General features: G+C 33.9%; 3 protein-coding genes and 1 pseudogene across 3 annotated transcripts; 1 reads left to right on the forward strand and 3 right to left on the reverse strand.

Annotated features, from left to right (window-relative positions):
- Positions 1 to 6699: 6699 nt before the first annotated feature.
- On the reverse strand, positions 6700 to 9902 carry LOC100788910 (ran-binding protein 1 homolog b). Its single transcript, XM_003516909.5, has 4 exons — positions 9665 to 9902; positions 9432 to 9583; positions 8151 to 8276; positions 6700 to 7353 (listed from the first exon to the last, which is right to left on the reverse strand). Exons 1-4 carry the CDS (start codon positions 9820 to 9822, stop codon positions 7100 to 7102), a joined length of 690 nt encoding a protein of 229 aa, XP_003516957.1. The 5' UTR covers positions 9823 to 9902; the 3' UTR covers positions 6700 to 7099.
- A 3044-nt stretch (positions 9903 to 12946) lies between these two features.
- Positions 12947 to 17970, reverse strand: LOC100788381 (ERBB-3 BINDING PROTEIN 1). Its single transcript, XM_003516908.4, has 10 exons — positions 17824 to 17970; positions 17561 to 17688; positions 17292 to 17376; positions 17025 to 17174; positions 16759 to 16912; positions 14087 to 14302; positions 13869 to 14005; positions 13670 to 13761; positions 13403 to 13582; positions 12947 to 13232 (listed from the first exon to the last, which is right to left on the reverse strand). Exons 2-10 carry the CDS (start codon positions 17649 to 17651, stop codon positions 13165 to 13167), a joined length of 1173 nt encoding a protein of 390 aa, XP_003516956.1. The 5' UTR covers positions 17652 to 17688; positions 17824 to 17970; the 3' UTR covers positions 12947 to 13164.
- Positions 17971 to 52505: 34535 nt separating this feature from the next.
- LOC102662901 (protein FAR1-RELATED SEQUENCE 9-like) lies at positions 52506 to 53159 on the forward strand. Its single transcript, XM_006574117.1, has one exon. It carries the CDS (start codon positions 52506 to 52508, stop codon positions 53157 to 53159), a length of 654 nt encoding a protein of 217 aa, XP_006574180.1.
- Positions 53160 to 68498: 15339 nt separating this feature from the next.
- LOC102667658 (40S ribosomal protein S20-like) overlaps positions 68499 to 72089 on the reverse strand; it is a 4538-nt pseudogene continuing 947 nt past the window's right edge.

Below are 72089 nucleotides of genomic sequence, written 5' to 3' on the forward strand. Positions count from 1 at the left end.
AAACATAAGAAGCATTAAGGTGGAGGCATTGGTGATTAATATCGAGTATGCAAGTAGTGAAGTCATGACGCAATCTTCTTTCTAAATGTTCCCTTCCAAATCTGATAGATGTTTGGGTTTTATGTCTTGATGCCCAAAAAAATATGTATTGAATCTTACAATATATTGTTACATTTTAGTGAGTACTATGATAGAGTGATTTTGTCTCTTCATAAAGAATAGCATTAATCGATATGATTACAGGAATAGTTTATGATGTACTTGTCAAATGTTCTTGTAAAAAAATATTAGTTATCTATTTATATATGAGAAGTGCTAGGAATGTAGAGTACTTTTTAAACATACTATCTCTAATGGCTTAGAATTTATTGAAAATTAAAAATTCAAGAAAAAAATTATTAAATAAGATGTGAGACACGTAACTTTTTATGATTTTTAATAAATTTTAACCAATAAAAAAATATATTAGATATTCCTAGCATATTGTTTTATAATATATAAAAGTTTGACATGTAGGTTATAATTGGTAAGTCAACAACGTCAAGAACAAATTTACATAGTTATACCAATAATATGGTTGATTTTCTAACTTCTTAAATTCCTTTTTTTTTCTCATCAAATTTATCAAATGTTTAATGAAATATTTGAGAGACGGTAAAAAAAAATGCATATTTGGGAGAGCTTTTATGAATATAAAAGTTGCAATAATGGTTTTTCTTAAAAGTTTTTTTATATATTCAATTACATTTTTTCCGTAACTAAATTATTATAATTTTTTTTTCTTAAATATATTTTTTATCCTTGTAATTTAATGTTTTTTTTTCGTCCTTGCATAAAATTGATTTTACTCCTAATAAATTATGTTAATTTTGTTTTTTGTCTTTGTCATCATTAGTCTCTATTATAAAAATGATGACTTGACAAACTGAATGATGATGTATGTCATTATGCTATGTCATCAATTGATGGTATCATTCTGTCACATTAGCACAGTGTCACATCATCATTATTTTATAGGGACGAAAATCAAAACAAACATAATTAATAGGGACTAAAACAAAAAAAAATTTAAGTCCCAAATTAAAAGACTTAAATATTAAAATAAAGTTTCAAATTAAATACTAAAATTCATGTATTTAATAATGTGACACTCTTAACACTATCAAGCATTTGCAAATTTTTACCATGAAAAATGACTTATCACCATCGTTATTGTCGTCACTGCATATTACATGATCATTGTGCCCACCACCATTCTCACTATTGGTGTCGTGCTACCACTATAGTTGTCATCATTATCACTACTAATGCAATTTTCATCACAACTATTGTTGTCACTATCACCACTAGTAACACCATTATTTTGATTGTTGTAGTGCACAACAACCACCACCACTATTGTCATGCCATCATTGCTTTCACTACCATTGTCACTGACACCACAATTGCTTGAAGGCAATCAAGGATGTGAAAAAGAAAGTGAAGGGTGGAACTTGAAGGAAGATAGGAGAGAAAAGAAAGATAAGAAAAAAAAATTGACGACATAGGAGGTTGTAAAGATTGACATGTGGATAAATTAATATTGAAGTGTTCATTTTATTTTAATATTTAATTAGATACTTAAATATTTTTTCGTCCTTGCAAAAATGTATTTTTTGTTTGTTTTAATACTTATAAATTATATTTGTTTTGATTTTAGTATGAATAAATCAATAATGATGTGGCATCTCATGCTGAGGTGGCATGATAATGTCATCAAGTGATGGTATCATTAGTATATTTGTCATGTCATTATTTTTGTAATAAAGACTAATGACAACCTAAACAAACATAATTTGTAGGAACTAAAATAAAAAAAAAATTAAAAAAATGTTAAATTGTAGGGGGAAAAGAAATATAAACCTATTTTTTCCTATACTTTGAATTTCATTCTCTATTCGTGTGATATCTATTTTGGGATTCAAAAATAAAGTATGTGTTGCCAAAGTTTCTAGTCAAAGACATTGTCGTTGCTCAAGATCATATATATATATATATATATATATATATATATATATATGGAGTTGTAACTCTCGGTATTTCAATATGTTTCAACTATGTAGTTTGTTTATTTTATATTTTTGTACGTATTTAATGTTGTTAAATTACATGTGAGAAATGAGAGGATGGAAAGCGTTTTAATAATGTTTGTCCGAGAAAATTTGGACTATCCATACATAATATTAATATTACAGTAAACTATATTTATTTTTCCAAATCTGATTTTTTACATTACATTATATAAAAATGTTAACACTCAAATTATTTGCAAGTGTTGAAATTCAAATGTTGAGGATTGTCAAAATTACTGAAATTTGGACTAAGTTTTATGTTAATTGAATGATAAGAATGTCAGCCCGGTTGAATTGGCTATTTTTCAATATTAGTTTGATAGGAAAGTAATTAAATCTGAATAAGATCAATTTGACAACCTTTAGTGTTAGTTGAATAGCATAATTTGGTTAATTTTAGTATTACCTGAGTAAGGATAAGGTTGATTTGGCTACGTATTAATTGAATAGAGAATTCAATTAACTTTAGTGTTAGTTGAATAAGGATAAAGTCAATTTAAGTACGTTAAATATTAGTCGAACGACAGAACTTGACTAATTGATAATATTAGAAAATTAGTTGAATTAAGTCATTTAATTTAGTAAAGATAAAAAAAATATTTTCCACATTTTTCTGATATTTAAATGGCCATTAGTAGTTAAAAGTGGTTGATGATAATTTTCCCTTAATTAAAAATAGGAAGTGGTTTTCATCTTCTTTAACATGTGAAATACATATCAGTTGGCTTATCAAAATAGGAGAACGTGCCTAGATTTTTGGAATAGTTACCAAGAAGTGAATCACTCTCAGTTAGCATAATGTACATTAGTTAGCCAAACATTGGTTGATGTTAGGCAAATTCAACTGATATAGTCAAATTCAACTATCAGAATTAGTTTAATCAGTGTAAAATTAGTTGAATGACTCTCAAACCCATTTTAATGACTCCAGATCACATTTTAGGTAATTGTCAAATAGAAAAACGTGGTTTAATAGAGAATTTGAGTTTCCAACTTGTAAATATGTTGAACTTTCACGGTTTATAATTTTAAAAGTTTCTAAAGACAATAAGCAGAATAAATCTCATCCCACTGATCATGCATTACTCGTGAATCTTTAAGGGTTTGGAATGTACCTTTATAGCATGCTTTCAAGTGATGGGTTGCCTTCCAAAAAAATTGATGGATTGTCTTTGATCATTAAGCAACAACTATCATAGTGGGGCATCAGTGCTAGCCGATGGTAGACATGTTGAGATTTGGTAAACACACTTCTTTCTTTCTCAATAGTAAATTTTGTGTCTTAGGTCAACCTTTCTCTATAGGAGAGTGATTTATTACAAATCCCAATCATATTTTCATCAAATCTTGTTTGATTCAATATAACATTTTTATCTCATCAAATCATATTTTATTAAATATAATTATCTTATCAAATTATTTTATTAAATATAATTATCTCACCAAATCATATTTGATTAGATATATAGATAATTAATTAAACTGCATCTAATTAACAACTACTCTAAGAGGAATGTTTTTATGCAGCATTTTATTAACTAACTATGAATTAAATTAAATCACATTTAATTTATTAATTCTGCCCCAATTGATTATTGTATGTGTGTGGCCCTATTAGGCTCTCACTAGATTGACAATAATATTATCTTTATACTATTATATACAAATGGTGATTGTCGTCTAGCAATGCATCGCAATCACCCAGCCTATGAGATAATCGATGATTCGATTTTAACCTTACCATAACTATTTCCATTGTTTAGCTTTTATCCCTTCATCCAAATGTCTTGATTGAAAACATGGCATGAGAGTGTCATCTCCGTTAAGTCCTATCATTTATTTCTTAATACCTAAGTAGATGTCTAAATACAAATGGGCTCAATATGTCATATTAGTCCATTTGTGTGCCGTCACGCATATTGTAGGTATCACTCTATTAAGTGGCCTATAGACATAACTTTTGTCATGCTGGAGGGACGAATCATATCTACATCACTTGCATCCCTCAACATGATTCATTGCAAGCCCGATTATACTACCTTTATAAGTAACCTATTACAGATGATGTTTGATAGCATTAAAGCCTACAACTCCTACATATAAGAATCATAGTGACTTCAAGTCGAAGGATTACTATCACACAATGATTGTCATGAGAAACGCTTATGACACTTACATATCTATTATGAAGTCTTCTTATAGGGGGTCAATCTAGTATAAATATTATTGTCGATATTTATACTTATGTGTTAGCTTGATATTTCATATTCATGACCTGTAAGATATTGTCATCATGTTGCTTACACAATAGTCTCAATATATTATTGTTGTCCAGGTTGACAATAATACTCGACTGCAAACACTTTAAGAATCATATTCTATTATTTAATGAATCTCACATCATCAAATAACCAACATATTGTAAGGATGTTACTATATCATACAATAAATAATATAATAACTGAAATGCCTTTTATATATATATATATATATATATATATATATATATCAAAGTCATCATACAAATGAAACCTAAAATGGATTGGCCACGAGGGCTCACTTCAACAAAATAGGCATTGTACTTAATTTCATGTTTTGCTTCTTACTTTTCCATGAGATCATATTCCCTCCAATAAGAACATAGTACCTAGAGGCAGATCTCCTACCTGATGGTGACCCAACTCAATCAACATTAGGGTAAGAAATGATGTTGGTATTGCCTTTGTCTTCATACAACGTCCATGACCTGGAACACTCTTGATGTACCGAAGGATACATGTGACAGCATCCCAATGACTATCACAAAGAGCATTTAAGAATTGGCTCACCATACTAACCACGTACATGATGTTTGATCCGGTGACAGTGAGATAATTAAGTTTGCCTACAAGTCATCGATATCTTCTTAGGTCTTTTTGAGGCTTTCCTTAACCTAGAATAAGCTTAACATTAGGATCCATAGGAGTCTCGCTCGAGCGACAATCAAACATTCTAGTCTCCATCAGAATGTCTAAGGCATACTTCCACTGGGAACTGACAATTTTAGATGAGGACTGGGCAACTTCAATGCTAAGGAAGTGACTTGAGGCGGAGAATTCCATCAAAGTTATCACCAGTGGTGACAATGTAATCAACATATACAACGTGATAGATGCACAGGCTAGATAGAGAATGGAGGGAAAATATTGAGTGATCAACTTCACAACATGTCATACCAAACTAAAGTAAAACGGAGTTGAAATGACTAAACCAGACACAAGGAGATTGCTTCAAGCCATAGAGTGAGTGATATAGTTTACGGACAAGGTGTGAGTCACCAAAGACTATAAAACCCAACAGTTGATTCATGTATACCTCTTCTTGCAACTCACCATACAGGAAGACATTTTTTATGTCCAACTAGTGAAAAGGCCAATGTCAGATGGTGGTCATAGCAAGATAAAGTCAAACAAAGGTGATTTTGGCCATAAGAGAAAAAGTTTTGTCATAAGAAGACCAAGATTTTGAGTATAGCCCGTAGCCACCAGGAAAAACTGGAAGCATTTTCAACTTGCCCTTATACAAGTAGCATTACACGATGACCTTTTTATCACGATCTTGACTCTTAAGACTATAAAAGGGGAAAAGGGGGGAAACATACAAATCAAGGAGATAGGAAAGGACAAAGAGGAAGCACTCACCTCCAGTTATACATGGAAATGAGCTCTAGACTTTGAGCCTTCAGATCTTTGCTCTTTCTTCCTCTTATTCTTCTCTTTTTCCCTCTTCTCCTCTTTCTCTCTACCTTTCTCCTTTCTTTCTTTTTTTTTTTACTTCTTTCTCTAACTCCCCCCTTCCCTATTCTATTTATTACTGTGAGTGTGTGTGGGTTTATTGGGCCTTGACTCTCCATTTGGGTCCTATTATCTTATCCTATCAACTTTTAATAAAGGTATTTGTTACTAATAATGTCTAAAGGTATCCTTTAACTATTGAATGTAAAGACAATTCCATAAAATGATCTATGTGTTGTTTATTATTAATGTCAATAAATTTGGAATTCTTCCTATGTTCTTTTCCTATCAGAAGGTTTCTTCCAATTTATCATGTATTATAGGTTTCTTAAGAATTATAAAATCTTTTATATAAAAATTAACAATTTTACTATACATAGTTGTTTATGAATAAATAGCATTATAAAAAAATTTAGACTTGAATAAATTTTTTAGGAGTATGTTTTTAGTCCTTATGAATCGAATGATTTTATTTTTGTCCCGATAAAATATATCTTTATTTTCCATTCCTATAAAAATTAAAATTATTGTTTTTGGTCCTATAAAATGTGTTAGTTTTAATTTTGATCCCAATTTCGTTAATTTTCATTCTAATAAATCCTGAAATCATTATTTCTTATCCCAATATATATTTTTTTATAGTATTAGTGCATCATCTCTTTTACTTTAAAAAGAAAAAAAAAACTAACATCTCTTTGGGGTCAAAAAAATATAAATTTATCCAACTCTCTTGAAGGTATCCCTAAATTAAACTTCCGTGGAACTACAACAACATAAGCAATATAGGAGACATAATTACAATAGGAAACAGTGACTCGACAGAGAACAAGGCATCCGATTATTTTTTTAAAAATAATATAAAAAGGCACAACAAAACCATAGCACATATCCTAAATGTATAATTGCCGTAAAAAACCAAAAAAAAAAAAAAAACTTTTTTTGAAAGTACAAAAACAACTCAATTGAAGGAAACATGAGAAAAATGAAAACCCACAATCACAAAACCATCCAACCATACTTGCAAACCAGAACAAAAACAGTACTCAACAGATACACAGTCCATCACATTTCCATACTGCATGCCAACCATTCTATATCCTGAGGTTCCAATCTAGGTTACCAATCTTTTAAGCATATCAGCAACCTATGAGAGAACAAATCATTCACCAGCCACATTAAATTCTATGCTGGTGGAGCTGATTCATCTTATGATCCTCAGGCTTCTACATCCTGCTCACCTTTCTCATTGGTGTTTGTGGCCATTTCCGGCTCTTCATCCTCCGATTTATCCTCGCCAACAGTTAGTTTCTTGGTGATCTGGACCTTTTCCGGCTCTTTCTCGTCTGATTTGTCTTCACCAACAGTTAGTTTCTCGAGGAGATCGGCAGTAGCCGAAGCATCTTTGTTTTCCTCCCCTTCTCCTTGTGATTCTGCCACTTCTTGCATAGTTGTCATGAAGGCCTTACAGTCTGGAGTCCAAAAGGAGAAGTTGCAATGTAAATTAATGCAATAGCAATACTATTCATAATCTCAATCTAGCAAGTAAAAAAGTTAGATTAGTTTCCTACTTAAATAACTGCAAGTGAATCGAACTTCTTATACTAATTATAAATAAACAAGTAGATGCATTATTCAACCACATGTAATGTAAAAGTAGTCAAATAATGTAGACAGCATTTCTTTCTTCCTTACATCACTTGACATTATCATAAGTATATCCTCCATGCCATCATCAACTATATATCAGGGCTGAGAGTCAACATAATTCACCTCTTGAAAGTTGAAACTATCAATGAGGATACAGAGAATGCATAGATCATGACCCATGGGGGTAGTTCTTTATCAAACTCGTGAGTTAAATCATCCTATTTGAATTATTCTAATGCTTGTTACATAGCCTCTCGAGACTGACAAGGTTTAAGACTTATTGCAAAACAAAAAAACTTAAATCCAGAAGCCAAAAAATTTAGACAATGAAGCCTTTGCTTCTACATGTTCTAGCAGAGTGATTAAGTAAACACATGATTGTAGTGTCAAAAATTAAATGCAATTATCTACTACCACCACCAGAAATCAGACATTTTAATCAATGAATATTCTCCACACAGCAAACATACACATCATAAAACAACATTCGACCCATTTCAAAAACAGAAGACCAATCACATCAAAATTTGCATTTCAATTATCCATAAAAATGGAAGAAGTGAACTAAAACAAAATTCAACATAGAGAAGTTCCAACAGCACAAAGCCTAGAGACTCACTCTCAACAGAGGGAAACCTAATACAGAACAGCTCATCCTTCAATTCCCCATCTGCAAAATCAGAAGCATGCCACACACACGATTTCTCATTCCCAGAATGCTCCTGTACCGTCAAACTGTGATGAACTGAAATTCACGACACATCAATCAGAAAAGTAATAACAATAATAACCACCATTTATTTTAATCAATTCACTTATAACAAACTCACTATCATAAATCCAACACAAATAAATAGTCATGTTAATCCCTGAAATATTGCAACCACCAATGTTAGTTCCTAAATATTTTTAAAAAAAATTAGCACACAAATCCAAGAAATGTGCAGACCATTCCAATTATCCCGATCACAAGGGACTAATTTAATGGATAAAATATACATTTTGGCGACCAGCTTCATATTTTTCATATTTCATATACACTAACATGACCAATACTTTTATTGTCTTTCATAGAGACCGCAGCAACCATCTTGAGTTGAATAAGATCATTCTAGGCGACATATCCAAAACTCAATTCAAAACTACTACTATTAAGTTAAAACAATCATGTTCCACGCACTCGATGGTAACATGACCAATTCTATATATTAAACTAAATTGATAATTCATTAAAATAAAAGGAAAAGGAATATTACAGAAGAATCAAAGGCAAGTGTTGCTGGCCAGAGGCAACACTATCTATTATTACCGCTCTTATTTATTTACGATCTCTCTTATTTAAGGGACAACCAAATGCTTTTATTTAAGGGAAACTAAAGTTGTTAGCTCGCGACAAAGAAATAAAAAATAAAAAAAAGAATCACAACGGTCTCTCTTAAAAAATCGGTTCACAGTTAAAAAAAAGCATAGAACATCCAAGCAAAAGGTCCAAAAATAAATAAATAAATATATAAAAGATGCTTTAAATCAGAAAGGAAGATGAATGCAACCACTAAGAATCTGAATTAATTGGTCTAATATTATTCCAACTTAACATGTAGTCTTCAATTTGAGTTTGAGTCTTTATTTTTTTTGGGACAATCTTAGTTGTTAATTTTGTTAATGGGAGAGATTAAAATTCTCTCTCATTTTTTCTTCTTCTTCCACCGCCAACTCAATCTTATAATCTTATAACTCCTTGAGTTTTGATTCTCTGCTGCTTTATTTTAAATATTCAATTTCTAATAAAAAGTGTTGTCGTCCACCGTAATTCTCTGTTACTTTTTTTTGTTCGAACAAAATTATGTCTTCCTCTATCAAAAAAATGAAAAAGAAGATGAAAAGCAATGCATAGTACTACCGAGATGATTTGCGCAGATCTTGAGCGTCTTGGATTGGCGCATCACTAGTCTCACCTTCCCGGTGACCTTATGTTTCAGCAGCTTAACGTTCCCGCCGCCACGCTCCTTCCACTGGTTCCCCTCCTTGTCAAACCGATACAGCTTCGCCTTCCTATAACAACAACAAGCTCAATTCACATTCAAAACACAAAATCAATTCAAGAACAGAGAGAGTGTGTGTGTGGTTTCGTACAGATCAAGGATGGGATCCTCGTCCTCCTCGCCGGTGGTGACGGCGACCTCTTCGAGCTTCACGATCGGAGCGACCTGCGCTCCGGTGTCCTCATCCTCCGCCGTCACGCTGTCGTCGTCGTTTTCGTCGCGGCGGTGCTCCGGCTCGGTGGTCGCCATTGATAATACGCAATGATGGCAGCGAGGAGTGGTGCAGTGAGTGGGTGACTTATAGGGAGTGAGAGTGCACTATTGTATTGCTGGTTGCTGCATTATTATGTGCTGTGTAGTGTAGGGCCTCATTGTCTTCTGCTTTTCCCCTTTTTTTCGAAATTAATATTGAGTGATGATCACAGTTAGAACTTAGAACTTCATTCATTTAGATGAAAATTTGAGTTCAAACTCTATATACACTTGCTAGTAGTATCATTTTTATATTGTAAGGTAATTAGACATTATACTAGTCTGACTTTTGAAGTAGTTATTTATTTTTAGAAAATAGCACTAAGAGAACCCATGAATTGCATTTAGCTTTATCTTAATTGTAAGAATCAACTTACTTTATTGTAAAATAGGTCATTTATATCTTATTGAAGAATAAAGTAAAAATACCTAAGAATCAAAACTAAAAAAAAATCCATAAACAACCGAAACATATTTTATAAATAATTTATCAACAAAAATTTTTATGAATTTATAAATTCAATCATAAAAAAATAATACACAAAATTTTTATATATTAAAAAAATCACCAAAATAAAATTAATAAAATAATTTAAATTTTTTAAGAGTTGTAGAACCCCTCAAATGGGGACCCTGAACCATCAATCACCTTATACATGTGTTATTCATGTGTGGAGACTAAGAATTATATCTAAGTTCTATCTTTATAACAAAAATTAATAATGTATATTGTGTAAACCGGACGTGAACATCATCAACACCCGCACATAGACAAAGGCATGAGAAACTTGAAGAAACATATTATTATTCTCTTAATTAGAAGCTCTTATTTTTTATGTTTTCTCTCATTTATGTATTTTACATTATACTCGCAGTTAGTTAAAAAAAAATTCTCTACAACTATCTCTAATTATTCGCTTATTATTCTTTTACTGTATTTGATTTTCATAATTGTGTATTAGTTTTAATATACTAACTTTTATCTTTATTTTAAAACTAAATATCGATAATATTTTTAAATTATCAATAATTGAAAATGATTTTATATCATAATTTAAATTATTTACTATAAATTTAAAACATTTGTGTACACCTGGACGCAAATTTAAAACATAATTTATGTATTGAAAAATTCTATTTCTTGTAAAGTTAAAATACTAGTTTCCCAAAATATTTAAATTAGAGTCCGTAAGCATTTTTTTTTCTATATTTGATACTCATGCATTTTTTTTCCTACACGACTCTGGCCGAAGCATATAGAATTACAAGTGTATCATTTGTGTACATTTCCACCCAAAAAAAGATTGTCCGTAAATTTAAAAAGGTAGCCCAATCAATGCTTCCATTATCTCGTAATACAATTGATGATTTAAAATTTTCATTCACACGAAAATTTTATAAATAAAAAGTTTCAAAATAAAATAATTACAAGATACACAATTAGACTTGTAAATTTTTCTCCATTAACACAAAAGAAAAATTTTACTTTTTGATTTAAAAACAGAAAACTCACATCTTGGGCGGTTGCTTCCTGCACTTTCAAAGTTGCTTGGAGAAATCTTTCCGGGTATAATTTTACATTCCAGAATATGTGCAGGAAACAAATGTGAGGTGCAGAAAATAATTTTTCAAATTTTAGCAGACCCACGGGTACAATCCCCACTGTTTTCGGCCGAATTACACTCCCTGAACATTTTTTACACTACTCTTTTTTCTATTCATACCCTAACCTATTAAAATAAGATAAATAGTCACTTTTGTCCCTAAATGTATAATTTACTAACAAATGCATCCCTAAAAGATGTAAATACAAAATTTAATCTCCAAAAGTGTAAAAAGTGTGACAAATATATCCGGTTAACTTTCGTCCGTCATTGTTAATAAAATAATCTATGTGGCACAAAAGGACGAATTTGTTATTGAAATTATTGCTAAATACTGACTAGATTTTAAAAAAATGTATATCATTTTTGGACATAAATGTCAATAATTTTTTGTTGGACTAAAATGTCTATTTTTTTATTAGAGGAAAATGTCAATATTTTTTTTTGGACCTAAATGTTTGTATGTTCTATTGGACCAAAAATGTTAATAAATTTTCATTATTGGACGAAAAATGTCAATAATTTTTTATTGAACTTAAATATTAGTATGTTTTTATTGAACTAATTTATTAGACCCAAAATTTCATTTCATTTAAGGATAAAATATAATTTTAGGATAAATTTTTATCATTTTTTATCGTTACAAGCATAACATTACAATAATCACTTAAAAAATATATCGACAAACATGATTTAAAACAAACATAATAATAACAAGAATATTGATTATCAACCATAATTTGTCTATCACAATAGAAATTATCCAAAATAAATATTGTATCAGTTTATTAAAATGAAACAGTGTAACAGTATATCAATTATAACAAATTTTTCCAAATTATCCTAAAAGATAAATATATCTCATATTTTACTTCTTTGAATCTTGACTATTTTATTAACGGTGACAGACAGAAGTTATCGACCGCATGTATTTGTTGTATTTTTACATTTTCAGAGACTAAATTTTACATTTTTATCTTTCTAGGGACACATCTATCAACAAATTACATATTTAAAAATAAAAGTGATTATTTACCCATTCACATTTAAAAACAAAAGTAACTATTTATCCATTCATATTCCCAAAGAATGAAAAAAAAATGACAAATAAAGAAAATATTATATGACAAATATGTTCCTATATTGGTAATTAAAAATGACAAATAAAGAAAATATCATTTTTTTATTTCTCACCAGACAAATGACATCTTCTAAATTGAAGTTATCTTCTACGTGTAAAAAGAAAAAATAAATAAATTAATTAAAATTCATAATACTTCATGAATCACTTCCTTAAGAGTTAACTTGAGTTAAACTTCCATTTGTACATATGGTATAATTTCACAAAATCTCATGTATTATTTCCTCTTTTAAGTTTTGCCGATATTACATAAATATTCATTCTCCCACAAAACAATCGGTCCAGCTACGTGCATATACAAAACAATAGTGTCTAACCAATGCAAAAAGGTCAACATTTCAACCTAGGCACAGAACACACATTTCCAAACACAAAATTGGGGTTTTAAATTTGATATATTTTCCAACAATTAAGCATATTTATGCTTAATCAGGAGTACAGCATTCAGGTCAAGTACAATAGCCAAGGAAATCAAATTCCTATTAACATTGGGTGTCCGAAGGCTGTACTAAATTCACAATCAAGCAGATACAACTTGGTGAAAAATGTGCCAAAATTGAAAGGGATCAAAAAGCAAAATCTATGGTTTTTGTCTCAATCTTGCTCTTGGGGTGTAGCACCATTTGTTGCCTCCATTGGTTCAGCTTCTGCCCCCTTCTTACCTGCAAACAACCAAAACCATTTCTTGAGAACCCATTTGACAATTAGTTCACAATCACTAAGGTTAACATCTAAAAGATGCAATTAATGAGATAACAAGTTATACATGGTCCAAGGGTGCTCCCAATTACACAAATTAATATAACATGCTAGAATACACATTCGAGCCTACCTTTCTTCTTCTTTCCACCACCCTTCTTCTTTGTCTTCGTACCCAATGCTAGCCATGCCTTGATTTCAGGATCGTCTATTGTTTTGGTGGGCTGCAATTCCTGGAGTGGGTGAGATGTGACACGATCTGATCCATTAGGCATTAGCAATACAGTGAATTTGATATGTGCAACATCATCACCTGAAAAATAACCAAGAATGTGAGACATAAACAGTGTAAAAAATATGGCAATGGGGATCTAATAAAGTCACAACACAAATATATTACCAGGCTTTTCATGCAGAACAGGATAAGGTTGCAGGAGCTCATGATTAACACATTCCACTAAACCTAACCGAGCTCTTTTCTCTTCCAAAGCCCTATTATGAAAGGGTTAACATTTAATTTAACAGGTAACAAAGAGAACCCAAATTCAAAACCTCGAGTTTAAACTAAGTATTGAAACATTTAGGTGAATCAAGCTAACCTTGCTGAGAATGGCATGATGGGAAACTTTTGGCTTATTTCACTGAAAATGAACCTAGATGCTTTCATCTTTAAATGATAGCTCTTGTCAACAGCTCTCTTATAAATAGTTGTCTGCTTCTCATCCAACAGCTTAGGCTGCAAGAGATTGGAATTTTACTAAGCAAAGGATTAGGAAGATGCATCATATCAGTAAATATATTAATAAAACCAAATTACCTTGCCATCTCCAGTACTTGCTACGATATCAATTGCATAAACTTCATTCTCCTCAAACTCTGCATCATCAACCCTTGTATCTGGATTGGATACACTAAGCACAACCTTATTCCCATCAATCACAAACTGTTTCATTTGGTGGCTAAGAACACCCTCAACAATTTTACAATCATACGCAGCAGCAACCTTTTGAATTGCTTCAGTTACATCCTTGTTCTGTCAGGAAAAGAACAAAATCCATAAGAATATGTACTTCCTCTTATTTAGTTACATAACTAACTGTGACAATAAATTACAAATCTAGTCTTTCAGCATACAAACACTAATTTCATTTAAAAATGTTGCAAAAGAATTTTTAGTTAAACATGGGATCATATCACAAAAAAATATTACAAGCAAATAAGCCTTCAGTGACTACTATGCAGCAGAGGAAAAGTTGCTAATTATACAACTTTTGCAAATACACAAAGGAATTTATTTGAATTTTGTTCCATGTTGGCTGCAATAGACAAGGGTACTGACTATAAAATCAGCACAGCATTTAACTATTTTATCAGCCAATTGTAGTTTAGGCAACAGGGAAAGGAGGAAAATCAATATAGTATCGATAACCTCGGCAAAGTTGCCATTTCTAAGATTGAAATTGAAAGTTGTTCCGTGTTGGCTTCGATAGACAAGGGTACTGACTATAAAATCAGCACAATATTTAACTATTTTATCAGCCAATTGTACTTTGGGCAACAGGGAAAGGAGAGAGATCAATATAATATCGATAACCTCGGCAAAGTTGCCATTCCTAAGACATAACTACATACACTTACAGGCAGGCATCAATTTGAATATTGTTCCATGTTGGCTAACAATAGACAAGGGTACTGACTAAAAAATCAGCACAACATTTAACTATTTATTCAGCCAATTGTAGTTTAGGCAACAGGGAAAGGAGGAAAATCAATATAGTATCGATAACCTCGGCAAAGTTGCCATTTCTAAGACTTAAAGATAGGCAGGCGTTGACTTAAAAATACATAATAATGACAAGCTTTGTCATAACAAAAAAACAAAACTTGCATTGGTTTGATTCATACAATGGCAAATATAGGACAATACAAGATTACAAGAGAGCTGAGTGCCTGACAGCCAAAAGAAAATTTCTTGCAACTATTAACAATTCGGTTACGATTAAACTTGGGATTGCATTTTGTAAGATAAATCCCTATCAGAGTAACTATGACATAAGCTTCACTTGGACAAATGCCCATAGCTTTTGATATGTGGTCATTATATAGGGTTAAAAATTAGGCAAACAACATTCTGATTCTTACTGAACATCCACTAAGCATGGTTCCTATGTTCATAGTGCATGATACAAAAACAAATGACAAGAGACAAATACAAACTACAAGAAATAGAGTATAGCTTATAGGCTTATGGCAAACTAAAAAAGCATGACAAAAAAATATATTCTGATACACAAACTTGATCTGTGTCATAGAAACACTTCCATGCAACAAATTGAAAAACAAACTAGACAACACTTTGAATTACCCAGCAATAGCAAGGCCCTCTAGGAGAAATAACCATGCAATCTAATGGTGTCACATTAACCAGGATAAAATGATTATTTATCTCTCTCCAAGTGGACTTCCCCATACTCATTATTGAAGAGGAACTCAAGGACTAAATATCCATGCATAATAGTATTCATTATGCAGGGGAAATAATATCCAATTGGTTGGAACCGACATCCAAATAAAATAAAAAATAGAAAACAGAATAAGATGTGAAAAAACATATTTTAGCAACAGGAAGGGGAAAAACATTATCTCTATCAGTGTAACTATGACTATAAAGCTTCATTGGAATTTATCCCTAGCTCATCACAGTTTTCATCATTTAGAGATCAAAATTCACAAGGATTCACTTCAAGGCAGTACCTAAACTAAACAAACAAACAAACAAGTAAATAGCAATGTGGTGGAGGAAGTCAGAAAACACCAGAATACAAAGAGAATACAGAGCAGAAAAAGACAGGAAACAGCAGAATAATTTTAAAAATAAAAAAGGAAACAGAGACAGAGTGGGTCACCGTAGAAAAAGAGAATGGGTCGCTGGAGAACAGGGTTAGTCACTAGAGAAAAAATAAAGACTGGGGGAGAGGACAAGAGAATTGTTGTTAAGGGTAATAGGATATTATTTTGAGGATTACAGCCCAGAATCGATGTAGCACCCGCTCCACCGATCTGGTAGAGCAGATAGGACAGCCACACACTAAACCAAGACCTAACTGTCTCCATGTAGGGACCCTGGGTCACTCCATGCCATTCTGGCACTAAAGCAGCACTATTTCCCGCTATTGATATTCTAGCCATTTACATTATAATTTCTTAAAAAATTGATTCCATCTGTACCATGTAAATATGGGTGTCATTACCCATATCAATGCTACAAGTATGCATCAAGAACAAGGCAATCAAACCAATCAGTTTTTCCTTAGAGCCATAACCAATCCACCACAGCAAGTGATCCAACCATATTAACAACAATCACACAGACCATAGCAAACCAAACATAAGAGCCATGCAGTAGAATCAAGTAAAAGAATCAAAATCATCTCATCAACTCAAACTATACAAAAGCAGACATAGGAAGAAATTCTTACATATAATTACCTTCCTTCCTGGCCTTACAAGCCGCAAAGCCACTTCGGCGGCGGTGTTTGCTGCTGCAATAGCATCAGCTGCCCGTCCTGTAACTGGCCCCTCATGAAGAACATGGGTGTGAGCCACAGCAGCAATGAACCCATCTATATGACAAGCCATGTCACTGTAACGAACCAAACACACTTTTAACATCCAGTCACCAATAACAGCCAAATATATCTATACCATTTTTTCACCATCTATCACAAACAATTGCTCCAAAAAAGGAGACTTACATTTTCACTATATCACCGTCTTCCAACACTGTTTCATCACTGGCAAGAGGAGAGAAGTGACAGACAGTGTTGTTCACAGACACACATGTCGGGAAGGCAACACCTCTCTCAATCTTCCTCTTCACATTCTTGTACATGTTACCAGTTTGCCTTCATTAGAAAAAAAAACACAGCAAACCCCATAAGCTAAAATCACAAAATAATAAAAGAACAATCATAAACACCTGTAACAAATACAAATGGGGCAAAATTAAGCACAAAGCTTACTCTCTAATATACGAATCCCCTTTCTCGCAAAGGTCAACAATCTTTGTCTTTGGTTTACATTCCGAAATAACTAACTGCAAGGCCTCTGTTTAATTAAAAACAAAACCTTACTCATCAACATAAGAAAAATAAAAACGCAAATAACCCATCAAAGTAAAACAGAAAGCTTTAACGATAACCCATCAAAGTAATAAACCCAATGTATCCAAAAACAAAAACCCTTTTAGAATTTAACCAAAAAAAATGAGAAATGAGAGAGTGAAACACACTGTTAACAATCTCAGCGGCGCTCTTGTACTTAGTGACAACTTCCGGAGAAGTGAGATCCAATTCCTTCTCCTCTCTCTCATCGTCCGACATGGTAACGTCTTTTGTGAATTCCGTCTGGTTTCGGATTCTGAAAAACACCCAAAAGAAAAATAAAACGGGAGATCAAAACTTTATCCAAGTGGGTAGGCAAAAACGGCATCAAGAAAAACAAAAAGACGGAAAACTCAGATGAAGCATTGAGGAGCAGAAAGTTGCTACTCACTGTATGGAAGAAGCAGTGAAGATGTGGAGAGGCTAACGAATGGGGTTTAAGTGGCTAAGTTGCAGTGCAATGAACTAGGGTTAGTCGAACACAAGGTCATGGGGAAGCGGTGGCTTATATAGGATTTGTGCTTTGGTTGCACTAGCGTTAGGGTTTTTGTTTTAATTCTTAGGCAAAATTACACTTTTGGTCTCTAGTCTATCTCCAATTTAGGATTTGGTCTTCCTATAATTTAATTCACAAATTTGGTCCCCAGTTTTATAAATCAGTACAAAATTGGTTCTGGAAGTTCGATTTGAACGTTGATCGTTATCCTCAGACGTTTAAATTGTTCCTTCAATAAAGGGATTTATAAAATTGGGAGACCAAATGTGTTAATTAAACTATATGGGGACCAAAATCAAAATTGGAGTAAAACTGGGGACCAAAAGTACAATTTTACCTACAAAAAATTAAGTATTTACAAGGAACCAATCAAACGTTGACACGTGGCCGTCAACGTCTAGACTTAACGGTCAACATCCAAATCGGACTTCTAGGACCAATTTTGCAAGGATTTTGGGGACCAAATTTGTGAATTAAATTATACGAGGACCAAATCCGTAATTGGAGATAAAGTGGGGGACCAATTTTACAATTTTGCCTAATTCTTACCGTTTCTCTCTCTCTCTCTCTCGAGTAAATATTATACATTTAAGTTTTTTTTTTAACAAAGTCTTATAAATTGAAGTTAAAATGCACTTATAGTATCTTAAGAGCATATTTAGATTAAAATTTGTAAATATAAATTTAAACTAAAAGTATATTATAAAATTAATTCATGTTTAGATATTTTTTTTAAAAAATTATTGATAAAATAAAATTTATTTGAATAATATTAATCAAAAGACTTTTACTTCATATTTTTATAGTAAATATAAAAATCAAAAGTATTTTTAGTTTAAAAGCAACTTATTTGTTACTTTTGATCCAAACCTCAAGTTTGTCTAAAACATAGGTTTCAAAAATAATTTAGGGGAATTTAAACATGATTCAAAACTAAGTTTAAGGTTCCAAAAGTGGGAAAATCACCATTTAGGGTTTTTTTTTTTTAATTATCATTTGGGGGTCGTTCTGAATAATGATCTTAAAAGGAGTAAGTCGTAACATCTATCATGACTCATGACGAATGTTATTATTTTTATTTTTTATTTTAAATATTTTACGACTTCAGTAGGATTAATTCTTTTTTGTTTTTTGTCTTTTGTATTTTTCTACAAATTTAGAGTCGTTAAAGTTTTTTAAATTTTTTTTATAGAATTTCTAAATTTATTTACGACTTATATTTTTTTATATTTTTGTTAAAAAAATTATAAATAATTTTTAATTTAATTATTTAATAAATAAATATATTTTTACTTTTTTTAGTTTTATTTAATATTTTATATTTTTATATGGTTTTATTTAATATTTTTTGAATATTTTTTATTTAATATATTTTCTATATTTGATTTTATTTCAATATTATCTATATTTTTAATTCAATATATTTTATATATTTAATATTTTCTATATTTTTTACTAATGTAAAGGATTATTATTTGTTTTGTAAATTAAAAAAATAATGCAAAAGACTTAAATTTAAATGAAAATATTAAAATATTTTGTTACTAATATTAACTTATAAAATTAATTAATTTTTATAATTATCATTAAGTAAGTTAATAATTTCGTACTATAATATTAATTAAATTTTATTTTATAAATTATTTTAATATTAACAACAGAAAATAATTTAGTAACAAAAGTAATTGTGTAAAATAAAAGTAACATAATACATTAATATAAAATGAACAATACAAATTAAACAAAAGCATAAAAAGTAGAATCAATATTAGCCATCAATTTGCTTGTATGGATAGTTACTACGATTATGTCATTTAGTTCTACACAATGAGCATTTCTTAGGTCTAGTTGAAATTGGTTTGTTTATCTCATTATGTATATGAGTAGTGGCTAGCCTTCTTAATGTCTCTTGTCATCGAAGGATCAGACATATACCTCTTCATGTAGCAATGAGTCCATTTACTCTTGGGAATTTGGTCCAACCAATCTGCTGCTCGTGGAAACTTTGATCGCATTGCGAGCAACTTTGCTTCAAATTACGATTTCCTCATCTCATATCCTATGGTAAAAGATAAAACAATGAATAATAAATATGATGAACACGTAATAATGTAAGAATTTGATGCATGAAATGGTTAGAAGCTTGCCATTTTTTTAAGTCAACATTTTTAAACTGTTTGTTAAAATTTAATGCAATGTGGCAAATGCAATACACAAAAGATACATCTAGTCCAATCCCCCCAACTCGTTCTGATCCCAAAGCTACTAGCAAATTGGTTCCTCCTGTTTGATATAATACACAAATTTGATTGAGGTGTAACATATCTCCTCAAATAATGTTATAACCACATTCAAGCTTCTTTGCTCTCGCTCTCAACAATTGCAAAAGCAAGTGGAAAAATGTTTCTACTACCATCTTGTTCAATGGCAGTCAACAAAGTACCACGATATTTTTCAGTTAAAAATGTCCAATCTACTTACACAATTGACTTGCAATATTGAATGCCTTCAATGCATGGCTTAAAAGCTCAAAATACACGATTAAGAATCACCTTAGAAGACTCATCCTCACCATCCTCCATTGAAGTGGATGTTTTGTATCTAAAAATTGTACTTGGTACAAAGTGTTGAGCAGCTGTCATCCATACATGCATATAACTATATGATTCTTCCCCACTTCCAAATGCAATTTCAAGTGCTTTTTGTTTAGTTGTCTAGGCTTTTTTGTATGTCACAGTATAACCAAAGCGTTGTAGGATGTCTACAATCAAGGTTTTGATTTGGATATCACGATTTGTTTTTATTAAGTGAACAATATTATGAACAATTACAAATAAGTCTAACCTAACATGATCTTGTGATATGAGTGAAGCTGTGCAAGCATGAATACCATTTATTTTCTTCATCTCCCACCTCCTACGTATTTTGCTGAAGGATGTTCTCGCACTCTAATGACATCCATTACCATATTGATTACACTTAACAACATACTTATCAGTCTTGTTCTCTTTAACATCAAAATTAAATGAATGTAGAAGATGAAATTTCTTAATGGCATTCATAATTGCTTGCTTTTATTCAAATATCTTGTCTTCATAAAGGTCATCCATATCGTCACTCCCTCTGTTCTGATAAGGATTTAAGTACTATAGATCTTCTTAAAGTTGGATATTAATAGTTTCAAAATATGAAGATGACTTACATTGGCTTTGATTGTTTGGTTCTCCACTTTCGTGAACATCATGCTCTTGATCCTCGTCACTAAAGTCTCTAACATTATCTCTTATTATGAGTTTTTCACTAGCTATCTTTGAAAAATAAAAATGTAATTTATTAGTCAAAATGTAAATAATTTATAGTATCTAACATTAAATAAAAAAAATATACCAGAAAGATAGTAAGGAAATGTGAAGATGAAAGATGAATAATATTTTGTAAAATATGAAAGATCCTAACATTTTTAATATGAAAGATTACAAGTGAGCTTGAGTGCCACATATCGTCCCTTTTATGATGAAGATGAAAATCATACGTTTTCCATGAATGATGAATAGTGTTTTAACTTCCATGAATTTCATGTCATGTTCATTATTTTTTCATTTAATTAATTATAATTTATAACATTTTTGTATAAATAATAATAATAATAAGTAAAATCCTAAAATAATATTAGCTTATAACATATAGCATTTTTAAATAAGTAAAACCCTAAAATAATATTAACTTATAACATATGACATTATTAATTAACTAAAACCCTAACAAAATATTAACTTATAACATATAACATTATTAAATAAGTAAAATCCTAAAATAATATTAACTTATAACATATAATATTTTTAATTAATTAAAACCCTAACAAAATATTAACTTATAACATATAAAATTTTTAAATAACTAAAACCCTAAAATAATATTAACTTATAACATATAACATTTTTATCTAACTAAAACCCTAACAAAATATTTACTTATAACATATAAAATTTTTAATTAACTAAAACCCTAAAATAATATTAACATATGACATATTATTTTAAAAAATAATAATAAACACAACTTTAAAGTCGTGCCAAATGTCACGATTTTAAAGTTGTGCCCTAACCCACGACTCCTGAACTAGAATGCCACTCCCATCCTACATAAAGTACTAAAGTCGTGGCCACTGTTACGACTTTGAAGTCGAGCCATGTGCTATGACTTCTAAGTCATCTTACTTGTCGTCCATGCATGAAGAAAATACGAAATGCAACAAGCTTGTGAATGAATAATGGAAATAAGGAAATGCAAGAGGCTAGTGCACATGGAAAATAAGGGAATGCATGTTAGGCTGGTGCAGAACAACAAGAAAAGCTAGATGCTGCTCATATCAAAGGCTAGCTTGCAACTAAGGCAGATACATCATTTCAACTATGGCTCAGGAAAATAACAGGTTAGGCTAGGCTCGTGAATATTAAGAAGAAAGCGAATATTGCAAGAGGCTAGCTGGCATGAAATGAAGTATGGAAATGACCATACAAGATTTCAACTATGTTGCTCGTGAATAATGAAGAATCTTAGCTCGTGAATGATAGTGCAGACTCAATAATAAAGCTCATGAATGATAACTTGAAGAGCCCAAAGGCTACACCTTCAATAAAGTCCAAAGCTACGAGATTCTATTCTACACGTTCAACATGAACTCAAAGGCATGACATTTCAATCATGTGAACTCAAAGCATTATGTGAAGTCCAATCAAGTACATAGGCATGAGATTCTCAAAGTTGGTTAAAGACAAATGCATGAAATGTTCACTCAAAGACATTAATAATTTACACTATCTAGGATGCATGCCATGTGAAACTCAAAGGCATGAATAATTTACATTATCTATTGATGCATGCCATGTGAACTCAATGCCATGAGATTGATTCTCACTTTAATGAGTCAACAAAGCCAACTTATCTCATATAGTTTGCCTTTATCCACTTGCTCTTTCATTCTTCTCCATTCTTATTTTCATCCAACCTAACTTCCCTCACAGAGCTTATTTCTTTTTCTCACATCCTACCTTTTTCATCCTTCTTGCAATCTATTGTTTCCTTTATTGTGAAGCAATGGTCCATGCACAACCTGGACCTATTCATGGCTTGTTGTTGCGCTTACAAGACAATCATATCTTGAATCAAGTGTGGGAAGGCCAAGAAAGAATGATTCATTCAAGGTGTAATTATGTCTAGACTTTTACGCACTTGGATCGTATAGATAATTGTGTGAAAAACTTTATAAATGAAGCTAGTTTTAGTCGTGTTATAATTGTCGGACAAATTGATATTAACTAGTATTTGGTCATTGGTCATTGCGTTGGTTGAATGTTGGAGACCCAAAACTCACACATCTCATTTTTCACATGGGAGACAACCATAACTATACAAAATGTGGCCCTGCAATTGGGCCTCAAGATTGATGGACTGTCGATAACTGGTGTCATTACTGGTGATGTACGTGTTGCTTATTAGGCCTTACTAAGGGACACTTCACCTGATAAGTATATCAAGGGAAAAATGATTTATTTAACATGGTTGTGGCAAAATTTTCAACAACTTTTCGTTGATGTTGATGATGTTGTGATTGCACAACATGCTAGAGCTTATATCATGATGCTCATAGGCGAATGTTTGATGTCTGATATATTAGGAGCAAGAATTCATTTTATGTGTCTCTTTTTGTTATCAAATTTGACTAAGACAAGTCATTATAAATGGACTGCAATAGTATTAACTTCCCTTTTTTCGAGCTTTAGATCGGGTTATAAAGCCTTTACAAACTGAAATCGGTGGATGTTTGTTGCTGCTACAATCATGGGCGTGAGACCACATTAAATGCATTGCCCACAAATACATGACCTATTTAACGAAGAAGTACAAGAATGACTTAAATTTCCTCTTGCACGAAGGTGGTCTCGACCGATGACCCAAACAAACATTTTCACCAATTCAGTCACACTGATACGTGTCATATTTAATAGACTACATATGAATGAGGTTCATTTCTTAAATTTCATGTTAAGTATTTCTTTGTGTTTCCCATTCGTTAATAAATATGTGACAATAATAATATATGTCTTGCAATTCTTGTGGACACCTTATGAGACATCCCAAATAAGGCCATAATTAATAATGATGAGGTATCTATGATGGTTCATGCAAAAGTATCACTCATATGTTTTGCAATTATGGAATGACATGCAGTAGATAGGGTCATGAGATAATTTGGACTGTGACAAAATATTCCAGATGACCCACCAATTCACCAAACCTAGACCAACTCCACGACATAAATATGAGAAGGAGAACAAATATTTTTTGGTCTTACCATCATTGTCACTGGATTAACAAATGGAATAATTGGAATGATTATATTGTTCAAGGTGAAATGGGCCATGCTATTTTGCATGAAAATTAAGAATACATGCAATGGTATATACATCAAACTAGACGATATATATCGCATGAGAGGACATTATCTGCTGAGGTAGTAAGTTTACTTTAGAATTTTGATAACTTATTGTTATTATTATTCATTATTATTTCTAACTTCGTAAATCTTAATTTACAATATTATCCTGGCCATCACCACCATCAATCACGTGCTGAACCCAATGTACCTCCAATGCATGTTTCTAGATATATGCTTCAACTTCATCAATCACATGCACAATCTATTTATCAATCAACGGGCTTTTCTAAATATATGCCTCAAGGATGTGAACAAAGTTTTCAACCATTAAAGTTCTCATCATATATGCATCAATACTCATTTCAAGTTCCTTCTACCTCAAATGTTTTTGAAGGACTCTCACAAAGGTGTGATACCACTTTCAACACTTCGTCGTCTGCATATAACCCACCACCATCGAGCTCTTGTTATCATTCATCATTACTTATTCAAATGCATGGCATGGGTCATGAGGATGAGGAGAAAGATAATGATAACAACAATACCAACAATAATGATGATGATGACCACGATGATGATCATGTTCCTCAACAACAACAAACAATTACATTAATCATCCTAGAATAGGAGGAGGAAGATGTCGTAAAATAAAAGGACAACAACCACCAACAAATCTAATGCAACAATATGAGAGATCTTGACGTATATCTAAAAGAACTCGTTGTAGGACATCATCTCACTATTAATATTTTTGTTAAACGAAGATGTAATACATTTTAATATTTTTATTTTAATTTAGGTCTTTGGCATTATTTTTTTAATTTAGAAAATAAATAATAATCCTTAACATTCGTAAAAAAATATAGAAAATATTAAATATAGAAAATATATTAAATAAAACAACATTAACAAATATAGAAAATATTAAATAAAACCATTAAAAAAACATATACAAAATATTAAATAAAACTAAAAAAAGTAAAACTACATTTATTCTTTAAATAATTAAATTAAAAAATTATTTACAATTTAAAAAGATATACGAAAAAATAGAAGTTCTAAATTCATTTATGACTTCTATAAAAAAAATTTAAAAAACTTTAGCAACTTTAAGTTGTAAAAACAAAAACAAAAAAATTAATCCTACGACTTTAAAATCATATTTTAAAAAAATATATATGAAGTCTTAAAATATTTTACAACTTTAGTTAAAAAAAATCATAAAAATATAATAACAGATGTTACAACTTACTCCCTCTAGGATAATAATTCAAAATGAAGCCCAAATGATGATTAAGAAAAAAAAAGACTCCCAAATGGTTGTATTGCCTCCAAAAATATGTTTGAAGTATCCAAATGAATATCTAAACACACTCAATGTTTTTTATTATATTTATTTCAGTCTCTTATATTTTAAAAAAATCAAATTAGTTATTTATATCTTTAAAATGAGTCATGATGTGTAAAACTTTTATCATAAAATTCATGTACATTGATGTCCAATAAAAAAAAAGTCATAAACATAATGGAAATATCATGAAAAGTGAATTAATTGAGTTTTCGTGAGACTTATTTTTCTTAATTTTCACCATGTTTGTGACTTAGAGATATAAAGTCTATTAGATTGGCTAAAAATATAATACTGGACAACATAAATAAAATAAAATAAAGAAGAACAACACAAAACTATAATTTCTTGTTATTTAGTAAATCACGGAACAGCTTATCGTCCAAAGTACAAGAAATTAAAAGACTAAAATATCCATTTTCATCTCCACTATCTGGCTCCCCAACCTATCCCTCCCTTAGTCTCTCTTTTCTTTCCCTCCTCTTCGTTCTCTCTCTCTTTGCTCTCACTTTCTCATTTAAAGACAATCGAATGGTGCATAAAGAATAACTGATCAGATTTTGTTTTGTTTCAATTAATGATTCCTACTGATGACTAAAATATGTCTAGTTAATCATAAATATTTTTAAAAATATTTATATAAATTTTTTTGGAAATAAAAGAGTAAGTGATATTTTACTAAAATTTTTAATTATTTACCACATGAAATGATTTAATAAAAAAGTAATATGGTATTTTTACTACAATAAATTTTTTTAACTCAGAAAAGTTAGAATTTTACCTACTTTAGAAAAAAAAATTGTGAGAAACTTCTAAAATGCATTTCCAATAAACAATGTTTACGGAGGATGTTATATTCAAAAGACAAAAGTAATTAAACATGGGAAAGTTTCCCGAATTCTTATTACCAAAAAACTAAAAAATTGTCTGGTACCAATCACTTCCTTAAAGATTAAAATTACTCAATTTCTACACTCAATGAGATTAGCGGTATTTTTAGTGATAACTATATGGACTTGCATTGGGTTCTAACCCAGAATTTCCATCTCATACGGTGTAATAATAATCATGAAATTGCTAAACTCACCTCTCTTATTTGTTAAATGTACCTCTCTTATGTAATTTTATTTATTTATTCTCGAAATTACCCCTTTATAGAAACTAAATTATGAAAAGTATTAAAATATTAATAATTTCATAAAATACTTTTTGGAAGTGTTATAACACTTTCTAAAATTTACTTTACAAAAGAAAATAAAGGATTGTATAGATTTGTCTAGAAAGACATGAAGCGGAACTCCCCAAGCGTCGTCATCTAAGTTTGCCCTCAATAATCCCATAAAACATTTCCCCTTTATGCTAGTCCTCCCTTCACTACATCCCCACCTCCGACGAAACCAACCACTACGTGTGATAATGCAAAGTGTAGGAACTCGATCTCTTTTCAGATTTTGCAGATGTTGACAACAAAATACACTAGTGCACGATAGCAGAGTGGTACTCGACAATGGTATACTATAGGGAGGGGTTTGTTGGAGATGGATGTGGTGGGGGGAAGTGATTATCCTGGAAGTAGAAGGAGCAAATCTAGATCTTGGTAGAGAAGTTGATGATGCAAAAGTGGTTTATGATGGAGCGACACATGCAACAACAAAAAGGTGCATACGGGAGCAACACATGCCGTTTAGAAAATTTGGATTTATGTCTCTCATGATAGATCCATACAACTCCTATTTTTGCTTCCGAAAAGTAAATTTTAGAAAGCATTATTACATTTGTAGAAGGTAGTTTCCATAAGGTATCATAGCACTCCCAGAAAGAATTCCTAGAAGTGTTGAAATTTTAATACTTTCCAAAATTTAGTTTATGGAAATTGGTAATTAAATAAAATTATATAAAGGAGGTGCATTTAGAAAATAGGAGCAGTGCATTTAGCAATTTCCTAATACTCAATAATAATAAAAAAGTATCATTGAGTGGCAATATGGTTTTAAGATATGTGACACTTTGGGGTGAAAAATAAATAAATAAATAGACATATATTATATGATACATAGAGAGAGAGAAAGAGTGAGGAAAAATAGAAATACAAATAACTAAATATGGTAGATGATATGAATTTTTTTTATCAAAGTGAGTGAATACAAAAAAATAATTTACCAAAAAGGTGTAGTATGAAAATAATTTACATGATAGAAATAGTTGTTTGACACTCATTTATCCTATAGTGAAAAAAATCATTTAAGTGAAGTCTTTAAGTGCTAATTATTTTTTATTTTTTCATCAATTATATGTTTTCATATTACACTTTCTTGGTAATTTATTTTCAAAAATTATCTAGTTTAACGAAAAATCTCATGATGTGATAATATAAGAAGAAAGTTAAAAAAAATAAAAATATTGATAGAATGTTTAATATTTAGGATTTAGGAACGTCTAATAGGGCCGAGCATGTAAATCATGACCGATAGTAATTCAAGAAAATCGAAGCAGATAAAGTGATCAGGTAATGGTCGATTTGGTGGTCTGATCAAATAACTTAAAAAGTGGGGTAAAGTCAGTGTAGTCCAGGCAGGTTGGAATTGGAAAAAAACAAATTTGCCCCTATCCGAGGCAAATTGACCTAAATGGGTCACTTTTACAAACTAATTATCAAATAGGATCCCTTCCTAAACTATTTACACAGGGATCTGTTTTTACATGCATCCTGCCACTGACATTGGCGATACAAGGAAGTCCCGCTACTGGCATTGGTGATACAGGGAAGTCGCCACTGGCATTGGCGACATGCTGCTGACGTGGAGGGTGTTTCGCCATTGGCATTAGCGAAACACGTAAAGATAGGGTTTAGCCAGCAGCTTTGGCGAAACAACTGTTGGTTTCAGAGGTGCAGGTGAGGGAATCTAGGGAGCAGCGCGCAGAGGGTATCGCTAGCATGGCTGGCTAAACCCATGTGCATAGCCTTTAAATAGCAAAACTTGGTCGTGCCTTCATACGTTAAAAAGCTTCCGTTCTTCAATTCTTCACATTTCAAAGTTCATCTAGAAATTATTTATCTGAGGTAATAATTTATTTGTTACAATAAATTTATAAATTATTTATTTGAAGTTATAATTTTTTGTTAGAATGCATTTAGAAATTATTTATTTGAATGCATGGGTTGCCTTTTAAATAGCAAAACCTTGATGGTGCCTTCAAAATTTGTACGTTAAAAAGCCTTCAGTTCTTCAAGTTTTAAAGTTCATTTAGAAATTATTTATCTGAGGTAATAATTTATTTGTTAGAATGCATTTAGAAATTATTTATTTGAATGCATGGGTTGCCTTTTAAATAGCAAAACATTGGTGGTGCCTTCAAAATTTGTGGGTTAAAAAGCCTTTAGTTCTTCAAGTTTCAAAGTTCATTTAGAAATTATTTATTTGAGGTAATAATTTATTTGTTGCAATGCATTTATAAATTATTTATTTGAAGTAATATTTTTTTTAGAATGAAGTTTTCAATTATTTATTTGAAGTAATAATTTTTTGTTACAATGAAGTATTAATTTGAAGTTTGTCCAAACAGTTTTTCAATTATTTATTTAAAGTTTTCTCAGTATTTTTTGTATATAGTTGACTAGTGAAACCAGCGTGCTACTCCCTAGATTCCCTCACCTACATGTTGACCTCTAAAATCAGCAGCTGTTTCGCCAAAGCTGCTGGCTAAACCTTATCTTCACATGTTTCGCCAGTGCCAATGACGAAACATCCTCCATGTCAGCAGCATGTCGCCAATGCCAGTGGCGGCTTCCCTGTATCGCCAATGCTAGTAGTGGGATGCATGTAAAAATAGACCCACTACGTAAATAATTTAGGAAGGAACCCTATTTGATAATTAGTTTGTAAAAATGACATATTTAGGTCAATTTACCCCTATCCGAAACCAACCAAATAGGCTGCTACTATACAGTGCATCACAGGTTCTACTGTTTTTATTACTACTTTATAAACAACTTGTCATTGAGGTAAGGTGTGAAACATCTTGAACTTTTTCTCATTTTATATTATTTTATAAACAAAGCTATGAATCAGTCACTGGAAATAGTAAAGTAAATTTTACTTCCCCTCACGTCCTATCATGTGAGAGAATTTTAAAATTATAAGCTTCCTAAGTTGTGTTTATCTTTCATAATAGCGGTGCCCGTGAATGCTCATTCCTTTTTTACAAATCTCTTTCTCTATTTTCACATTCTTATTTATTTCTCTTTATTTTCTCTTCCATATTTCAGTATTTCTTTCTATATTATCGGAGATTCAAAACCATTTGTTGAAGTACACCAAGCTCAATCTCATCAAAGAAATATTCGTCAAGGGTGGAACTCAGCTAAAATGGTCCGTGGCGCAACTTTGTTGTTGGCATTTAAACTTACCGGAGTTTCATTCACCGGCGAAACAGAGAACTTGGCAGTTCAAGGATGTCTTCTTCATGTATGCCGAAAACAATATTGAAATTTTAGAGATTCTTATAAAATACTAATAATCACTTAAAATATATTATCTTAGATTATCAAAATAAGTTAGAAATAATATCTGAATCCATAATACATAGTAAAATTAACAATGATAAAGAATAATTGATTTTGTTATCTTTCTCAACCAAATCATCATTTTCTTTTGTTGAGATTTTTCTTTGGGAAAAAAAGAAATTGTTTCTTAAGTTGGTATATTGGACCACAATTTTGCTTTAGGTTGTTAATTGTTATTATTTTCTAACGGATTAAATTGATTTTCGCTAATTAAATTCATATTAATTTTCTAAATGATAATCTAATAAACATATCAAATTAAATTACTTACATTAAACACATTAAAAAATATATATAACTAATATAAATATTATAATATAATATATAATCCATATTAATTAAATAATTAGGTGACTTTTTTTATACTAATTATGGGCTTTTTTTCTTGATTTTTCCAAATGGGGCCAGTTTTAAATAATTACCCAAATGGGGTAAGTCAAAATAATTATCCAAATGGGATAAGTCGTGATAGGTGTATGACTCATGAGTTAGAAGTCGTTTACGACTTCTTATTTTTTTAATTGAAGTAGTAAAGTTTACGACTTCAATTAATTTTTTTTATGACTTTAAAGTTGTAACCATTTTTTGACTTTTTATGACTTCCTATTAATCGTATACTTGTTTGTATAGACAATTAATATGATTTTGTCATTCACTTCTATACAATATACATACAAAATAGTTTCTACATTTTATGTTTTTCTTTTACTTATATTGTTGATTTATATTAATATATTATGTTATTTTTAATTTTAGTATGTATTTTTATTAATAAATTATCTAAATTTTAAATAAATAAAACCATAAAAAATATACACCATATTAAATAAAATTATTAATAAGTAAAATTATAATTATTTATTTTATATTTAAATAAATAATTTTATATAATTTTTAAAAATTAGAAAACAAAATAAAATAACAGTAAAAAAATTAAAAAAAATTTTAAAAAAATTTAAACTTAAACAATTTTATTTAAAAAAAAGATTTTACGACTTCAAAGTCGTAAAACAAAAAAAAAAAGAATAAAAAAGCTTTTACGATTTTGAAGTCGTAAAAGCAAAAAAGAAAATGATTACAACTTTAAAGTCGTAAAAAAAATCTTTATGACTTCAGTTGAAAAAAAGGAAGTTGTAACAAGTATTATGATTTTTAACTCATGTGACCTGTCACGACTTATCCCCTTTTGGGTAATTATTTAAAACAAACTCACGTCTAGAACAATCGAAAAAAAAACCCTAATAGGTAAAAAAGCCTAATTAGGCATTATAAAATTTTTAACAACCTGCTCTAACCCATCCGTATGTTTACGTTCCTACATCTCTAAACCTGGTTAACTCGCATGTAGAATCGTTTATGAGTAGGCTCGTGTAAACTCGAGCAGACTTGCTCAAACTCATGTAAAATCGTGAGTTTAGTTGGACATTAAAAAAAAAAAAAATCCCAAAACGACATTGAATCTTAGGTTTGTTTTTCCTCAGTTTATGTTTTAGGTCTCCATGTTCTCTCTCGTTCTCCTCCGCTTCTTCTCTTCTTTACATTTACATCGGTGTAGTTACTTGTTCTGCTCATGGTTATCGCTTGCTATTGCTTCCACAGTTTTGCTCAAGATTACTGCTTACTTTCAGAAAGTGGGTCAAAGAAGATGACCCGATCCACTAAGGAGAAAGAAAACCCTAACACAAACCGACAGACAATGTATTGCTTTCTTATTTTATCTTTCATTTTTTTTACTTAGCAATAACATTAAAGGACCTCATGTTTCTTTTCTTTTTTGATGAAGACTAGGGTGCGAATGTGAAACTCCTTTCGCACCCAACGTAAGTTAAAAAAGGTGGTAACCATTTGGATCCGTCCGATTTAACAATAAAAAAAATTAAATGGACCAGATTTGTTGATGACAACCAATTTAATATGTAATAGGACAGAGGTCTCCCCTTAGGAATAGGGTTTTCCTCCCCCTTTGGTGTAACGTTGCCCTAGCAGAGGTCGCGATTAAACGATTGAAGCAGAGGGTTCTCCAATTTAGCACGATTGCAATAGAGGACGAAAAAAGGGTCCTCTATCTAGGTTTTCTATTCCATTGTACGCCAAAGCCTTCTCTTATTTTGAGACCCAGCAACAGCTTCTTCTTCCATTTTTGTGCATCGACGTGAATAATGGCGACATATGCTGCAATGAAGCCCACAAAGCCCGACTTGGAGGAGCCCCAGGAGCAGATCCACAAGTAACGTTCCAGACCTGTGGTGACTCATTTAATCTGCAATCCTTCCATTATGTAGTAAGTGGAACAAGTGATAAAATTATGATTAACCTTGTTCACTTGATGTTAGTCAGTGAAAACGACTAACTTTTGTGTATAAAACTTGTATAAATTGTATCAAACTCTCCTAATTTATGGTTATTTTGTAAGGTTATAAGTATTTTCTATTAAGTATAGGTAATAAATACTTAGTATTTTCATTTTGTGTGTTTAATAATCATTTTATCTCAATTTCAGGTTGATTAGGCAAGCTTTGGAAAAGGCTGTTTTCACCTTCTCGCTAAGCCAATCTGCTGGCTTAGCGAGCATCCGCTAAGCGCAACAATCCTGGGCTAAGCGTGAGGAAGAATCCAAAAGAAGATGAGCTGTACAGGTTCGCTAAGCGCACCGCTTCTTCTCTCTAAGCGTACCGCTTCAGTTCATCCGCTAAGCGAGAATGGCGGGCTAAGCCAAAAATTACTAACGTGCGCTAAGCGGTCCATACATGCACTAAGTGCACGAGCACAAACAAGGCCACCTATTTAAGCCTGAAATCAGATTTTGTGAAGAGAGTTTGGACTGAGATTCAGAGCTTTGCATGTCTAGGGTTTCTAGAGAGAGAAAGGTCCAAGTTCTAGAGAGTTTTGAGAGATTTTATTGTGTGAAGATCTACAGAGACCAGAGCTTGAAGCAGGAGTCAGTTTGAGAGCTTGAGATGAGTTTGTGAGTGATTGTGAGATCTAGAGGTGAAGGAGACATCCTCACCACTTGTATTTTTGCAATCTTTCATCTTGTTCTTCTCTTTGTTGTTAAGAAGACTTCCTGGTATGGAAAGCTAAATCCTCTATTGGATCTTCCCTGTAGGTACCTGATGTAAATATATTTCTATCTATTTAATGATGTTTTGTGTGTTCTTTGTGCTATCTGCTTTTCATTCCAGTATGCCTTTACCTTGATCACGTAGATGCATGTTTTGTTAGGGTCATTCAATAGTGGAAACTGATCTGACTCTAATGTCCTTGATAGTGCAGGGCTGAGTTTTCGTGCTTTCACGAGGAATCAGGGTGCGATAAGTTAGTTGAGTATGTGTGTCTTAATGCGGTCCTGGTTGAGTTTAGTCTTACAAGAGGAATCAGCGAACGATGCTTGATCAGGATTAGGCTAAACTATCATGAGGAATCGGGGTTTAGTATCTCAAGAGACACCATAAGAACACATGAGCATTGTTAGATAAAGAATATCTTTTTAGCATCAGACACCTATTAGGAAGACCAACGTGTTCTCTACTTGTTTTTGCACATCATTTCTCTCGCATGATTTTCTTTCTTTTTGCACATATAGTTTATACACTTGTTCATATTCACACTTACTTTTACACACTAGACGCCTATTTGTTGAAATTGCTTACCAAATAACACAAGTTTCCTGAGTGTTCGATACTCGGTTCTTACCGTTTTATACTACTTGTGCGATCCGGTGCACTTGTCAGAAGCCGAACACTTGACATGTTTGATGTGTTAATTGTTGTAATATTGTCATTAATTTATTGTTGCATATGATTGCTATTTTTGTTTTTAATATTAGCTAGTCTATATAAAAAATCTATTTGATCAATTAAGTGTTTTGTTATCAATCATATAATCTTGTATAATGCGATTCTTTTGTATTTATATTTCTATCATGCATATAGTGTTTTAGCTCTAATTCAATTAATGTATCTTTCATTTGTCATTTGTTGAGGTTCAGATCTTGTGCATTGGCTCCATGGGCTTATGTGGCTATGGTTTAGGTATACCTAATCCCTTAAAATGCCAAAATTCAGTTAACTTTTACCATATCCCCACCCTGCAACTCCCCCCCTCCCCCCCAAAAAAAGTGACTATGTATAGCAAATGTATCTGCAGGAAGTTAAACCAGTTTTTCAATTTATTGTAGTTGTAGATGTTTAATGCCTTTATAAAAAATATACATATTCATTTATAGATTAGCATGCTTGCATACTGTGCCTGTGTGTCCCAGGTTCCTAGTACACTCAATGTCAATGTAACTTCATTATCTAGTGTAGTTGAACCACCATGTCTTTAGATTTATTTCTGAACATGGCAAGACTGATTATGATAAGTAGGATGCAACCCTTTCTCCATTACATCACAAGGTTGGCATCTTTCACAGTTTCAATCTAATTCAATTGCTTAGAGTTATGTCATCACTACTCTTGTAGAATCAATACAACTGATTAATTGATATTTTCTTCAAAAATATACATAACTTTAAGAAATATATAGTAAATAATATATGAGATAAAGAAGTAATAATTTCACAACGAAATTCATTTGGATGGGTGGAGAAACGGAGCATATAAATGAGAAGACTAATTAAAGCTCTACCTTTGCAGTTGGAATTGGAGTGAAGTTAATGCATTTGTTTAACGATGAAGTTCCTAGTGGGTAGATACTAAAATTTATTTATTTTTTTGACCGAAGATACTAAAATTTAAAACACTAGAAATATTGTTGTTCTTATGGAACATCGACATAACTTATTATTAAATGAACATTTGAAATGAAAGGGATAATATCCTACCAGAAAACTTAGTTGTATGATATTAACACTTAGATGTATAACTGTTTAGGCGGCTAAACGTATCTAGATTTTGCATACTCAGTAGTAAGTTATGGTCAATGAAATGACGGTGTTGACGGGAGAAAGAAGATAGACGACCAAATTTCAATACCATTTAAGTATAATAAAGTGTTATTAACACATTATCTAACTTATTATTTATTTATTAAAATTTATTAACTATTGTAAATTATGCATAAACTCATTAAATAAAATGTTAAATCTATGAAATTATATAATTTTTAATAAATTTTAATTTATAATAAAAAGTTTAGGGTATGTTAAAAAATATATTATTAACAAAAAAAGTTATTTATAATAAAACTTATTTTAATTATACCATTCTTCTTCTGTTAATGGAAAATACTAGTATCATTGTTGTGTACCATTGCAGCCACTTAATGATAGAGAGATCCAATGTGTTTCATGAGAAAGATCCAATGATACTCAACAATGATGTATTTTCCAAGAATTGCGCATGAGAAAGCAGCATACCTCTGATGCAAGTGGTGCATTGAAGTATTTACATGATATATGCAAGAAAGATCCAATGATGTATGTTTCATACATCGCAGATGAAGGCTCAAGACTACAATGTTTGTTTTGGTGTAATGCTGAGAGCCAATTGCTTTATGAGGTATTTGGTGATGTACTCGCGTTTGATGCCACTTATAAGAAAAATAAGTATTTGTGCCTGTCACAACCTACCCTTCGGCGGGAGGGCGACGCGTGACTCGCGGGATGCGTGTGCCACGAAAGGAATACGCGCGGAGTCGCCACCAACGTTTATTTGGGGAAAACGTCGGAAAAATCGGAAAAGACGTGATCTACGAACTTTAAATGAAAAGGTTCGGGAGTTGTATTTACGCACGGGGAAGGTATTAGCACCCCACACGTCCGTCATAAGAGACGGCAGCCTTTAATCAAATGTGCAAACATGACTTTGATTTTTATGTTCCCTTTTACGTTCTTATATCTTTTATACCCTATTTATATTTTTCCTCTTTCTGTGGTCGATAAGGGTGTTTCCCTTTGCTCCTACGTATTCCTCAATTGTGATGAGGAAATCAGACCTACGTAGTTCTTTCTTGTGCGTGAATCAAGTGATTCTTTTTTACTTGAAAGGTGATCATTTTAAGGCGTTGGACCTTAAAAATGATCCATTTTACTTAGTAAGAAACTGAAATGATAAACTTTCAAAACCCTATTTTTGTGGACGAGCTTGACTAGGCGAGTTGATTTTAGCCTTAGTTTCACTTTAGTTATTAGTCAATTTAATCAAGAATGAGAAATCCCAAAGAGAAAACGTCCGATTGATTTTTTTGCTTTATTTTACTAAAAGGGTATTTTTTGATTATTATATTATTATTTTACCTCTTTTTTTATTTCCAACGTGGTTAAGGCACGACTGAACAGTCGAAATTCATTTTAACCGAAATTAACGGATGATACAATTCAAACGATCGGTGGAAATTTATTTTATTTTTAGATTAGGTGAGAAATGACTTAAATAAAATGACTTAAGCACGTCAAAAGGGGGTACAGAAAGTAAATGAAAACGAGAATAAAAATACATGAAACAAAATGTGGACCACCACGGGTACATAGAATGAATTGAAAAGCTCGGTTTGAGGTACTTACCCGTTGAAGACTGAAGAAAACGAAGAACGAACGATGAATGTTGAAGAACAGTCGAAAACCTTCGCGTAATTACTCACGGAAACGTTACGGAAGCGTCTCGGCTTGGATTTTCTTCACGGAAATAATTTTCCTCAGCAATTTTGAGAGATTCTGAATTACCAGGAGGGTTGAACCCTTTTCTACTTCACTTCTCCCCCTATTTATAGAAAATTGGGGGAGAAGCTTGCCACCCAGCTCGCCCAGGCGAGCAAGATGGCTTCCTCCAGAAGCAACCGCCTTCTGGAGGAATCTTCTGGAGGGCCCAAGTGGGCCTGGTTGCTATTTGCACTCCCATTTTTACTAAATACACCCCCTGCTTTTTTTGGTGTTTCTTTTTTCGTAAAGTTACAGAAACTTACGAATTTCGTAACGATACTTGTTTTCTTTCCGTAATGTTACGGAACCTTGCGGATTACATAATCATCCTTTCTTTTGATTTCCGGCATGTCCCGGAACTTCACAAATTGCCTAATGATGGGTGCCAAGCACCTCGCAAGGACCAAACAAAAGTTGGATGCCACCAAGCAAAGGTCCCCGAACGAAATTAGGGTATGACAGTTGCCCCTCTTTACTTGTCTTTTATTGGAGATAAAAGGGAAGTAAAGATAAGACACTAATTTCGTTCCTCTCGGTTGACGAGAGTCGCGGGTGACCATAAAATATCTCTGCATGCAACTGACTTGTTGTCCCCGGGGGAACAAAGGGTGCAGAAGACGATGTCAGTCTCTGGATGCTATCAGGCTTTTCGTCTTACAGATAGGAAAAAGAATGTTTATACGGATAACCACTCGGGTATTTCCGCCCGTCAGCGTGACTCAAATGTCAGTATGACAGATCTTGTGAGCGTGGAAGATGAAGTAAATCTCCGTGTGTCAACGGGCTTGTCGGCCGCGATTGACGAAGGATGCAGAAGACGACGTTAGTCTCTGCGTGCTATCAGGCTTTTCGTCTTACAGACAGCAAAAGAATGTTTATACGGATAACCACTCGGGTATTTCCGCCTGTCAGCGTGACTCAAATGTCAGTATGACAGATCTTGTGTGCGCGGAAGATGACGTAAATCTCCGCGTGTCAACGGGCTTGTCGGCCGCGATTGACGAAGGATGCAGAAGACGACGTTAGTCTCTGCGTGCTATCAGGCTTTTCGTCTTACAGACAGCAAAAGAATGTTTATACGGATAACCACTCGGGTATTTCCGCCCGTCAGCGTGACTCAAATGTCAGTATGACAAATCTTGTGTGCGCGGAAGATGACGTAAATCTCCGCGTGTCAACGGGCTTGTCGGCCGTGATTGACGAAAGATGCAGAAGACGACGTTAGTCTCTGCGTGCTATCAGGCTTTTCGTCTTACAGACAACAAAAGAATGTTTATACGGATAACCACTCGGGTATTTCCGCCCGTCAGCGTGACTCAAATGTCAGTATGACAGATCTTGTGAGCGCGGAAGATGACGTAAATCTCCACGTGTCAACAGGCTTGTCGGCCGCGATTGACGAAGGATGCAGAAGACGTCGTTAGTCTCTGCGTGTTATCAGGCTTTTCATCTTACAAATAGCAAAAGAAAGTTTTGAAAGTGCGGACAACCACTTGGGTATCTCCGCATGTCACGTGACTCCAGTGTCAATATGACAGAACTTGTGAAGGTGGCCGACAAAAGCGAGGCTCTTGCTCTTACGTATCCTCCAATGAGGAACTCAGACTTACGTAGTTCTTGATAACTTGTGAGACTTGAAAAAGTCTCCACCGGAAGATGCTGACATCTCCGGAAAGGGCGCAGATGACCACATTGGCCTCTGCTCGTTAATCACACTTGGGGTCACCGAATGACGAGGTGCGGATAACCGTAAGGTGTCTCCGCGGGCTACCAGCTCTTGGGTCATGGTAACAAAAAGCGGTGCGGTTGACAAAAGCGAAGCTCTTGCTCCTACGTATCCTCAAATGAGGAACTCAGACCTACGTAGTTCTGGATAACTTGTGAGACTTGAAAAAGTCTCGGTGTTTTCTCCACTAAAATGCAAACATGCTTTAGTAAAGAGACAAATATTCCAACTGATTAGAGCATCATATGCTTTTTTGAGTGAAAAACAATGCATCTACCGGGGGAAGGAGAGTCTGCTGATGAAACCCCCCCATAACCATAAATGAGATTTTGGATGTTAGCATTTCGTTTCTAAATGACCATTTAGAGGAAACACTGGGTTCAACAAAAATAGAAGAAAATCACTCAGAGTGTATCAACCTCGCACAGGTAAGTGTTTCATCCTAATTCCGAACCATAGATATGTCACGACTTGACTTTGCGAATTATTTCCTATCAAATCAAAGATTACATGCGTGATCATGGATCAATAGGACTTCCCTTGGAAATGGGTTCTTTTGGTGGGTTTTTCGGCTTTTGATTTTTTTGGCTTTTTCCTTTTCTGTTCTTGTTTGACGCGAGGCGAACAAGTCACCGACACACAGGTTTTTGGTTGGTAATCAAAGGGAGAAGACCACTTTAGGTCATGGTTTCCTTTCCTTCCTTTTGTTCATTTGGTGACAATTCTGTATTGTTCAGATATTGTCTGGTCCAAAGACCTTTCTGCATATTTCTTCTGGTTTCTTTCGATCCTTGATCAGGAGCTTTCTTTCCTTCCTTTTTTACTTTCTCCCATTCTTTGGTTGGGAATTTTCTTTCTTTTCTTTTCGCTTTCTCCCACTCTTTGATTGGGAATTTCCTTTCCTTTTTTTTTGCTTTCTCTTTGATTGGAAATTTTCCTTCTCTTCTTTTTTTGCTTTCTCTTTGATTGGAAATTTTCCTTCTCTTCTTTTTTTTGCTTCTGAGGGTAAGGATTGACATTCTCACCCTGGGTCAAGGTTTATGGTGAGTTAGGATTTTGGCTCAAGGCTTGTAGAATGGCTAGACATGATACATGTCAGGGTTTGGTTTGGTTCAAGGATAAAAAGGGATGCCCCACATTATTTCCATGACACAAATGCAAAAATGATGATTTGGAAACTTTATGCAAAACTGGTCATGCATGCACCTATGTGGACACTCAAGTGTCAAATTTTTATGGTCATGTGATGCTAGGGCTCAGGATTCATTTCCTCTATTTTAGTCAACCCAATGTTTCCAAAATATGTTCTTTTATCCATTTGTGCATTCATCCGAGTCTATTTTGGGCGTCCGGGAAAATTTTCACAGCGTTCACCCTTCAGGTGTACACACATTTTTTTCAAGAACTAGCTATGATCAGCAAATTTTTTTCAAAGAAAAGTTGGAAGTCATCTCTTTTCAAAAGCATGTTGTTTTTTAGCTAGACAACCTTTATTATATATATTTTTTTTCTATATTTTTTCCTTATTCTTTTCTTGCTCGCTCTCTTTTTGCTCTCTCTTTTTTTGAGGTATTTTGCTACCTAAGCATACGTATATTTTGTGAGGTATTTTGCCATATACATGCGTGTCAAGGTATCTTGCTACCTAAACATATATATGTTTTGTGAGATATTTTTGCTATATACATGCATACCAAGGTATCTTGCTACCTAAACATACATATATATTTTTTGTGAAGTATTTTTGCTACATACATGCATATTCAAGGTATCTTTCTACCTAAACATACATATATATATTTTGTGAAGTATTTTTTGTTTACATACATGCATATCTAAGGTATCTTTCTACCTAAACATACATATATATATTTTGTGAAGTGGTTTTTTGCTTACATACATGCATATCTAAGGTATCTTTCTACCTAAACATACATATATATATATATATATATATATATATATATATATATATATATATATATATATATATATATATTTTGTGAAGTATTTTTCTGTTTACATACATGCATATCTAAGGTATTTTCACTACTTAAACATACATATATATATTTTGTGAGGTATGACTACCTTCCGAGCTTGCGCTTGTTTTATTTAAATTCCCAGGATCATGAGCAACTAGGTGCGTCCTACTATAAAAAGTGATCAAATAACAAGCATAGATTCAAAAGGTACTAGGTTGCCTCCTAGTAGCGCTTCTTTAACGTCTTGAGCTGGACGCCTTATGACTTGTCGGTCACTGACCTAGTACTTTGCTTACCTTTGGCTTTGGACTTGGTCGCCTATTGGTCGGCCATGTGGTGTAGGCAATACTCAAACCTTTTTGTGGATGAACAAAGGTGAACTCTAGAGGTGGTGGCGGTGCATCTATTGCCCGCTACCGGCCATCCCAATGCTACTATGGTGTCTCGCCCTGCGCCCGTCTGGGGGCGCAGTACTTCTTGATGAAAGCCCGGTTAATGTGTGGCCTAATGACCTTGTTGGGGCGATGGGCACTCCATAGAACTGACAGAGGCCCGTAATCAGAGCTGGAAACCCCAGGACCCTGTTGGACTTCTTTGGGTCCACCGGGTGTCCTGCGGGCGCAATTCCTGCAAACAATAGATGACATCAGAAATCAGTTTGAACCATATGCATACTTACCTATGTCGGGATGGCATGACCTTGCTGGGGGGGGGGTACGGGCACCCTGTAGGACTGATAGAGGCCCGTAACCAGAGCTGGAAACCCCAGGGCCCTGTTGGACTTTTCAGGGTCCACTGGGTGTCTTGTGGGCGCGATCCCTGCAAATAGTAGATGACATTAGAAATTAGTTGGAAATAATGCATACCTACCTATGTCGGGACGACACAGACCAACTGATACTTCCGCAGGGGGAGATCGGCATTACGGTCGCTGGGCAGAATGTTGCTAAGTAACAACGTCATTTATATCTGTGTAAGAGTGGTCATGTTGGTGCACATGACCCACACTCGTCTCTTTGCAACGGCACGGGTGAAATCTTGCCCCGGTATGCATAGTAGCTGCGTGATAGCCTCCCTCTCTGGTTGTGCTTGCACAGTTGGTCGCCCTCCAATATTAGGGGGTGGCCCAGAAACTGATAAAAGGAAACTACTGGCCCCTTATCTGGGAGCGCGAGTCTCGGTTAAGCATTTAAGGGCAGAGGACCTTAAATTATCTTAAGGTGTGGATATGGAGCCCACTGAAAGTGAGGACGCGTAGCCCTCTAAAGGCGAGGGCGTGTAGCCCTCTGAAGTTCAGGACGTGTCGCCTTTTGAAGGCGAGGGAGTGTAGTCCTATGATGGCGAGGACGTGCAATCCTCTAAAGGTGAGGGCATGTCCCCCTTTTAAAATGGGGGACATGTAGTCCTCCGATGGAGAGGACGTGTATTCCTCTAAAGGTGAGGACGTGTAGTCCTCTGATGGTGAGGGCGTGTAGCCCTACAAAGGTGAAGGTACATGACCCTTTGACGGCGAGGACGTGTAGTCCTCTGAAGTTGAAGGTACATGACCCTTTGAAGGCGAGGACGTGTAGTCCTCTGAAGGTGAAGGTACATGACCCTTTGACGGCGAGGACGTGTAGTCCTCTGAAGTTGAAGGTACATGACCCTTTGAAGGCGAGGACGTGTAGTCCTCTGAAGGTGAAGGTACATGACCCTTTGAAGGCGAGGATGTGTAGTCCTCTGAAGGTGAAGGTACATGACCCTTTGAAGGCGAGGACGTGTAGTCCTCTGAAGGTGAGGACGTGTAGTCTTCTAAAGGTGAGGACGTGTAGTCCTCTAAAGGTGAGGACGTGAAGTCCTCTGAAGGCGAGGACGTGTAGTCCTCTGAAGGCGAGGGCGTGCGGCCCTCTGAAGGCGAGGACATGTAGTCCTCTAGAGGTGAGGGTACTAGTACCCAAGGGTTCACCCTTATGAGAAAGCAAGAGATCGACTCATCGAGAGGGTCGGTCATCCCAAATCCACACGACTGGATATTAGATGTAGGAAATCTATGCAGTTAACATGATTTTTAGGGATGCAGATGCATGCAACCTTTGTCTTGAAATGCGGTAAATGCAGACTTCATATGAAACAATGCAATGTAATGGAAAGTTGTACAACGTTCATGACATTCTTTCCCTATTTTGTGATTTTGATTTTGATTTAATTTTTTTGGAAAACACAGATTGACTGTCCTTTTGAAAGAGGTGATAATTCATGCAGCCTCATCCTATCTTTTTGCAAATCTCTCCGGGAACTCCCTCAGAGTGTATGTTCTTTTTGATTTAGTCACTTGACCATTTTGGAGTGACGGCAATGGAGCCATTTGATGTTTAACCAATCCATTGAAATTCCAGGGTTTGTCCCCTTTTATTTTATTTTTTTTTTAAAAACATCGATGGGTGAGAACTTTTGATTTGCCCCTAGGTTCACTTGAGGTTCATGCACGATGCCCCTCATTGCCCCAGTGTAAGGCTTTGAGGTACCAATTGTTATCTTTCGTCATGACCTTGTAGCAAGGAACCTATTGGGTGAGAACTTCTAATCTGCCCCTAGGTTCGTTTGAGGTTTATGCATAGTGCCTTTCATTGCTCCAGTGTATGGCTCTAAGGTATCCATCGTTGTTTTGTTTTCACAACCTTGTAGCAAGGGAGAATGAAAGAAGCAGTTGATTTTTGTAAAAAGAATTTTCCAAGGACGAGAAATAGTTGAAGAATTTTTTTCAATTGATGGATTAAGTCAAATGACTCCTATGTAGAAGCAAGATGTTTTGATGTTTTGATGATGCCGAAGGATCAAGTGCTTCTAAGTTTTATTCGAGACAAGAATCCAAGAAAATCAAGATATATGATCAAGTTGATCTCTAGAATCTTAGGAAGAATTTTCCAAATTGAAAAACAAAAGGTTTGACTAAAGAATTCTATCATTTCAAATTGAGATTTGCTCTCTGGTAATCGATTACCAGCAGCTGAAAATGTTTATAACAGTCACTAGAAATTTGAATTCAAAATTTATAATGTGTAATCGATTACACATGGATGGTAATTGATTACCAGCAGTTTTTTTAACGTTTTAATTCAAATTTCAAAACCTGTAATCGTTTACACAAGTCTTGTAATTGATTACCAGAGGGGATTTTCGGAAAATAATTTCCAAGAGTCACATCTATTCAAACGGTTTATGAATGGCCATCAAAGGTGGCTTGGAAGCACGAATTTAAAGAGAGTTTTCATTGCCCAAAATGTTTATCCTCTCAAAAGATTAAGAGTTTTTCTGAACTGAACTGTCTTATCCTCTCAAAAAGATTCCTTGGTCAACCACTTGCATATTCAATAAGGAATTTGGATTGGTCTTCATTGTACAATCTATCTCTTTCAAGAGAGATTTCTTCTTCTCTTCTTCTTACTTCTGAAAAGGGATTAAGAGACCGAGAGTCTCTTGTTGTAGAGGATTCCTGAACACAAGGGAAGGGTTATCCCTGTGTAGTTCATACTTTGTAAAAGGAGTTTTACAAAGAGAGTGGAAAATCTCAAGTGGGTTGCTTGAGGACTGGACGTAGGCACGGGAAGTGGCCGAACCAGTATAAATCAAGTTTGCATTCCTCTCTTCCCTTAAACTTATTTTATTTATTGCTATTTATCTTTTGCTTTAAAGAAGTTTATTTTGAATTGTCTTTTGAGTAATTCATGTTAAGGGTGCATTGTTAATCCGAAAAGAGAGAGTGAAAGTTTAATTGGGGAATAGTCTTTGTATCTTAATTCAACCCCCCTTTTTCTTAAGGTAACTGAGGCCATTTGTCCAACATCCTATTCTTGATAACTCACTTCTCTCTAAAAAGACAAAATGAGGTCACATGAACGTCTATATTTTTACTTGAAAACACAGTCAATCAAATGCACTTATTTTTTTATTTTGAAACTTATTTGTTTTGAACTTTACTCGTTGTTTTACGGCACCCCCACCAACGTGCAGGACGAGCAATCTCTGATTGACGGTCTTGGAAGTTAACACTCAAGAGCGCAGGTCGCTTAGAGCAAACAAACCAATGGCTTACACTCACATTCCGGTGGAAGTTGAATAAGCAAAGATGTGTTTGTGAAAGGATGAGAGAGACAAGGATGTCAAATTCATTCATTTTAGCATTGTAACTGTGGTTTACAATAATGGCATAAACTTGGAAATCCTGATGAGTCATTAGAGACACCTAACAACAGCCTTCAAAATTGCCCCATGTGTGGTGTCGCTTGTCAGTGTTAGGATTCAACAAGCGATTCTCCTCAAATTTCAGCCAGCCCACATCAATTAGACTTTGCACCTTATGCTTCAGGGTCATACAGTGCTCAATGGAATGCCCCGGGGCTCCTCCACGATATGCACATGTTGCGTTCGAGTCGTATCCTCAGAAAAATGGAGGTTTGAGGGAACCTAGCAGGGGTTATGGCTACCATTGCATTATCAAGTAGATATGGGAGCAAGTTAGCATATGACACCGGAATTTGGGGTGAATCCTACAGGCTTTTCGCTGCAAAATTCATTTCTTGGTTGGTGTTTTGGTTTGTGCCAAAGGTGGTGTTTAGCATTGGTTGCGTGGTAGGTGGGTTTTGTTGTCGATTTAGGGATGGCCTTTGTGGATAAATGGGCAGTAGGTAAGGAGAAGGGTTGGGTAATGACATTGCTGGGTTGGTGGGAAACTTGGCCGTACAGGAATGGCAGTCATTGCATGGGTTTCTCCCTCATCCTCACCCTCTTCATTTGCCCCAGTTTTCTCATTCGTCCAAGTAGGATAATTAAATTTGCCTCTTTTCAGACCCACTTCGATCTTTTTGCTGGCGAAGACCAAATCTATAAAACTTGAAGGTGTGTAACCCACCATTTTTCATAGTAGAACACCGGTCACGTGTCTACTATCATTGTGATAATCTCTTTCTCTGTTATTGGGGGTGCTACTTGAGTTGCCAAGTCTCTCCATCTTTGGGCGTATTCTTTGAAAGATTCGTGCCCCCTTTTTGCACATGTTCTGTAGTTGCATCCTATTCGGAGCCACATCAGAATTGTACTGACACTGCCTAACGAAGGCAACCATTAGGTCCTTCCAAGAATGGACTCAGGAAGGTTCCTAAGTTAGTATACCAGGTGACAGTTGTCCTAGTAAGACTTTCTCAAGAAAAATGTATCAGCAGTTTCTCATCTTTTGCGTATGCCCCCATCTTCCGACAATACATCTTTAGATGGTTCTTGGAGCAAGTAGTCCCCTTGTACTTGTCAAAGTCCGGCACCTTGAACTTGGGAATGTCCATGTTTGGGTATTAGGAACAACTCTTCTAGGTTAGCAAAGGCATAATCTTCACCTTCTTCAATGGCCCTGAGCCTTTCCTTTAGATGATCCACCTTTCCCTTTTCAGCCATAGCAGGAGGGGCTTTTCCCACCGCAAAATGCAAGTGTTATGGTTGTGGGCGAAACTGAGGGTCCTCCAAAGTGTTTGGCATGGGTATACCACCAATTGCTTGCCCTTCAGTGGCATATCCGAGGCAAGGCTCGAAGTCAGCTAGATTGTGGTGGGGAATTTCATGTGCCTCCCCCATGGGTTGAGAGACATTTCAATGAGTATGGGAGTGGAGCTATTGACATCCTCATTGGGAATGTATGCCACATTGGGTGGTGTATAGTTGGGAGGCCAGCCATATGGTGGGAAGGCATGCTCGTTTTGAACTTGCGCATAATGGGGGGCCGCCCGTACTTCCCAAATCTTTGCCTACCATTTGCTCTTTCATGGCCTTCATGTCGGCCTTCATCTGCTCTTGCACCTTCTCTACTTCACCCATTATTTTAGCTTTAGCACGGGTTTGGTAAGCCGCACTGACCTCCACTATCTCCTTTATGCTCATCATGGCCTCTACCATTGTGGCCATTTTCTCTTTCAAGGTCTCCGGGTCGGCCTTCATCTGCTCTTGCACCTTCTCTATTTCATCCATTACTCTAGCTCTAGCACAGGTTCGATAAGGGCGCCGTAAAGCGTGTTTTTTTTATTTTTGATAATAACGATTAAGTTCATTTTTATTTTATTTTATTTTATTTATTTATTTATTTTTATTTTCTTTTTCAAGGAAAGAATGCAATGAGCAATGCAACCAATGAAAAGCATGGATGTATGTGAATGATACACAGATGAAGTATTGCGAATTTTTACGCAGGACATGGGGTTGAATCAATTTAGATTTTTCAACATGGTTCATGACATCTTGGTCAAGGTGAAACTGGAAGTAACAAGGACAGCAACAGTCCTAAATGTGTTTGGCAGTAAATGAAGCAGTGATGTAACTCGATTCATCTTTTGCCCCAATTTTTGCAAGATAGTTACTTCCATACTTCAACTTGACTTGATGAACTTTTTTCGAAAAAGCATGAGCTTGGTTCAACCCCATAACCCAGGGAATGGCAATTTTGATCGCCAATACTTCAACAACATTTCATAGGGATGAAAGACTTGGGAATACGCATACTATACATGGAGAATGTAATTATGAAATTGAGATGCCCGAAGAAACATCTTTTCTTAGTTAACCATGCATTAGGTACCATGTTCACTCAGTTTGTTTTTAAGTGAAACGGGTTTATGATCCCAACATGGTTGGCTCATGGTACCGAATATATGCAACCAAGAATGCATCAAGAATTTTCATGCTTCCTTTTTTGTTTTTGTTTTGTAGAGGAAAATGCAAGGATCACGCATGAGCAAACATGAAAACAAAAGGTATGCAGTTTGTAGAACAAAAAGTATGTTGAACGCATATGCATGATGATGCAATGACTCATGCAAAATGTGATGCTGGAATATGATAACGGACAAACGCAGGAACGATATGTTCATTATGATGCCATGAAGAGATGCTTATGTGATGCATGATATGCATGCGTGCTAGAGATAAAATGCGGGAGTGATTTGATTCGCACTGATCTTTGAAGTAAAAAAAAACGCGGGATACACTCATTTTATTCAGAAAGTTATAACTAGTCAAGATTTGAGCGACAATACAAACTTCCTAGCAGTTTCTAATTATATGGGCCATTAAGTCTATCATATGCTGACAATAGCTGAGAAGCCCGTGAATCTCCTTGGGAGCGAAGTAGGTGTCCGCCATCGCTTTGGCCTTGGTTAGCAATCGGGGAAGTTCTTGACTCCCCCTCAAGGTAAGAGCAAATCGGTCCATCCACATGGTTGCCTCTTGGTGTAATGAGTCGATCACCCTTCCTCTAGTTTCCTTTTCCGCGTACACTTGGGCATACTCGTCCGCCACCCTATGCTCGTGGGCTGTGGCTAGACTTAGTTCCTCTTGGTACTTGCTGATGATGGCTAACATGTTGGTCTCTGTCTCGCATAAACGCTAAGACAAACTTCTCTTGGACCTCGAGCAAGCCTTCAACTCATCCTATCTACCCGTGATTGGTCCCTTTCTTCTCTTCGGAGTTTAAGTTCGCTGTTACTACCCCACAGAGCCCCTCGGAACTTATTCCGGCTATGTTCTTCCCCACGAGCCCTTTTGGTCTCTTGTTCCAAAGCCTTGGTGGTAGCTATATTTACATCTCTCAGTTCGGCATTCTCCTTTCGGATCTTAAGAGCTGCAGATTTGAACCTTTCTTTGACTGTTTGAGCTTGCTTGAGTTCTGTCCTAAGGGCCTGCACCCTTTCGTCTTCCTCCGGTGCCTCATCTTCCTCCCTTTTAGTGGCTCTCAGACTTGGGAGCCAATCCAAACCTTGCACGTGGGCTTTCAACCACTCACGGTAGCCACCGATGGGCCCATTGTTACTGCTTCTGAGTTCCTTGTCTTTCTTTTGCAACACCTCCCATGCCTTGCGGACCTTCTGAAGTGTCTCCACATTGGTCTTATTGAAACCTCATGAAATGACAGGCACGATCTCTTCCTCTAGTGGTGCTCCTCTCATAGGATAGCCAAGTTGTCTTATAGCAAGAACGGGATTGTAGCTGATGCAACCCCTTGTCCCCATCAAGGAAACATTTGGAAATCCTCTGTATGAAATAAGAACTTCGGTTCTTCCTTCCTTCCATCGAGGGAAACAGTTGACAGATGCTCCTTCTTTGCTTGCTAAGAGTTGATCCCAATTCGCCCTTCCTTTCTCTGTGCATGAACGGTGGCTTTCTAATGGGCAAGCATGCCTCACTTCTTGGCGAAAAAGGTGCGAGACTAACCATACATAAAGAGCTGGAGTACAGCAAACAATCCTTGTATTGTTCTTTTCACATCTTCGGTCAAAGGTGTCGTATAGATCGGCTAGCATAGCGACAACCGGGCTTTCCTTGTGGTTATGATAGGCGAGAAAAGCGTCGATCGCTGCCAGGTCCAACAAACCCATCCACGTTCGGAAAGAGGACCCCCCCGAAAATCAACAGTGTGAGAATATCTATGAACGGGATCCACTCGCCTTTATCTGCCAAGATTCTTGCTTTTACCTCCAAATATTTTCTCGGTATCCCGACCACCCCATTTTCGACTTGCTTCATGTAGTCTAATTCCTGCGCCGAGATTTGGACTGTCTTGGAAATTCTAGCTAATGAGGGATAGAACCCTGTGAAGAGGTATGGTTTCCTCCCCCCTAGAGGGCATCCTAGGATCTCTTCAAATTCTTCCACCATGGGTGATAGCTGGAAGTCCCAAAGGTGAAGCACCTCAACGGCTGGTCATAATACTGGGCGAGGGAGGCAATGGCCTCTGTAGAGACTTCTATCATGGCTAGGTCCCAGATTTTACCATAAGCTTTGCGAAAAGATTGTCGCTAGAGCTGACCCATCAACTGCCCTAACTCTTTTAGACTGGTGATCCCTAGGCTCTTGACCTTGACTTGATAGAACCTCTTTTTAAGCGAAGGCATTTGACTTGATCCCATGTTTTACTAAAGTGAACAAAAATCGGTGCGAATCAAAACTCCAACATCTATCATGGGTGGAATGGATGAATGCATGAAGAAATGCATATGACACATATGCAATTTATGAATACGGGAGCCCGGGAAATTGTCTCCTTCTTAGATACAACGTCTTGGGGTAACAAAGTGCCCAACGTATGTATTAAAGAAGGTGACTCGGACCGTCCGTTGGTTTTCCAATGTGCGTGATGTATATGCGAAAGGCGCAACACGGGAATGTACAATATGACAATATTCACAAAATATAAGCAAAAGGGTACGTGACACTTATGCATGGGAGTGTGAAAAATGGCACGCAGCGTGTCCGCTCCGTGCCCCTATTCAAGGGACCTATATGGGAGGGAGCTAACAAGGCTTTTAGTGATAATTCCCAAGGTGGTCATATCTCTCTTGAAGGTCTCTAGAGGTATCATCCCCTTCGAAGAACATATTGCAGCAGTAGGGACTACTAGCAACGATATATTTTCAAAGAGGAAAACTCTAGATGAGGGTTCACTGTAATCAAGCAAGTCGGAGACCTAGCATGATCACAGATTCACCTCCACTCCTTATGTTCCCATGAACCCGGGTATAGGGCCCTTTTTCAACTCACAGTGTGTGCAAATAGTGTTGGTGTTTGTGTGCATCAAATGAATAAATATTTACCTCAAGCATACACTTAAAAATGCACTAAAAGCAACAAAGAGTTTATATACACAAGAACATAAGACAAATAAAGGGAAACCAACAAAGGAGAAAGTCATGATAAAACACTGCACAAGATTAAATGGCCCAACTCTCTAAAAATAGTCCCCAGTGGAGTCGCCAACTATCGCAACCTACCCTTCGGCGGGAGGGCGACGCGTGACTCGCGGGATGCGTGTTCCACGAAAGGAATACGCGCGGAGTCGCCACCAACGTTTATTTGGGGAAAACGTCGGAAAAACCGGAAAAGACGTGATCTACGAACTTTAAATGAAAAGGTTCGGGAGTTGTATTTACGCACGGGGAAGGTATTAGCACCCCACACGTCCGTCATAAGAGACGGCAATCTTTAATCAAATGTGCAAACATGACTTTGATTTTTACGTTCCCTTTTACGTTCTTATATCTTTTATACCCTTTTTATATTTTTCCTCTTTTTGTGGTCGACAAGGGTGTTTCCCTTTGCTCCTACGTATTCCTTAATTGTGATGAGGAAATCAGACCTACGTAGTTCTTTCTTGTGCGTGAATCAAGTGATTCTTTTTTACTTGAAAGATGATCATTTTAAGGCGTTGGACCTTAAAAATGATCCATTTTACTTAGTAAGAAACTGAAATGATAAACTTTCAAAAACCTATTTTTGGTGGACGAGCTTGACTAGGCGAGTTGATTTTAGCCTTAGTTTCACTTTAGTTATTAGTCAATTTAATCAAGAATGAGAAATCCCAAAGAGAAAACGTCCGATTGATTTTTTTGCTTTATTTTACTAAAAGGGTATTTTTTGATTATTATATTATTATTTTACCTCTTTTTTGATTTCCAACGTGGTTAAGGCACGACCGAACGGTCGAAATTCATTTTAACCGAAATTAATGGATGATACAATTCAAACGATCAGTGAAAATTTATTTTATTTTTAGATTAGGTGAGAAATGACTTAAATAAAATGACTTAAGCACGTCAAAAGGGGGTACAGAAAGTAAATGAAAACGAGAATAAAAATACATGAAACAAAATGTGGACCACCACGGGTACATAGAATGAATTGAAAAGCTCGGTTTGAGGTACTTACCCGTTGAAGACTGAAGAAAACGAAGAACGAACGATGAATGTTGAAGAACGGTCGAGAACCTTCGCGTAATTACTCACGGAAACGTTACGGAAGCGTCTCGGCTTGGATTTTCTTCACGGAAATAATTTTCCTCAGCAATTTCGAGAGATTCTGAATTACCAGGAGGGCTGAACCCTTTTCTACTTCACTTCTCCCCCTATTTATAGAAAATTGGGGGAGAAGCTTGCCACCCAGCTCGCCCAGGCGAGAAAGATGGCTTCCTTCAGAAGCAACCGCCTTCTGGAGGAATCTTCTGGAGGGCCCAAGTGGGCCTGGTTGCTATTTGCACTCCCATTTTTACTAAATACACCCCCTGCTTTTTTTGGTGTTTCTTTTTTCGTAAAGTTACAGAAACTTACGAATTTCGTAACGATACTTGTTTTCTTTCCGTAATGTTACGGAACCTTGCGGATTACATAATCATCCTTTCTTTTGATTTCCGGCATGTCCCGGAACTTCACAAATTGCCTAATGATGGGTGCCAAGCACCTCACAAGGACCAAACAAAAGTTGGATGCCACCAAGCAAAGGTCCCCGGACGAAATTAGGGTATGACAGTGCCCTTTTGTTGTCTTCTCTGGTGTTAACCTCCATAATCAGGCAATAGTTTTAGGCACTGCTATCACGACTGATGAGACGGAAGAAACATATGTTTGGTTGTTGGAACAATTCTTGGAAGCAATGAAAGGAAAAACTCCTTGTTCAATAATAACCGATGACAATCTGGCTATGAGGAATGCTATAACAAGAGTGATGCCTGGTGTTTTTCATAGACTGTAAGCATGGCATTTATTGCGTAATGCATTGAGCCATGTTCGAGACAAAAAAGTTTTGAAATGGTTGAAGAAGCTAATGCTTGGTGATTTTGAAGTGATCAAATTTGAAGAAAAATGGAAAGAGATGGTTGCTACCTTTCAATTGGAAGACAATAGTTGGATTGCTGAATTGTACGAAAAAAAGGATGAAGTGGTCTTTTGCGCATTTGAGGGGTAACTTTTTTGTGGGCATACGAACAACATCTCGATGTGAAGCCTTCCATGCTCATGTTGCAAAATATTTTCATTTGATGGATTTTGTAGAACAATTTCAAAGGTGCCTCACTTATTTTCGATATAGAATGGTTGTGCCAGATTATTTCTCAACTTATGGAAATGAAGTTTTGCAAACAAATCTCCGATCTCTTGAGCGGCCTACTGATCATTTGCTTACTAAGGATATGTTTATACTTTTTCAGTCCTATGTCTTTAGGACTATTAAGCTAAGAGTCATTGATTGCAAAGAGATGGTGATGTTCTCGGTTTACATGGTTTTGAAGTATTGTAGTGGAAGTGTTTGGCACGTGTCCTATTGTCCACCCACTGTTCATTTTAGTTGTTGTTGTATGAGAATGCAATCCATTGGTCTTCCATGTGATTACATATTGGCTGTTTTGGTTTGTTTAAATTTTACGGAGTTGCCAAGTTCTTTGGTTCTGAATAGGTGGTCAAAATCTGCCACAGAAGGTATCAAAGAAAAATATCCCGATTCTTCAATGTATTGGGATTCCCATTTGATGGGCAAGTATGCCACTCTGGTTCAAGATTCTAGAGAAGTCTGCGAAGTTGCCTACCGTGATCAAGAGGAGTATGACAAAATGTTGCATTTCCTATCAAATGAGCATAGAAGGCTAAAGTCCAAGAAAAACAAGCAACCATGTTTCAATGAGAATCATAACCAACAAGATGATAATTATGATGGTATTTTAGACCCTGTTGTTGTTTGTTCAAACTAAAGGATGCAGACAAATTGGAATAAATGAATCTAGCAAGCGAAGGAGAATCCAAAGCTGTGGCCAATGTGGTGGAACTGGCCACAATAAGCATTCTTGCACCAACCCTCCTCGAAATGAAAATGTTCCCGTTGGTGGTTTATTTATTTCATCCAATGAACAAACTAACACTGTGTGTCAACCTACAGATGAATATAACTATGAACTGGTAATCATCTACTTGTTTAGGACAATTTGTTTTACAATTTTTATGTTATGCACTTAATCATGAGCAATGAATTCAGTTATTCACATATTGTTTGGGACACTTTTTTTTGGTTAATGTTGCTGTTCATGCAGCACCCACACATATTTGTTGCTGGTAGCAGCTGTGTTGATCGATAATCATAATTTTCGTGTGTTGAACATATTGATTGGTAATGACTTAATGTCTGCATCATTTTTAAATTTTGTTATCTATTTAGATATAAGTGGCTTAACTTTGTTGGCTTAACCTTGTTATTGGGTATATGTTGGTGGTGGTTCATTTTTTTTTTCAGGATTATCCACTTGAAAGTAACTTATGGAAGCACTATGCAATTATACCAGATGTGGTTTAACCGAAACACCAGTTTATATTTGGTAGTTGGTGTCTTTATTTTGTATGTTGGTCATCAATAATGACTATAATTTATTATTTGGTTGTGTTAAATATGCACAAACATATAGGATAATGTGTTAGCACTTATAATAGTTACCAACGTTTTTTATTTAACTTGGAAGGAAATGAATGATGTTAATTTTGTATGAATTTCGTTGTTTACCAAACTTTGCATCTGATTGTATATATTTTGTTCTTTGAACCATGGGTCTTGAAGCCCTCGTGATTGGGTACATCAAGGAAGGAAAAGGAAACAAATGAAAAAAAATTGATTTCTTCAAATGGGGTCACCATTGATCCACTTCCTAAGCAAATTCTATTAGTGGGTTTCACTTGTTGAATGACCAAGATAGAAATACGTGGGACATTGTTTGTTTCACTTGGTTCAATGGCCTTTAATTTGTATTGGTAATATTAATTGGATACCATGAATCCATATTAATGGTTGTAATTAGACTTTGAGTTGTTGGTCCCTTGTTTTTATTCCCGCATTACTATAATGCCCAAAGGAAAAAAATAAATGAGTCTGAGTCACACTTTGTACTAGGATAAGCTATTATTTATAGTTGTAAGAAGGATTATTTTGTAGTTAGCAAATGTGTTGTTATGTGCAGGCCAAAATATGGGTAATTTTGTTGGATGAAGTCATAATAGGGGTTTTAGTTGAACGAATTATATATTCCTCCTATTATATAAATATGGCAATATCGGTAGAGTATTTTAGTCGACATCAGACATTTATATTTTCCCTTAAGAGTTTCTCAAAATAATTTACAATTTTTTTTGTTTTTCTAAATGTGAGTTTTGTTATTTGCTTATAAAATTATTGAGTTGAAATCGAGTACAAAGTTTTTTTAATTGAAATAATTAGTTTAATAATTTGTTTAATTTTTGTATTTTTCTTAATTCTATTTTTTTAAAAATATGTAAAAAAAATACACAACATGATTAAATTGTAAATAGATGGAAACAATAATTTTAATAATAATTGTAATATTTTTAATAATATTTTTTTTCATCCCGTGTAATCACATCAACAATTTGTGCTCAGTTAGCATCCACATTAATGTTAATGATGGAATTACTACTATGTTGTTAGGAAGTACACTGGATACTCGGATCCATTTTATTTTTTAACTCCTCAATTAATTCCCTCGAATATTAAAAAATAGATGTCATGAGATGGTATGATTCTTTCATTTTTTTCTTCCATTTTATATTTTGTAACAATAATTTAAAATTGTTAATTTAGATTTTATTATTTATGTTATCAACAGTTAACAACATCTCAAATTATGTATGCAAGAGGAATTTGAATTTTGATATTATTTTACTTCAACACAAATTTAAAATATTATGGTTATAATTTTTAATTCATTATTTTTATAATAAAAGAATGCTATCTCTTTGTTTTTAATTCAATTATATATAAACAAAATGTTATCTTTTGTTTTTAATTCAGTTATTTTTTGAGAAAACCTGAGCAATTTTTTTTGTTTTGCCTTTTTACACCAACCTAAATATTTTTTTTTATAATTATTTGATTTAAATTTAAATCAAAAAGAAAGAAAAGTAGTCAGTAAAGAAAGAAAAGACTCCAAGAAGAGTGTATCAAGGAAGGTGAATTTTACTTTAAAAAGTTAACAACAGAAGAGTAACAAATTGAAATTTTAAAATTAAAAAAATAGGCAGTTTTTAAATAATAGCATTTTGGAATTTTAAAAATAAAATTAAACAATCAATTTTCAAATAACAGCGTCTATTTTTTAAGAAATAACAATAGAGTAATGAGCTAATGTGGTTCATCCTAAATTTTTTTTTTTATATATTCCATCGAACAATTAAAACATGTGAAGCAATTTAACATAAAATAGATATTAAAAAATATTATTGTGAATAAATTTTCAAGAAAGAAATAAAAAAATAATTTATTAGGTTCAATTTATTCCTTTATTTTTAAATTTTTTAATTAGGTTATTATTTTTTAAAATATATATGATATGGTCTTTTTATTTTTTTAAGAGTTTCAATTAAGTTCTTATTTTTTTAAAAATTGATTCGATTTAGTCATATTTTAAACCAAGTTTGACTGTATTTTTTTTTTAAATATTTGAAGCTAATATAATGAAATCAGACCAAATTCAATTCATCCATGTGAAATTTGTCTATATTTTAATAAATAAATTTAATTTTAAAAATAAGAGACCTAATTTAACCTATTAAAAATAAAGGGACCAAATTGAATATAATAAACAAATTAAGGAACAAGAAAAATTATTTTATTCAACATTTAATTTTTATAATCAAAATTTTAAAAAAAATATTTTTTAATTTTTAAAACAACAAATAATTTCAAATTCACCTCTCGTTATGTTCGTTTGTCATGCTTACTTCATAAATAAGTAATTATGTATATTTAATTTTTTTAGAGATATAAACTAAATAGTAGGCGATAACATAATAATAAATTAAATCAAGATTGTCATATATCTTTTTTAAAATTTGTTTAATGAAATAAAATGTATATTTAATTTATGAATTACATGTCTAAGTTTAAATACATAAATATAAATAGACATTATTTAGTATTTTGTCATGTGTCCATAAAATTTATGGATTGACCCTTATAAGTATAAGTACTCATCGAGTATAAAATTATATATTATAGTCATTATTCACATGAGTTCAAAGTGAGTGCGAGTATTTTTTGTTAAACTGCATGTAAAAATGATTAAATTAATTTTCTACTTAAACTTGTCATAAATTTATTAATATACACGTGCTACTTACTAAGGCAGATAATTTGGGATAAAACCCTTAAGGCATATATGCTTGCCATATTATGACATACACGACACTACACATGACATTGGTGATGGACCGATAAATCTACAAATCCACAAAAAAAGACAGGCGCTAGTAAGCCGAGGAAACCTATGTACCTAACTAAGGCCATTAATTTTTTTTCGACCTTTTTATTTCGACATGCATTAAATCCACTAATGCACTTACTCTTCAATATTCAAGTCCACACGTGATGGCCAATAGACACCATTAAGTTAATGCATGGGTGGTTACAGTATTTGGTCTGGATAGAAAACATTTGGCGCACATTGTTATTGCTTTCAAGTTTCAATATCATGTAGGTAAGAAATTTACCAATTGAAAAATAAGGACAGCGATAGTAAATCTGAGATATGTTCTTCCCTAAAAAAGGATATAGCCCTTGGACATGTTCAACAATCTTCTACTTCAACCCACACATATTAGTATATTTATCCGGACTAATAGTTGTTGCATAAGTGCTACTAAATGTTGCTCCTTCATGTGTTGTTGTATGAATGGATCCATTGAACTAGACATGCACATAAAAGGGTGAAGCATGTCGTGAATGATCCATTGTCAATGGTTTGTTTGCAGAGTAGTTTAACGATCAATTTGGGCTGCCAATGATCAGAATGGAAGCTTGGAAAAGTTGTGAAATGTGTTGCATTTGTAGGAGCTTGTCACCCAATTAAATAAATAATGTTGTATGTAGAGTCTATTATTATCACCATGTATTAATCAACGTTTGAAAATTGTTGCAGTGATTAGACGGTCCATATTGAATCCCGCAACACGCTAATAGTGACTACACGCTAACAATAACTAGTTATCAATTGAAATGAATCTTCTGCTATCAATGCAACATATGTCAATCTTTTCTAGCAAGCTGGTGTCTTTGTCTACACGTGACAAAGTTGGTGTTAGAGTACTAATGACAAGTACTTTTATAGAAGACTTAACCGTTGTCTTGATAATTATAGGCACCCATAGCCCGGCGTACGAGCACAATGTAGGTTGTAGGCATACACAAAATTGTGGCGCTTCAAATGTGAATTTTATTGGATACTCTGCAAATTAAAATACGCACGCCGTTGAAATGGCCATCACTTAGGGAAATTTTGTTTTCGCAACTATGCATCCATACGAAGAAAAATGTGACACCCTCTACCCCGACATATATATAAATAAATAAAATATATTGGTAAACAAAAATCAAATGGATAAAAGGTTCACATTCATTTCAATTACCAAATAAACTCATTAAAAATATATTCGGCTCAAAATAAGACCGTCAAATTAACAAAAATATTTTGTTAAATCAGTGAGGTGAAATAAAATAGACTAACATCATAAAATTAACATAAAAACTTATATCCCAATGTCACATCTTATCAGAGCGTTGTGTCCCGACGTCCTTCAGCACAATATTCCTTAAAGCAGTTCACCTAGTCATCTGCTCCCCCGAACACAAAGTCCAAGATCATCACAGGATCCAAACACAAACAGCAAATTGGGAGTGAGTTATCACATTCCTAACTAATAGAGAAACAAGACAACTAGATATACATATCATATAAACCAAATAAAACTTACTTACATGTAATTCACGTAATTCCACTACTTTGTCATTCAAAGTTCACTTTTCATCCATCAATCACACTTTTCAATCATCAATCACATTACACAAGAATCACACGCTCTGATCAAGACATAATAACACCTCAATTTCATAATAAACAATTAGCAAGCGCATGAGACAATTATGCTAAGACTCAAGCCTACATGCAATGTGGTACCATGTCAGTGAAAAACCACCCTGGGGCGCTTAGGAGTACATAACAAGACACACCACACAATGGGTTTGCTAGGTCACTCTCACTAAGTAAAATCATAGGGAGACCAGTCAGGATCACGATGTTTTGCGAGAATGCTCCAACCATATGGGATCAGCATAGGCTTAAAGGAGCACTCAAACCCGATGACCCCCAAGGCCTACACTCCGAAGAGTCTGTCAGGGCCTCTCCCACGACTTCACAGACACTGCTAGTGAATTATACAATACCCACGACTTCACACTCGTGTCTTAAACACGTACAACATATTGCACTACAATTTAACACTGGTTCCTAAATAGGAACCTACACTTTCTCTTTAACACTGCGCATTTACACTTTTCTCAAGATAACACTGGTCGGGTTATTGTACAATTCACAGCTTACAACACAAAATAATGTCACATCAAGAATTAATCACACATTTATTCACAACCAAAAATCATTCACAATTTCACATCTCATAATGTCACAATCCACCATCACATGTTTTCACGTATCTCACAATTCAACACCTGTTCTACTTTACACTTTTACTCAATCTCTATAACAATATTATAATCTCAAGGCAACATATTATTCCACAATTCATCACATATTTCATTTATAAGCACTGCTCATGAGCTATACAATACCACGACCTCATACTCATGTTTCAAACATGTTTAACACAATTGTGCTACAATTTAACACTTGTTCCTAACTAGGAACCTACACTTTCTCTTTAACACTGCGCATAAACACTGGTCGGGTTATTGTATAATTCATAGCTCACGATATAATTAATGTAACATCAAGTGTTAAACACATTCACTTATTTACAATCGAATATCATGTCCACACTTTAACATCTCATAACATCACATCAACCATCTCATAACATTCCTAATGATATTCATAAGGTACAACATACACATGTTCATCAAATTTAACCATAATATTCTCAAACTCCAACACTTAATAATTTTTGGAATCATACTATAACACTCTACAATATTATTTACATAAATTATTAATATAAATAACAACCTCTATATATATATAAGCTAGCATACATCATATTGAATCACAAATTACAAAGTAAGCTTTCAATGCACAAATTCTAAATAATTATATGAACACTTTGGTCAATTTCAATTATGATATTAACTTTTTAAATTATATATAAAAACCTAAACAACAAGAAAAAGAGAAAATAAAAAATCAATATCTCTCTCTAAATTTCTCCTTTATTTCATCAATTCATATTAATTAGAAAAAATACTCGATTTATAGGGTTCACGCTCAACACAATAGCATATCAATTCCACAACAATTGGTTTGTCAAACATATATAATTCACTGTAATAATTATAAGGATAAAATGAAAATTGCAAAAACACCCCAAAACTCATTCCAATTGATATCTCTAAGGATCCCTACACATGTTCTCACTAATTCCCAATTGTGAATAACTCATCCCTTACCTCTAAGCGGACTCACGTGTCTTCAGCCAGCGATAGCAGCATCTCTAGCGGTTCTCTGAGATTCCTCCAATTTTTTTCCTCTAGTTGCTTCGATAGAATTCCTAAACGTCAAAGAGACAGAGAAGGGATTGAAGCCTCCACTTGTACTGTCACCATGCGATTTATTTTTCTCCCTCCACAAATATTATCTCGCAAATCCCTACGGTGAAAGCGTGCGAAATTGAATTTCGAACAACATATCCAAATTTCATAAAACTCCAACGGTTAACAAAACCGGGAGCGTAGTTTTACCGAGACAGCTCTGGGTTTCTGCGGGAAAGGAAAATGCTACAATGCGAGGGGTATTTCTCTTAGCTCAGACATAATATCAAAATTCCCAACGGTGAGAATTCTCGTAATTGGGTTGCGAACGTGGTGCTCAAATTTCACGACGATCCAACGGTGAACGAGCCCAAGATCGTCGTTTTTCTGAGACAGGTTAGGTGGCCTGCGGGAAAAAGATAGGGTTTTGGGAGAAGAGAGAAGAAACAATGAGGCAGAGGAGTCAGTCTGAAAATTGACCTAGCATGTTGTTATTTATAGCTAGGGGCATTTACGACCTATTGTTTACTCTATTTATTTATTTATTATTTTATAAAAATAAACTTTATTTTATTCTCTATCAAACAATTAAATAAAATACCCTTTTTATTCTCTCTCAAATCATTGTTTTAATTAATAATTATATCTCCTTATTTATTTATTTATAAAATCTCATCATTTTTTTAAACTCTATTTATTTATAAATAACAATCCTTTTTAATCTAGTTTACGAAAATTGGGATGTTACAAAAAGAGAAAAAGAAGGAACAAAGAAGAAGAAGTAAAAAAGGGTTAAATTTAGTAGTCATACTTAAAACAAGGTTTTAATAAATAAATTAATGTTTTTATTTTATTTTATGACATCTTTTTTATATAACTAATATTTTAAAAATATATATAAAAAATAAAATTTAAAAAATTACACGAGTTTCATGCAAGTTTACCAAAACTCGACAAAATTCAACGAGCATGTGAATGTGTTTTGTAAATTTATCATTTCTTTTAAACCAAATGGTTCCTACCTTTTTTGTGGTCTTATTTATATTAAATATTTATATGAATGTAAATTGATTTTAGAGATTTATATTGAATATCAAACGACAAAATGTGAGTAAAAAATACATACTCCAAATTTGAGGGACTATTATCGCTTTTTATCATGTTTTCTGTCTCTATTTATCTTCTTTTTCCACTTCAATCCATCCCAAGATATGATAGTAATTTGTCGGAGTATGTTTTATAAGAATCCCCTTCTTTGGCCTAGACATCACTTTAGAAAAATGGACAAAAAGCTTCGAGCAAGAGGAAACGAGAAACCCTTTGGCCAAGGGAGAGTTCCTGGTCGACAACTTCCAAGATCAATTATTATTACAATGCATCATAAATATATATTTTAAATATTTAAATTATGTCATCATTAAAATTAATAATAAGTATTCTTAATAAATCCATATCAAATAAATATTTAGAATATACAATTTATATTTTAATAAAAAAAATGTTAGGCAAAGATTTGTCGACAAAATGTGAGTAAAAAATACATACTCCAAATTTGAGAGATTACTATCTTTTGTTCCCCTCTTTTCTTTCTCTATTTATCTTCTCTTTCCACTTCAATCCATCCCAAGATATGACAATAATTCGTGAGAGTATGTTTTGTAAGAATCCCCTTCTTTGGCCTAGACATCACTTTAAAAGAAATAGACGAAAAGCTTGGAGTAAAACGAGAGGAGAAACCCTTTGGCCTAGGGAGAGTTCCTGGTCGACAACTGCCAAGATCAATTATTATTACAATGCATTATAACTATATATTTTAAATATTTAAATTATGTCATCATTAAAATTAATAATAAGTATTCTTAATAAATCCATAACAAATAAATATTATAATAGTCAATTTATATTTTAATAAAAAAATGCTAGGCAAAGATTTGTCAACAAAATGTGAGTAAAAAATACATACTCCAAATTTGAGAGACTATTATCGCTTTTTTTCCTCTTTTCTTTCTCTATTTATCTTCTCTTTCCACTTCAATCCATCCCAAGATATGACAGTAATTCGTGAGAGTATGTTTTGTAAGAATTCCCTTCTTTGGCCTAGACATTAAATTAGAAAAAATGGATGAAAAACTTGGAGTAAGACAAAACGAGAAACATTTTGACCAAAAGAGAGTTCTTGGTCGACAACTGCCAAAACGAGAACCCCCTTATACTGTCATTGTTTTCTTTGTGTGTGTCACTACTTAATGTTGCTCCATGACTACAAGGAATGGAGACAATGAGGCTGAAAAATCAGTTGGGAGTAAGGGTGAAGCTGGGAAAGAACATTCTTTAGAGGTACAGAATGTTCCATTGAATGAAGTCAAATGTGCATTTGGAATTTGGTCACCATTTCCGATTATTAACTTTTATTGCTTTCAACTTCCCTTTTCTACTACATTGCCAGGTACCATTGCCAACCAGTATGAGATCACTCAGGGTGGAAAAGGATAAAGTGGTGGTTGGGGATATCTCTGGTAGTGCAACCTTGGATGATGTGGTGGCTGCAATAAAGGTTACAACTTATACTTCAATTTAGTTTGTCCCTCAATTTAAAACATGTTTTAACTTTTAATGTGAACTGAAATTCATGACAACAAACCTACTAAATATGGAGTAATTGATAAACGACTATGACATTATGACAATTTACACATGTTTGACATTCGGCTTAATCATTTCAGACAAAAAATGGAAAACATGGATAATCATAACAAAAGGAGACTTGATGCCATGGAAAAGACTAAGACAATAATGCTGAAGACCATGTGCAACTTGGTTAAGCAAGACTACAATCAGTCGGCCAAAGATGTTGTCGAGGATGTGGCAATGAGTGGGACTCACAATACTTTCACCTATGATGAAACATTATGTTATGAAAACCCTAATAAGGCGGTGTCCAAGGCGACTGCCAGGTGTAGCAGAAAGGAAGCATATGGGAAATGTTGAGCAGATTTCAAAAATATAGAAACCATCTTCATCCTAGGGGACGATGATGATGACTTTCCAATGCCGAAACATAATGCTGCGAAGGAAAAATTCCTAGGTTAGGAAAACAATAACATATACTCCTCTTCTAAAACAGTGAACCTGTTAGGGCCCAATTAGGTGAAAACCACATATGACTCCTCCCCACAACATTCATTTATGAGCAACTACATTAGAGGAGTGAAAGCAAAGGTGAAACATTTATTTAATAAAACTGTATTGCCACTAAACACTTACATAACAAATATTGCATATAAAACATTTTGTCACATGCATGTATTCCAACCCGAAAGTAATAAAGAAACCTCAATGGTGCCTAGAAAGTTGTCGTTCCCCCATCATAACTCTGTTAGTCGAACCTCAAAGAAGCCAAAAATTGAGAAGCAACCACATATGTGCCTTTGGTGCATATGTTTGACTTGTCAGGTCACAATCACATATGATTATCATTAAATTAATATTTACCCCATAGTTATCGTGTCCTGCTAATGAGACACACGACAAAAATGAATTATTATTATGGGGTAAATATTAATTTAATGATAATTATTTTTTCTTCAGATATATATACCCATCCTTCAAAATAAGGATCATTGGTATTTGATGGTTATACACATGCATGAAAAAAAAATTTATTATTTGGATTGTGACCTGACAAGTCAAACCCCATATGATTGGAAAGACACTATTAGAATCATGGTTTGTTTATATATCAAATTTATTAATTATCAAACTAATCACATTATCATATGTACATTGACTAACAATAACAATATTGATATATATAAATAGGGCCATGTCATGCTCAGTGTTCTCCAAATTATGTTTAAAACACAAGATTTGCCTTTGGGATTTGATGGAATGGATAGTTGGGATATTGTGGAAGCCAGACGAATCCCTAATTGTGCATCCAAGTTACTTTTAAAAACATAATCCATTGAGTATAAATTCATGTTATATTTCACAAATAATGAAATACATAAAATATGTTTTTTGTTAAAAAACTGTAAGTAACACAATTGCAGTGAAAAATTAGCATTATGGGTCATAGAGTGGATGCAAATGGAGGAGTCATTTGGGAGTCTCTTGTATGGAGTGGTAGGAATGTTGCACCTATGGTTAAAATTTGTTAACTTTTATTTTATTTTAAAGCAACCACATTTTTCTTTCATGTACTCCATAATGTACATAATAAATGTCCTAATTTATGACATGAAATTACAGCTTGATGAAAAGGCACTGAGAATGAAGGTGACAATGACTCTGCTACTAGGGACACAACCACTACAAGGGAGACTTGATCAGAAATGCAGAACGCATCTGGCTTAATTGTATCCATGACAAACATTGACTGTCACTATATTTTTTGGAGTATTTTTTGTTTGGTGAAGGGGATGGGTAATTAGTTAGTATATCTTTAATATTGCATATAAAAGGAAATATTACAAATATATATTATTAATATCAATTTCGATTTGCCCAAGATTTCAATATAAAGTCTAGTAGGTGCCATGAAAGATACTTATTTTTTTTGTATTTTGGACTCCTTGTGCAATGCCAAATACTTACATATATGTTGCAGTCAAGCTAAATGTCCCTAATTCATACTTTATATAATTTACAAGGATTTACAATTATCCTAGCAGTTCATTACATACTTATGACTTACAATACATGAGGTGATCTAAAATATAATATTTTGTTGCATATAATATGTAGTGAACAAATAAAAAGAGAGGGGTTGTAGAATTTGATTAAACAAATGGAATTTCTTCAACTAAGTTGTAAAGAAGAAGAAGAATAAAATGTAGTTTTTTTGAAACATGCCCTCTTGCTATTGTAACCTCCCCAACCATGATTTTTTTATATATATTTTTTCTAAATATTAAACCTCAAAATAATAAATTGTATTGATAATAGATATAAAAAAACATAGTAAGTAGTAGTAACTAATATAGGACATCTATAAAAATTGGGTGGGTTCCATCATTTTTATGATTTTTTTAGAAACGGGCAGGCAATTGGCGCATTGGTCTTTGCAGCATTAATGCTTTTTGTTGGTTGGTTTCATTATCACAAAGCTGCTCCAAAATTGGCTTGGTTCTAACATGTAAATCTAAATTCAATCACCATTTGACAGGGCTCCTGGGGTTGGGATCTCTTTCTTGGGCAGGACATCATGCCATATTTAATTCTTGTTAGTAAAACTAGACACTAATTTTAGTATTGGCACCAAAAATATTAAAATCTGTAGTATATCTACATACCCTTTAACTATAAAATTAACCATATCACATAACATCAACAAATCAGCATAATGGCTCATCCAATTGGGCTTATTTTTCATGTCAACAGTTATATGCAACTGCCCCAATACTATTAATTAATCTCATGCTGGTACAAACATGGATCAAATAAAATTGCATATGGTAAAAACATTGCTTCAATTTACTTTGCGGATTAGGGATGTGCCTTCTTTGTCTCGCGATGACAGCATCTTTGTCATTAACCAATTTAGGTCTAACCCAATAAAAAAAATTGCACTCACATTCTTCAACTTTTTTTAACCTACAAAGAAACATGACACATTTTGTTCAAATAACATTTTTGATACAAAAAGAATTTCCGTTATAAAATTTAGAAAGTACAACCATGACAAAAATATGTTGTACTGTCTATTTTTTTCTATATAAAAGGCAAGAAATAACAACAACCAATTAAAAGATAACAATGCAATAGGGCTCTTGTGCATACAACGTGTTAGAACAGTCATCTTACTAAGCTTATTAAGATGTTAAATAAATTATTAACAGGGTACTTTTTGTCAGGCTGATTGAGATGATGGCAAATATTTCAAGGAAGACAGTGCTTTAGTATATCCCACAAGAGCACACCTACACCAAAGAGGAAACTGCCCCCTTTCAACTATCTAGCCTTTCTTTATAACCTTCTGTGCAATAATATCTCAAATAGGGACAACTTGTTGCCAAAAATCTTCATATTCCAAGGCACCATCTAAGGTGTAGTGATGTGTCATCATTTTCTCATATTTCTTAACCCTTTTTGTCACCATTTTAATTACTGATTAGCCTTAATTGTCAAATTAATTATGCAGTTTTATCATTTGGGCCTACTGGATTAATTTTGTGTTTTTAATTTAATTTCAGGAGAATTATAAGCAATTGAGTTTGAATCCGGAATTGAGCTTGGACTTGAAGAGAGCAGACAATTTTATTCTACCAAATCTTATCTTATCTAGATTTTATCTCATCTAGATATTATTTCATCTAGATTTTATCTTATCATATCTAGATTTTATCTCATCTAGATATTATTTCATCTAGATCTTATCTTATCTTATCTAGATTTTATTTCATCTAGATATTATTTCATCTAGATTTTGTCTTATCTTATCTTATCTAGATTTTATTTTATTTATGCGCTTGGACTTAAAACAAATTTGTAAGCTTTGGGGATGAGAACTATATAACAGCACCAAGGTTCTAGTTTTAGGCTCTCTCTTTCGTTTTAGCTTTTTTCGTTTTGGAGAATAATTCTAGTTTTCTTCGTTTTCTACTACAATTTTGTTTTCTACTGATTAATGGAAGGCTAAGTCTCCAGTGTTGTTTTCTCTTGAGGATCAAGTACAGCTCTCTTTGAGGTTTTGTTATTACTATTGAATACTGATCAGTTTTTCCTCTTCACCAATTATTCTGTATTTGTTGCTATTAATCCATGCATGCTTAGTGCTTGATTAATTGTCTCTGCGCTTCATTTACGTTCATGCTTAATGATCAGTTTCGTTCATGATTAATTGGTCTATGTGTTGCTTAATCACATAATGATAGCCTTATGTTAATTTTCGCTTAGTAATTTAATTTAAGGTTGGATTAAGTGGTTGAACTGATTAAGGATAAATTCTCGTAACCTAGGATAAGAGACTTGCTTGTGAATCAAGGGGAAACAACATGTTTTAATTCTGTTATTTTCTAATTCAAATTTGCTTGTTGTTTAATTTACAAAAACAAACCACCCCCCCCAAATTCGTTACTATTTTATTACTATCTGTTATGAACGTTTGGTTGACCATTGCTCATTGGGAGACGACCTAGGATCACTTCCTAGATACTGCATTTTTAATGTTTATTTGATTCGGGTACGGCCTCGATCATGTAGTCTTCAATTTGGAATGTTGTACTCAATAAAAAGGTCTTGAATTATGGTTTTGTGCAAAAGGCCTTTCTTCCACTTTTTTCCTGCCTGCCTCCTCTACCATTGATCTTCTCTAGCAACCTTCTCATTGCCAGTGACAGTTTCAACCAAGTTTCTACCAATCTTTCTAACCTCACCGACAACCATTTCAGCCAACTTTCTAACTTATTTTCAACAATCTTTCCGGTATCTTTTTGTTGATCTTTTCCAGCTGTCACCTCTAGCTACTTTCAAATAAACTATTTGTCAAATCTACAGCTGCATCAAATTTTCATCTGCTTCAAATCTCCAGCTACTCTTACAATGTTCAGTGCTGTTTTCTAGCCCAATCAACCCCATGCTGTCTTTCAACTGAGTTTAGTGGATCCCATATTAGTTAGACATGGTTTTATTTGTACCAAGCTCAACGATTAGCAAGTTTTAGCTTAAAGGAGAGTGTTAGAACAATGTACAATTCATGAATCACATGTTAAATGCTTTTAGTTTTCATAGGAGTTAGTATTTGGCAAGTGGCTCCCATTTAATCTATGCCTAGAAAATAAAACCCACTTTGTCTATTTCTTTCTCTCACACACACACACACACACACACACACTATATATATATATATATATATATATATGTTTAATATCTCATTTTTGTCTTAATTTTTGGATGCAGATGTTGATAAAGGAATAACTCTTTAGAGAGAAAACCTAAGAGATTACTGAAAGAGAGGATAAGGAATATTCCAATACTGATCTGATTGATGCCTTTAAAACATGGTATTTCTCTATCATTAAGTGGCTACAATGCTACACAACAATGACACTACTATGTTCCATTAACAGAAGAAGAATGACAGAATTAATCAATTGTATTCATTCTTCAAGGGTAGAGATGACATAACTCCGAGCAATTGAAATTGTGAAAGGATCCAACCTTGTGATGTAATGGAGAAAGGGTAGCATCCTATTGATCATAATCAGTCCTACCATGTTCAGAAATAAATCTTAAGACATGGTGGTTCAACTACACAAGATAATGAAGTTACATTGACATTCACTGTACTAAGAACCTGGGAAACATTGACATAGTATGAAAACATGCTAACATATAAATGAATATGTATATTATTGATAAACACATTAAACATTTGCAACCATAATAAGTTGAAAAAGTGGTTTAGCTTCCTGTAGATCCATTTGCTATACATAGTCACTTTTTTTTAGGGGGGGGGGGGGGGGAGGAGAGGAGTTGCAGAAAGGTATGGTAAAACTTAACTGTAGAGGTCAATCACTCTCTTGTACACACAAATTTCAAATCTGTCCCATGTGTTGGTACCTGAAAAACAAGCAATTTCATGAACACAAAGGCTTAATATCATTCATTGAAAAAAATACTTCAAAAAAAAAAAAAATAAACAAGCTAAGTAACACAACTATTGGTGTTCCGTAGAAAACATATGAACAACACACAAATACACAATTAAGACACTTAGGTAAGACAAGAAAGCACAACATTTTTCAAGCTTTTAGCCACAACAGCAGTCTTACGATGTTTCAGGCCGCAAGAATGATCATGCTCACTGTTAACTGTTTGGCAAGTGTACCAAAATGTCTAAGTAGTAAAGACTCGGAAGTCCGAGTGTCCATTTCCACAGGGACTTTGTTTTGTATTTGTGTTGGATAGTTTCCAATTTATAAGAGGAAAAGATGAGATAAGGTAAAAGATGAGCTAAAAGAAATAATAACTAAAATAATAGATATTAATAAGAGACAAAAGATATAATAGAGAATTCAATGGGATGAGAATGTTAGAACCTAGCATGCCTTATTTGCCTAAGATGTATTATTTTAGATTTTTCTCTATCAATTAGGTGAACTTTTCCTACCCACATCCATTAGAATACTTGCCCCTGATGTCTCACAATGACAAGCCTATCTTACCTATCTATCTCCCAAATGTCTTTGCAAAAATTCAATAGATAAAATGCATGAAGTTCTAATTCTAGATGTTTGCTTTGATGCATGGGTATAATGCAATCACTCTATGTCTAACAATGATTTTATTAAGATACCCCTTCCTTTTAGTTTTATTAGAAATTACCCTCTATCGAGCGATTAATCCCTAAAACTGATGCATGTAAAATCTTCCTTGTATTTCTATTAAGGATTACCCTATGTCGAGCACCTAACCCCCAAAAATGATGCAAGTATGAATGATACATGAAATTAAAATAAGAAAGGATAATAGGAAAGAAAACACCTGTTTGCATTGATAGATATGAATCATACAATACATCATTTGGCTTTTTAGGCCGACCAGACCCTAACTAAGGGTTTAGCCACTCATAGCCATAAGGGGTCTTACACTTGAAAAAGGGTATAGAAACTGATGGAGGAGAAGGGATGGAAAAAGGGAATAGAAAATAAAGGAAGCGAAAAAAGAATTCCCTAAGGGAGAGTTCTCAGGCTTTAGGTGAGTATTAGAGTGCTCTGAGACTCGGTGTGTCTTTTCTCCTTGGCTTGACTCCCTTTTTATAGTTATTGTAGTGGACTTGGGCCTATGTACTTGCGTTAAGCTTGTGCTGCTCGCTTAGCGCGGGTGCTTGTATTCGCACTAAGGCTGTGTTGCTCGCTTAGCACGGGTGCTTGTATCCGCGCTTAGCGCACCTCTTCTCACCTAGCGCCAGTGCGTGTTTTTGCGCTGAACGTGTCTTAGGCTGGGCCTAATGCCAAAATCCCCCTTTTTCATATTTTTGCTATTTTCTACATCTTTTTGGCTTTTAATCCCTCCTTTTCATATCTGCAAGCCATAAATAAGAAAAACATCAATTCTTAACAATTAAGCATAAATAACTGCTAAATAAATATTTTTAAGGTTATTTTCATTATAAAAAACAACTCATATTTAGTAGTTATCACTCATAAGTAACATAAAATCAATTAGATGATAACAAATGACAGAGGACCCAATCCAATAAACCATGTGTATAGGACAATTATTTACATCACAATTTGTTGAAGAACATTCAGACTTAAGTACCAAATATCATTCAATAAACATGAATTAAGAAAATTATAGATAAAAATTAAACAATTTTCCCCGCACTACCACTAAAAGAATGAAAATTGAAACAAAAACACTTTTTTTTATCCCACAATTGGTACTTTTTTAGAATGATAGATCACCCAGGTTCGGGTCCATAAACAATTGCACTGTGAAGACTCACTTTCACTATGACTCCTATGGTTTCCCTTAACCAAGCCACTACCTATGAGTTGCAATCTTATTCTTCAACTCTTCAACAAACACATAGTTAGAGTCCCTAGCCTCCAAAGAAATAGATTACCAATGAAACCTCCTGATCATCCCTTATTCATATTTATAAACATGATATAACTAACTTAATCTTCCTTTTTCCTTCAAAAGTCTCCATCCAAATTTTCCATTTAGCACATTCCAGACCTTGCAAACTAAGAGATATATTGCAAAACTACTCCTTATACAAAGGGCATGCATGTTCAAAACTACAACACATAACATAGCAACATAGAAGAACATTGAGGCAAACCCAATTGCAAAATGAACATCAACAAAAGAGCAATATAAGAAGCAAAGAATAAAAAGGACAAGTGAACCAAACTACAACCATAATAATAAAAAGTGAGGAAAGAGTGAAAATACCTTCACCACAAAGGGACTTCCTGGTAGTGATGTGAAGAACCTTAGTGGGCATCCTGACAGGTCCCTTAATCCTGAGCTGTTTGTCCTTTGCACCGCGAACCAAGTCCACACAAACTAAAAGTAACATAAAAACCAAAACATAAGCCTAAGGAGAGCATGTGGAAGCAATGTTTTCCAAGGTTATTTTGATGATGCCAAAGAATCAAGAGTTAAGCAAAGATTCAAGAATCAAGTTTCAAGTTTCAAGAATCAAGAATAATCAAGATCAAGATTCAAGAATCAAGAGAAGACTCAATCAAGATAAGTACTAAAAAGGTTTTCAAAACATTGAGTAGCACATGAAGTTTTCACAAAATCTTTTAGCAAAGAGTTTTACTAATCAAGTTTCAAGTTTCAAGAATCAAGAATAATCAAGATCAAGATTCAAGAATCAAGAGAAGACTCAATCAAGATAAGTACTAAAAAGTTTTTCAAAACATTGAGTAGCACATGAAGTTTTCACAAAATCTTTTAGCAAAGAGTTTTACTCTCTAGTAATCGATTACCATAAGGTAGTAATCGATTACCAGTAGCCAGCATTGTTTTCAAACTAATTTACAAAGCTGTAATCGATTACCATAATCATGTAATCGATTACCAGTGTTTTAAAACGTTAAGATTTTCAAAATTCAAAATAAAGAGTCACATCTGTTGATGTGTAATCGATTACACCTTTATGGTAATCGATTACCAATGATTGTTTTCAAAAAATTCATTTCCAAAAGTCACAATTCTTCAAGTGACTTGTTTCTGAAGATTCTTTCAAAAGTCACAACTTTTATAAGTGACTAGTTTTAAAAGAAATTGCCAAAAGTCACAAACTTTGACTTGAGTCATCAAAAGATTATAAATATGTGACCATGGCATGAATTTGAGATTGATCCATCATCTCTTTCAATTATTCTATCTTTCAACATCTTCTTTCATTTCTTTCTACAGAATTTTTCCGATTCTTTTTCTCTTCATCTTTCTAAAAGTTTTTGTTCAAAACTTTCTCTTCCAAGAAAAGTTCTTTGTTCAAAAACTTGTGCTATTCATCTTTTTCATTCTCTTCTCCCTTTGCCAAAAAGAATTCGCCAAGGACTAACCGTCTGAATTCTTTTTGTGTCTCTCTTCTCCCTTTTCCAAAAGAACAAAGGAC

Source organism: Glycine max, chromosome 1 (genome assembly GCF_000004515.6).
Source record: "Glycine max cultivar Williams 82 chromosome 1, Glycine_max_v4.0, whole genome shotgun sequence".
Taxonomy (NCBI): Eukaryota; Viridiplantae; Streptophyta; class Magnoliopsida; order Fabales; family Fabaceae; genus Glycine; species Glycine max.

Bases quoted from the DNA above. Each gene is read 5' to 3' on its own strand.
- LOC100788910 (XM_003516909.5), bottom strand. From the start codon at position 9,822: ATGGCGACCACCGAGCCGGAGCACCGCCGCGACGAAAACGACGACGAC. The intron at 9,584-9,664 runs GTACGAAACCAC...TTGTTGTTATAG, and splicing joins GAGGATCCCATCCTTGATCT to GAAGGCGAAGCTGTATCGGT. The intron at 8,277-9,431 runs GTAGTACTATGC...CGTGAATTTCAG, and splicing joins GATCTGCGCAAATCATCTCG to TTCATCACAGTTTGACGGTA.
- LOC100788381 (XM_003516908.4), bottom strand. From the start codon at position 17,651: ATGTCGGACGATGAGAGAGAGGAGAAGGAATTGGATCTCACTTCTCCG. The intron at 16,913-17,024 runs GTAAGTCTCCTT...GGTTCGTTACAG, and splicing joins GACGGTGATATAGTGAAAAT to TGACATGGCTTGTCATATAG. The intron at 13,762-13,868 runs GTTAGCTTGATT...CTTTCATAATAG, and splicing joins ATCATGCCATTCTCAGCAAG to GGCTTTGGAAGAGAAAAGAG.
- LOC102662901 (XM_006574117.1), top strand. From the start codon at position 52,506: ATGGTTGTGCCAGATTATTTCTCAACTTATGGAAATGAAGTTTTGCAA.